This window comes from Copadichromis virginalis, linkage group LG3 (assembly GCF_057382275.1).
Source record: "Copadichromis virginalis isolate Kocher_CV1m ecotype Utaka linkage group LG3, C_Virginalis_male_GT1.1, whole genome shotgun sequence".
In the NCBI taxonomy this organism is placed as follows: Eukaryota; Metazoa; Chordata; class Actinopteri; order Cichliformes; family Cichlidae; genus Copadichromis; species Copadichromis virginalis.
This window is the reverse complement of record NC_140620.1, coordinates 4871-74915: the sequence shown is the minus strand read 5'-3', so window position 1 is coordinate 74915 and position 70045 is coordinate 4871. Positions and strand designations below refer to the sequence as shown.

The 70045-nt window shown below is 44.3% G+C and overlaps 5 protein-coding genes and 1 pseudogene across 9 annotated transcripts; 1 reads left to right on the top strand and 5 right to left on the bottom strand.

Moving 5' to 3' along the window:
• Positions 1-1884: 1884 nt before the first annotated feature.
• LOC146712142 (ladderlectin-like) lies at positions 1885-3485 on the bottom strand. Its single transcript, XM_085452620.1, has 6 exons — positions 3410-3485; positions 3262-3312; positions 2933-3042; positions 2694-2828; positions 2303-2414; positions 1885-2011 (listed from the first exon to the last, which is right to left on the bottom strand). The coding sequence occupies exons 1-6, from the start codon at positions 3483-3485 to the stop codon at positions 1941-1943; spliced, it is 555 nt and encodes a 184-aa protein (XP_085308746.1). The 3' UTR covers positions 1885-1940.
• Positions 3486-18423: 14938 nt separating this feature from the next.
• LOC146712141 (E3 ubiquitin-protein ligase TRIM21-like) lies at positions 18424-21036 on the top strand. The gene has a single exon (XM_085441759.1). It carries the CDS (start codon positions 19087-19089, stop codon positions 20773-20775), a length of 1689 nt encoding a protein of 562 aa, XP_085297885.1. The 5' UTR covers positions 18424-19086; the 3' UTR covers positions 20776-21036.
• A 2626-nt stretch (positions 21037-23662) lies between these two features.
• LOC146712138 (CST complex subunit CTC1-like) lies at positions 23663-56852 on the bottom strand (annotated as a pseudogene). Its single transcript, XR_014916767.1, has 25 exons — positions 56520-56852; positions 56202-56286; positions 55723-55822; positions 55425-55647; positions 53552-53781; positions 53348-53477; positions 52982-53278; positions 52779-52901; positions 52463-52692; positions 52198-52342; positions 51922-52124; positions 51680-51849; positions 51471-51585; positions 50920-51325; positions 50743-50832; positions 50290-50427; positions 44853-44899; positions 26642-26727; positions 26334-26469; positions 25998-26058; positions 25762-25924; positions 25504-25559; positions 25241-25397; positions 24446-24566; positions 23663-24379 (listed from the first exon to the last, which is right to left on the bottom strand). The product of XR_014916767.1 is annotated as a CST complex subunit CTC1-like (transcript).
• LOC146712140 (uncharacterized) lies at positions 26844-32998 on the bottom strand. Of its 2 annotated transcripts, none has more exons than XM_085441737.1 (7): positions 32901-32998; positions 32586-32691; positions 30826-30896; positions 28760-30725; positions 28303-28461; positions 28168-28224; positions 26844-27737 (listed from the first exon to the last, which is right to left on the bottom strand). In XM_085441737.1, the coding sequence occupies exons 4-7, from the start codon at positions 30420-30422 to the stop codon at positions 27490-27492; spliced, it is 2127 nt and encodes a 708-aa protein (XP_085297863.1). In that variant the 5' UTR covers positions 30423-30725; positions 30826-30896; positions 32586-32691; positions 32901-32998; the 3' UTR covers positions 26844-27489. The 2 variants fall into 2 exon arrangements, with proteins under 2 accessions (XP_085297863.1, XP_085297872.1); XM_085441746.1 differs by having other exon boundaries at positions 28168-28221.
• LOC146712139 (histone-lysine N-methyltransferase set-1-like) lies at positions 41406-44846 on the bottom strand. The gene is made up of 5 exons (XM_085441772.1): positions 44228-44846; positions 43414-43534; positions 43168-43330; positions 42856-43048; positions 41406-41534 (listed from the first exon to the last, which is right to left on the bottom strand). The coding sequence occupies exons 1-5, from the start codon at positions 44264-44266 to the stop codon at positions 41406-41408; spliced, it is 645 nt and encodes a 214-aa protein (XP_085297898.1). The 5' UTR covers positions 44267-44846.
• Positions 56853-58657: 1805 nt separating the features above from the next.
• Positions 58658-68328, bottom strand: LOC146712137 (uncharacterized). 3 transcript variants are annotated; one of them, XM_085441724.1, is made up of 10 exons: positions 68159-68328; positions 61346-61399; positions 60934-61230; positions 60670-60844; positions 60526-60582; positions 60285-60430; positions 60078-60158; positions 59793-59977; positions 59418-59636; positions 58658-59328 (listed from the first exon to the last, which is right to left on the bottom strand). In XM_085441724.1, the coding sequence occupies exons 3-10, from the start codon at positions 61218-61220 to the stop codon at positions 58991-58993; spliced, it is 1488 nt and encodes a 495-aa protein (XP_085297850.1). In that variant the 5' UTR covers positions 61221-61230; positions 61346-61399; positions 68159-68328; the 3' UTR covers positions 58658-58990. The 3 variants fall into 3 exon arrangements, with proteins under 3 accessions (XP_085297850.1, XP_085297835.1, XP_085297843.1); XM_085441709.1 differs by having other exon boundaries at positions 59418-59663; positions 68159-68327; XM_085441717.1 differs by lacking the exon at positions 61346-61399 and having other exon boundaries at positions 59418-59663.
• Between the last annotated feature and the right edge of the window lie 1717 nt (positions 68329-70045).

The following is a 70045-nucleotide window of genomic DNA, read 5'->3' as shown; positions in this document are numbered from 1 at the left end:
AATAAATGTATTCTTGTATTGAAAGTTTAAAAAAAAATGATAGTGAAAAAACAATTAATTGAAACTACATTTTTTGTATCGCTTACAATTTGTTTTTCAGTTTCAATCTGCTGGCACTGTCCGGGGGCGCGCTTGAGCTACATCTGGTGAAGTTGTGCCATAAACATCCTGTTTATGGCACATTAGTATATGTGAGGGGGCAAACTCCTCAAGATGGGTGGTGACCATGGTAGCCATTTAGAAGTCGGCCATCTTGGATACAACTTTTTGTTTTTTCAATAGGAAGAGGGTCATGTGACACATCAAACTTATTGGTAATGTCACAAGAACAACAATGGTGTGCTTGGTTTCAACGTAACTTTATTCTTTCATGAGTTATTTACAAGTTTCTCTTTGTTCACAGCCATTGACATGTCGAAGAGGTTAACGTTTCTCGCGGTTAGTATCATGGTTGCTAGGCAACCTGAACAGCACGCCTCTCACTTCCGCACTTCTTGTACTTATAGTACGCACCGTACGTAGTACGCGTAGTGCGCGTAGTGCGCGTACTTCAAGCATGCGACCCTGAATTGGGACACAGCCCTGGAATCGATTAGTCACTTCCGGAGTACTTCCGGTAAGGTCAAAAGGTCAAGGCTAGGGTCATCAATCAAACTCGCATTCTTGAGTGACACAAGCAGGGGTGGATATGGCTCTGTGGAAAAATTAAATAATTATAACTTAAGCTGACCATAGTTGGTTTTAGTACATAAATATTGGGCTGACTGTGTTTCTGCCCATATGGAAAAGAAATAGGAAAAACTTATAAAAGACCTGCATAAGATGTGGCCTGCTTCATATAGTGAATCATATCAGGCTTACGTGATTTACTCATGAAAGTGGCCACTTTCTCATTACTTTCACATAAGTATCCAAAACATACATGTTTCATTTATATGATTTTTCTAGGCATCTTATATCTGTTTTCACTCTTGTGTGCTGTTCATACAAGTTTTTTTTTAGCATTCTGCAGTGCATAGGCAGCGTGAGCTAGTGCATGAGGTTGAGAAATACTTTATTATACGTTTTTAAAAGTTTTAAATTGTGTAACAAAAAAATATACAAATACCAATTTAATAATTGTTTAAGTATTATTAAACAGCACAAGACACAATAGTAGGAATATGCTTGTTTGATATTTAGCAGAACAGTGTCCAAGATGTTTACTGATATACTTTCTTGCATTTGAAAATCACCGTTGGACTGAGTTTAACTGCATTAGAAGAAATGCTGATAGTTATTTTTTAGCCATACTTATAGTGTTTAAGTGTTCTACTATAAATCTCAAGTTCAAGGATGATAAAACATTAGCAAAATTTAAAATAGTAAGCTAACACAAAATTTATATATATTTTTATTTTGTTAGATTTCAAATCTTTTTCAGTGGATAAACCATTAGTATTGCTCACTCAGGAAAAATGAAGTCATCTGTAGTACTTTGTACTCACAATGATTAAGTCGTCCTAATTTAGTCATCAGGCGTTGTTAGTGTCTCTTTGTTTTCTAGTCAATGCGTTTGCATACGTTTTTTAAGCTCAGAGAACTAGTTAGATTTTACAGTGAGGATGTATGTGATATTTAAGAGCACACTAATAAGCATGAAGCATTTAAATGCACAGACCATTTTGATTCAATGCTTAAGATTTTAATGATGAAGAAGATGAGAAACAACAATTCATTCTGGGAAACAACGTTTTGCTAAACGCATTCTTTCAAGTGCACATGCAGTCTGCTCCTGTTAAAAGAGCAACTCCAGTTTATGTCACTTGTCGCTTCATTCCTTATGCAGCATTACAGTAAAAGAAAAGAAGTAAATCAAATCAGAACCAGATTCTTATTGTGATATATTAGAGGATTTGCTCTGTCGTCAGGTAGGCCACGCCTTCACGAGAGCCCAGGAATCAGCAGATGGCCCTGACACAAATAAATGGGTATTGGCTGTCACATCTCCCATCATTCCAACACTTGCTTCCTGTAAGTACACAAAATCAGCATGAACTGAAATCACAATCACATGGAGAAATGATCACTGATCTAAATATGTTGTTCTGTATAACAACAGCACCTGACACATACATGTGTTTAGTATTGCATCAAAACACTATGTAAATAATTAATATGATGGAAAAATGTACTGCTGACATTTTTTCACTCATCACTGTTTGTCACATTAAATGCATAAAGATTATTTGGGGGATTCTGGGTATTGTTTCCTTTTTTCTTTAACATTTATAGTGCTCTTACATTGTACTTTTAGGTTTACCTGAAGAATTCACCATTAAGCAATGCTCGTTTCCCCCAACGTTGTTAGGTTCTCCGTGACACCACTGCGTAAATGTGAAATAGGTTCCATCAATCCAAAACCAGTAATTCTCCTAGAAAACAGAAAAACGTAGGCAAGAATATGTTCACAAATAAGCTACAGTTCCAAGTTCTAAATGTGCATGTAGATACAATAATATGAAGAAGGAATTTTAAAGTCTTGAATAATCAGATCCCATCTTAAAGACCTCCATATCTACTGCAGGTGGGAACTAATCCCTGAGCCTGGTTCTGCCTCAGGTTTCTTCCTGTTAAAAATTGTTTTTCTTCCCCACTGTCACCACGTGCTTGCTAATGGGGGAGGGTCCTCTGAATAATGATAAGTGATATACCTGTTGACCATCTGAGCCACCAACCCATGTTAGTCCACTTTCACGAGAGGCACTAGATATGACGGCTCGAATGAACTGGTACTCGTCGTTGCTGTTTACAGATGCCAGGTTTGCATTCAAGGACTGGCAGATTCGCTACAATGGAAATCAACAGACTGAGTTTATAGAAATGACAACGTAAACAGAAAGAGTTAAGATTGCACAAAGGATAAATGATAAATTCACATCACTGCTTTTACCTGCGCCTGAGCCCAAGTCATTTGACGGTTATCGTAGAGAAAGCATCGATTCCCATACTGAGTCCAGCCGCTTGGACAAGATGCTGCTCTCTTCTCAACATGATGTTCTCCTGAAGACAATCAAAGAATATTGAGCTACTTTACTGTGTCGGAAAAAGTTTTTAAAATAAAAATTCATGAAAAATGTGTTTTTATCTGAGTGTTAAAGATGAACTTTTTTAAGTCCATCACACATGAAAACAAATTTATGAAAGCTGACGTAGGAAAGCTGATGTACTGATGATAAAAATGTGATTAGTTTTGGTTTCAAACCTGAAAAGTCCACTGACCTGCTGAAATTGATGCCTCTGTCCCATTACTGGCCACTTCATCTGGAAGTGCTAGACAACAGCAAATGTTGATTTTCATTATAATTTTCAGTTTAATATATTCATGCATAAGATGTATAGATGATGCTCAGTATACTGGAATACTCACCAGCAGCAGTGCCCAGAGCCACCATTGCGCAGAGAAGTGTAGACACAGTCAGCAGCTTCATGGTGATGTTTAGCATCTCTGTACAAATCAGAAAATTCAAAGTAGGTCGTTTATAAAAGAAAAGATAGACAATAATCTGACACTTCCCAGCAAGCATTTGATATAATACCTTATCTTCCCTGTTATCAGTGTCAGCTTGTAACTTCAGCCTTCAAGTGTGCAGGTGCTGAACCGAACACCAGCACTTATATACTGTTTCTGTACCTTCACTCAAAACCAAGAACAAACAGACTAAAATACACTGTTATTTATTTTAGCTCCATGCTTGCTGGCATTTCGCTTTATAACAATGGTTTTTACCTCCACCCAGATAAAATGTCACTGCTGTTTAATTTGTCATATTGACTGATGGTCAACACAGAGATACATAACCTCATCTTTGTGTCACACTGTTGTTTTGCATGGTGAAGGTAGCTGTCTTTTACTCATCATTATCCACACTAGATGAAATAAAACATGCCAACAGTGTGTTCCTTTGTTCTTCCCAGTAATGACTGGGGGCACCCCTGAAATTGGGGAGCAACCTGAACAGTGATTTGGTGAACAGCCAATTGGAAAATGAGACAGAAAAGGACAGTTTAGAATGACTTCCATGTAAAATAAAAGTCATTAGATGATCTATTAGTACACCAACTATATACATTTCAAGTGTGCAAAGAAAGAAAAGAAAAGGAAATAAAATGGTCTCTCAAACCTTTTTATAGAAGAACACAAAACCCAAGTCCTAACTCAAGCATGGAGCTTTAACAGCAGCCCAGAGGACTCGGCTGAAAACTGCTTGGAAACCAAAAACCTCTGTGAAACGGCGACAGAAGCATCTTTGTGCGTCTGCGGTTCATTAAGTACCTCCAGATTATGGCAAATGTCATCTTGATGATTTTCAAACTCAATATTGCCAAATAAAAAACCAAAAGGATATGGTTCAGTTGGACAACACACACACTTTCAGATTACCAGTCAGTGACATGCAGTAAATGGTGTGGGCTACAGTGTTGAAGACACAGCCACTGTGCATGATGCAGGCTCTCAGGTGAGCTATTAAAATGTTAGCTTCTTATAGTTAGTAAAGCACAAGCTTTTGAAATAAGTGTTTCCTAGCTTTAGTGGTCTTTTGTGCTACTGAGCCACGTGTTTTCATTTAGTAGTCTTAGGCTACGTTCACACTGCAGGCGAAAGCGCATCAAATCCAACTTTTCTGACCCTCTGCGACCATCTATCCCATCATGGTGTGACGCAGTGAAGCTGTCACTAATGCACTAGTGCAGCCTGCCTCACTTTCCCTGTTGCAGTAATGTTGAACCAAATCAGCGCACTTTGCTGAGCTGCACCTGTGCAGATGCAGCTGCAGCTGCAGTGTAATGATGCACTCAGGGAAAGACACTGACTGGCCCACACAGTTTATTAGCTGCACTCCTGCAGCAGCGCCCAGCTCGTCTACATGCGGCTCCAACCTTGTATTTGCTCTCATTTATTTTTCTGGGTTTCTGGCAGCATGTTCATATTTCTAACTTGTGTAATTTTGACAGGATATATTTTTATGGAGAGCAAAATATTTAAAGTTTATTTTTTGAAGTTTATTTAATAATATTCCTGTCTTTTTTTAATTCATATATATGTTTAAAAACATTGTTTTAGTGTTCAATAAATGTTTATCTTGTGTGGCCCGAGACCTAAAGTGTGCCTTGACCTTTGGCCCCCTGTGCGATTGAGTTTGCCACCCCTGACCCAGCACAACTGTTGGAACAATACAAGTAAGAATACAAGGCTTTAACTATGTCCTTATTGCAGCATTAATGAGCACAATAAAGCCAGCCTACTGATAAACATAAAGGCTGGTGAACAGATGATTTGTTTTTTTGTGAGACATAGAAAAGTTCTGGCTTCAGCGAACATGATTCAGGGTGAAAGGAGAAGACGTGGGTCAGGCAGCCAGGAGGAGCGGTGTGCCCAGAACCACACGAGGACCACAGAAGAGTGGCTCGTGTTCTTGGGTAAGCCACCCCTGCTGATACACGTGTCCTTCAACATGCAAAGTGCTGCTCATTGCTACATATAACAATTCTGGTGTGTTTGGTCCATTTCTTGGTCTTGGCTGCCCAGCTTGGCCTTACCTTGGCCTCAGAAACATTTCACGTCAGAGAGTACACGCCTGTCACATGTACGCCTTTTACTAACACTCAACAACAGCCTTCAGTAAGTCTATATATCTGAAGCTCTCACATGTACACAAGGCTAGTAGGTCATCCTGAGTTCATCAATATATGTTCGTTTCATCTGTCTACAGTCTGTCTGTGTGTGTCTGTGCCTGTGGGAGGTTGTCTGTGTGTGTCTGTGGGAGGTTGTCTGTGTGTGTCTGTGTCTGTGGGAGGTTGTCTGTGTGTGTCTGTGGGAGGTTGTCTGTGTGTCGCACAGAGGCTGAAAGGACTTCATCCCAATAATGTGTTTGTTGACTGTTATTTCTAAAAGCTCTTTGTTTCTCTCACCTCATCCCCACCTGTGAAAAGATGACTGAATTTCCCAGAGTTCGTTCTGTTGGAGGTTTATTTCCTTCTGCTGCTGCTCAGAGATCATCAGAATCTATAAAGGCCTAAACTAACAAGCTTTTCCACTGGGACATTATTTTCAACAGACCTGAACAGAGTATAAGAGGACAAGAGAACATGAGTGTTTGTGTTCTACACATAGAAGTGAAGCTCACACTGCAAACAAAGTTGTATAGAAAGATTTTCCATGTGGAAAATTATTGCTATTATTGCCAAATAGCATCTCTTGTCTGGAGAACAGGACTCGCTGAAACATTATCCAGAGCTTTTGCTGACACGACATGTTCCAAGTCAAAGTCAGCTTTGTTGTCAGAAACCATGTGTGCAGATAATACACAGGAACTGGAAACTACAGCCTGAGTGTTGCACTAGAACAACGTAAAAACAACATGAAAGATAAAAAGACTCTGAGTTTGAACGTTTGAAAAGAAATGAACTGTGGATTCATTTTAATTGTGAGAGAGCATAGCAACCAGAGATTCTGAAAGAAAAACACATTACCAGGATTATGAATTGATTTACGTGCCATTGAGTGAAATAATAAATAGCCAATCATTCTGTCTCAACAGAATTTGGCTTTTCATGCTTTCCTCAGCTCCTCCCATCTCTATGTTCAGTCGTACTCACTGCCCATCATCCCAACTCCTGAGGGAAGAAACATAATCCTTGTAATTAGAAGGATGTGATCTCATAGTGTGGCTGTGGTTCAGAAGGGAGCACATCTATCAGTCTGCATGCCAAATATCCTCGGGCACGATGCTGACCCCAGGTTGTTCTCCACAGCCCACTGCAGTGTGAGTGTGGGATAGAAAGCACTTAAAGCTTAAGAGATAAGATAGAACTTTATTAATCCCTCAGGTGGGTCCTCTGGGAAATTCAGTTTCCAAAAAAGCACAGCACCGACAGAAGTTACAGAGTTACAGAATATTATATATATATATATAATACACACACACACACACACATATATATAAATACAGAGACAATATAAATAAAATATACAAAGGGGATAAATAGAATAAATAGGAATAAAAATAAAAATACAAGTGAATTGCACATTTCGAGTATTGAGGTCTATTGCACCGTTGACTATTAGGAAAAGTATTACACAGTGAGGTGAAGAGGCACTACAGCTTAGTTGTTCCCTCCTTTGTCCTCCTGTTTCCCCTCCCTCTCCCCTCCAGAGAGGAGTTAAACAGTCTGATGGCGTGTGGGACAAAGGAGTTTTTAAGTCTGTTAGTTCTTGTCTTGGGGAGAAGCAACCTGTCACTGAACAGACTCTTCTGGTTGTTTATGGCCGTGTGCAGAGGATGCCCAGCATTGTTCATAATGTCCATCAGTTTCTTTAGTGTCCTTTTCTCTGCCACTGTCACCAGAGTGTCCAGCTTCATGCCGACCACAGAGCTAGCCTTCCTGATCAGTTTCTCCAGCCTGGATGAGTCCTTCTTTGCTGTGCTGCTCCCCCAGCACACCACAGCATAGAAAAGTACTCCAGCAACCACCGACTGGTAAAACATCCTCAGGAGCTTGTGCCATTAATGAGGCATGTTGTATAAAGTGGTGTGAGTGCTCAGGCAGAGTATAAACAAGCTGAATAAGAAATACTCAACTTCCACAAAATGACTACTACATAATTCATTCTAAAGTTCAGAAGCTATATCTGAATTCTGCACTTATATTCTAATCTCTCTGCCTTATTTAAACATCCACGTTTTCAAAAATCTGTGATAACCTCAATTGTTTTAATAATACATGTCGATTAGCTCTCCATTGTGTAGCCCTTTAAAATACAGCTTATTTCAAACCGTCAATCCTTCCTCTTGGATGCAGGATTATATTCTGTAGGAAAGCTGAACAGATGTGGAAAAAGACCTTATTAACCTTGTTCAACTGACTAAACGCTGCAAGAACATCTTACTTTACTGGCTTGATTAGCAGTGATAAACACTATACGCACATCTCTGACTGCTTTGTCAAGGAGGGAGTGACAAAGCCGTCCTTCGGTGTAACCCGCCCTCAGAAAAGAATCTCCACAGATATTTGCGTGCTCATACTCAAGCTTGATATATTACTCCCTGTCTCGTGAAGGTCTGATGATCAGTGTGTCAACGTTTTAAAATTCTCTCCCAAGTTGTGTATTAAGGTGAGCCTGACTCTGTCTGGCTGGTACTCCTCAGATAATATCTGATGTTTAGATCATTTATGATGTTTGTGCTTAAATGGTTTTATTTCATATAAAAACCTACAGTTACAAGCAAAATAGAGTAGAAAGCATTCTGTTAGTTCAGGCTTATTAAAAGCAGAAGAAAATCCAAATCTCTGGTGTAATGCACACACTGCTTCAGTCCTTAAGCTGCAGAACAAAGGAGAGAATAAAAATGCAGACAAGTAGCGTCTGAGCCGATCACGTTCATCTGTAGTTCAGACATGTGGATTACAAACGGAGTTACAGGTGAACTGTTAGCTTGTTTCAGTGCTGGGATGATCACAGATTATGATAACGACAGATGGAGATTAGCATCATTCATATAAGAACAGGATCCAGATTTCCTCGCACACAGTGAGAGCGACGGTGATCATGACAATCAAAACAAAAGTAGTTGATCAAAGACACGAAGAGAAGAAGAGCTTCATCTGTCAGTGTCTCACACACAGCAAGGACTTCTGAACATTGATTTATGTGTCATTAGAAGTGACCGAGATGCAGGAGATAAACACAACTACAGCACAGAATGATTCTTTTCAATTTTTAATTCGGTTTTATCGCCACTTCACATAATAATACATGATTTACTCTGTGTGCTGGGATATGAGAACGTTTTCAAAGCCACCGTATCAGTTAAAGAACCACCTCTACATCTGCTACCAACTCCTATTAAACAAACACAGCTCACTGTCATCACATTAACTAACAGCTGAGTACTCTGCTGTGTGACTGAAACGTCTCGTTTTATTTCCAGTCTTCATTTCTGTTGCTTTATCCCACAAGTAGTCAGTAGGTATGCAGATTTTATTCCTCAGACTAACTGTGACAGTTCAGTGTAAACTGTTCTTTCAACATCAGGTTTAAACTTCAAAGAGAGACCATCATGTGTTGGAAATTTGGTAATTGAGTGTTGTGCAGTGAATTGTGCCTACAGTTTTGCAAAGTGTGTGTTACAAAATTGCAAACTGAGTGCAAAGCAGTTTTTGTGCTTTTAGTTTTGCAAACTCAGTGAGTGGTTTTGCTATAAGTCTGAATAGTTTTAGAAATTGTGCTGCAGGAATCACAGTTAGGGTTTAAGCATTCAGAAAAAACTGTAAAAGAGGAGATTCAGATTAGAGATCTCTGCTGCCACCTTCTGATGAAGACGCTTTGTTCTCCACACAGAAGTAAAGCTGTGGCTGTGACTCAGTTCTTCCAGGTGATAAAGTATTTTTCATTTCTGTAGTTGGTACGTCGATATACTAAAGTAAATATTAATAATTCATTTTGGGGTTATGTCATATTTATTATTTGGGAATCTGCTACATTAAACATGGCCAAATATTCAAAGTGTGTGTGTGTGCGCGCATGTGTGTGCGTGCGTGTGTGTGTGTGTGTGTGTGTGTGTGTGTGTGTGTGTGCGCGTGTGTGTGTGTGTGCGTGTGCGTGTGTGTGTGTTTGAAATACAGCTCTGACTAGAGGAGTGGAAGTGCAACCCACCCACCAAATTCAACACTGTGGACCTCCAGCCATCCTTTTAAAGCTCTTGTCCACTCCTTTCTCATTCAGTGTGACTGCTTTTGCGAGGCTGGTCTTAAAGGGTCTCTTGTGTCTGAGGAGAGGATGGTTACTTCCCAAACATTAATGCAACGACAGCACTGCACTTGAGTTTTTTCTGGATGGATCAGAAGATTTGGATTTGCTCACTTTGCCTTCATGTGAGCAAAGCTCCGTTAAATCTATTCTGAAGTTAGTCTCGTGATTTTTAAACATGGACTCATCAGGATTTGTTCAGTGCTGTAAGTGTGTCAGTCTGGTATTTGAATAGTTTTTGTGTGTCCTGTTGTTTGAATACTTATTTCAAAATCTGATATGGTCCAGAGCCTGCTGAGGTGATGTTCACTGTGAGAGGATGTGGAAGCTTTCTTAGTGGGAAAAGCACAACCAGAGGTGCTGAAGCTCTTCAGATCAAACTGACATTATTGTTGTTTCATCATGACTGGCTCCAGCTGAATTGCTGTTGGCTGTTCTTTGTCAGTCTGCGACTGACCTTTGACAACGTTTCTGTATTTTTCAAATGTAGAATTGAGCGTCTGTGGAGGGAGGTTTGGACAGGTGTGACACATTTACTATGATGTACTCACAGCTTGGAGGAAGATGGATTTCTCATCATCTCAGATACTCTTCATCTCTTCTGTGCCCAGCACTCCTTCCTCCCAAGTCTCAACGTGGATTTGTTCTCTGTTGTCTGTCATGATACCCACCCAGGTGTTCTGGAGTCTCCACTGAAGGCTGAAGATGTCGAATCTCAATGCCTTGACATTGATCCCCTTGTGCCTTCATCTAGTTTTAGAAGAGACATTTCCTGGACCGCACTCTCACATGCTCTGTACCTACATCACCATCTCTGAGAGTCGCAGCTTGGCCCGTCACAGGGTGAAGTTATAAGAACGTCTTATTTTACCAAGTCCTCTCTCAGGTTCCTAAATCATTGATGGCATTGAGATAGTTTTTTAAATAATCTCTTCTTCTGTAATATAAGAACCTCTCCTGCTTTTAATGGTACTTTTCATTACTTCCTGGTGCATTCTCGTCCCAAACAGATGCTGACGAGCTGACACAGTCACATGGAAGAGGGAGAGAAATCTGACAAAACTAATGATTTCAGTGAACCTCATGTCTAACAATGACAGATGTATAAAATAAATAAAGATGAAAGTAACACGTCCTCTTTAGTTTTCTGTGTTACTAATACTCCACTGATCAGATGTCTGAAGCTTCTCCTCTGGCAGGACAGGAGTGAGGCCTGGTCCTGTGAGCCGCTGTGAGGATGTACTCGGGGAAAGGTCACCGGCCTCAGACTCTTCACCTTTTTAAAGACAAAGCAGTCATTTAGATAGAAGATTGGATCATGTTTACCTGCACAAAGAGAAATTAAATTAAATGTCATTACTGACCAACACTCACAGTGTTTTCTACAGCTGTGGCCAAACATTTAGAGAACAACAAGTGTTGCTCTTCACACACTTTTAGATCTTTTTGTCAGATGTTTTCTGAAGGATAGAAACTTCTATGTTTCTACAGCATGTGATTGATTATATTTGCTCAGCTCTGAGTTCTAATTGTAGCTGATGAGAAATGACTGAACCATCCTAGTGACAGCTCTGGATCTTAGACTGTAGGATCCACAGGAAGTTTCTAAAGATGATGACCCCGAGCTGTTCTGATGGATCTCCACGGAGCGTCCTGACTCTGTGTCACATGTTAGCTTCATGTGGGTCAAAGGTCAAAGCTGCTGACTGTCAGGAAGCTTCAGAGAAGATCAGACAAAAACGAAACACAGAGCTGAAGATGAAGCAGATCTACATGTGACTGTTGATGGTTTCAGATGTGGATCTCTGTGCTGTCCACACACAGATGCAGGCTAATAAATACAAATAGAACAAGATAAGATACAAATACTATGAATAAATGAGTGGAGACTAAATGTAAGTGTGAGGTAGATGTATGTGCAAAGGAGCTGTGAGCTTGATATGAAAGATGACCTGATGTGCAAACATTACTGTTAAAACAGGTCAGCTGTCCAAGAGTCTGACAGCAGTGGGAAGGAGGAGTTGTTGAGTCTGGATGTTCTGGATTTTGAATGGATGTTTTGGATTTTGGGGTTCAAAATGTTGAAAATGGGGAACAAAACAAGAAAAAAAAGAAAAAAAGAGAGGAGTGTAGAAATGTGTGTAACAGTTGTTTCCGACTAGAGGGTGAGGGTGGTACTGCAGGCCACCAGCATTGTCTCACTTTCTGGATTTTAAGAAAGGGGCGTTCAGAACCAGAGAGGGGAGATGTGTTGTTTTAAGCAGTGAGAACAATGATCAAAATGTCTCAGTGTGTCACTTGCAGGTGAAGAGCAGACCTGGATCAATTTTCCACGTGCAGCAGACGGAAGAAAATTATAGGTTAACACCATTATAGGTTAACATCATTAGAAACACTCAAGCCAAGTTTTGGCTGAATTGTTTTACAGCTTAACTTCCATGTGTTTGTCACCCTGAGAACACAAGCTCCAAAATCTCTCCCTGAAGACAAGAAATGCAGTTCCAGAACAACGAGATGGATCTCAAGAGCTCACAGCAGCATCCTGAGTAGTGAAGAAAAGGTCCAGCAGCAGCAGCAGCAGCAGCTGTGCAAGACAGCGACAGCAAGGATAAAAATGGCATCATCATGACTGGATGGGTGGATGTGCATTTCCAACGAGCTGCAACTTCACTGTGTGTGAATGGACTTTGAAAAGACTGCCTGAGTTGGACATTTGCCACTTTCGGCGCAAAAATGGCAAGATGAGAGTGTTAAAGACACAGGACAAAGCTGAAAGACAACTGACTCTCACTGGACTGCTGCAAGGAGGGAGATGAGATGAGACCACAGTGGAAGGAGCAGGGAGGACATGGAGGAAGGCTGTTTTAGTGTGGGAATGAAATTTGGGTTTAGGAAACTGGGAAGAAAAAACGACTGCCTTGCGTGGAGAATTGAAAAGTGTCTGGACCACTGCAAAGAGGAGAGGTACACAAAATTACACAAACAGAAAAATGCATTAATCCTACTAACACAAACACACATGCAATGAAGCTCATGAAGATCAAACAGTATTTTAAGCATTTCTGTTAACATCATCTTGTCCGGTTCACTTAGTAGGTTGAGAAGTGATACATAGACTAGTGAACTAGTATTATTTTTGGGGAAGGATGATTGAATCATTGCAGGGGTGAACAGAATGCTGCAGGGGGTCAGATGAGTGGAGACTAATAGATTATTGAGTTTCTTGTTTCTGATGTGTGGGGAAGGTCTTATCATGACACACATCTGGGTACATGGGGGAAAACAAAAACTCATTATGTAATAGAATATTGCTGTTGTGTGAGGTGTGACTGGTGGATGAAAGTTTTGGAGATTTACTGATGCATTTTGTTTTGGTACCACTTTGAACCTGCCAGTTTTGATCAATTATTCTAAGAGTATGCTTAGACAAGTCCTAAAACTAGGCCTTCATATTTTTTGATTTTTAACAGTGCACTGAGATTTTTTGTTTGGCAATTTTCTCTTTTTCAAGCAGGCTGCAAGATCGGAATCGAAAGCGCTACACAACATGTTGAACAATCGCAAGTGAGCTTCTCCAAAGTTAAAATGGGCTGTCATTACTGTTTGAACTTTACCCACACACCACTCCTCACTCCTCCCACCCGCTGCACACAGTCACTGAGTACAGACCGGCTGATTCCTGTAAAGGGAGAGGCAGGAAGAGACGGAGCAACACCTGAAAAACAAGAAGCTCAACGTCATTTTGCAGAAGTGACAGTGTGAGAGAGCAGCAGCAGAGCTGCAGTCGAGTCCTGTTTGTCTCTAAAAGAAGATTCACTGGAGTCCATCAGGTTCCTCTCAGCAACAGTGGTGAGTGCAGCTGATCACACTTCCTGCTTCTACACAAATCTTCACTCTGTTCACTTCATCAGGACTCATCACAGTCACACTGGATCCATAGAAATCTGCTCATGTAACCACAGATCCAGTGTAGGAGCATCGAGCTGCTGCTTCAGTCTCACTGTGGCTCTGCTCAGGACTGTGGACTCAGGCTGTGCTCTGGACTTCAGACTGACTCCACACTTCTTGTTTAAGATAAGATGAGATAAGACTTTATTGATCCCACAACGGGTAAATTTTTGCGTCACCTCAGCTCAGGTACAGATATCAGAAGGAAATACAAAAATACAAATAAGTACAATCAATGAAAAAAAGTAAGATAATACACTATATACAATGGTAGCATACACAGTATGTGATTATGGATATAATTGGAAATATGGAAGACATAAACTATATAGCTTGATATAGCTATTGTACCACTACTATTCCTATTTATAGACATGCACACACACACACATGTACACACTAGATATACATATGTATACATATACAGACATATACCTGCACATGTCCGTACACATGAAGGTCCATTATGCATGAAGTGGTGACTGTGGATGTTCACAGTGTCCAGTGACTTATGACATCGTGATTGAGGAGTTATAGAGTCTAACTGCTGTTGGGACGAATGATCTGCCAAAGCGCTCCTTCCTGCAGCGAGGGTGTTTCAGTCTCTGACTAAAGGAGCTGCTCAGCCCACTCACAGACTCGTGCAGTGGGTGATGTGGGTTGTTCATGATGGATGTCAGCTTTACTAACATCCTCCCCTCACCAACCACCTCCACAGACTCCAGGGGACATCCCAGCACGGAGCTAGACCTCCGCACCAGTTTGTCAATCCTGCTCCTGTCCCTGTCCGTGCATCCACTCCCCCAGCAGGCCACTGCATAGAAAAGGGCAGATGCTACCACAGTGTCATAGAATGTCCTTAACAGAGTCCTGCAGACTCCGAAGGACCTCAGTCTCCTCAGCAGGTGGAGTCGACTCTGGCCCTTCTTATACAGGACGTCTGTATTTGTAGTCCAGTCCAGTTTCTTGTTGAGGTGAACACCCAGGTACTTATAACAGTCCACTATCTCAATGTCTTTCCCTTGGATGTTCACCGGTGTTGTAGGGGGTGACTTCCTCCTGAAGTCTATGATCATCTCCTTTGTCTTGCCGGCGTTGATTTGGAGTACGTTGGTCTCACACCAGCCAACAAAGTCACTGATGACCCCCTTGTATTCCTGATCATTCCCGTCTGATACGCATCCAATGATGGCTGTATCATCTGAGAACTTCTGTAGATGGCAATCGTCCGAATTATAACAGAAGTCTGAAGTGTAAAGGCTGAACAGGAAAGGTGAGAGAACCGTGCCCTGTGGTGCCCCCGTGCTGCAGATTACCACCTCAGACACACAGTCATGGAGCCTCACATACTGTGGTCTGTTGGTAAGGTAGTTGATGGTCCATGCAGTCAGCTGTTTGCCTACTCCGGCTCCCTCCAGCTTCCCTCTCAGTAGTGCGGGTTGGATGGTGTTGAAAGCACTGGAGAAGTCAAAAAACATGATCCTCACAGTGCTCCCCGCCTGCTCTAAGTGAGAGAGGGATCGGTGTACCAGGTAGATGACAGCGTCATCCACCCCAATTCCAGAAGGGTAGGCAAACTGCAGGGGGTCCAACACTGAGCCCACCAGTGGCTGAAGGTGGTGCAGGATGAGCCTTTCCATGGTCTTCATCAGATGAGAAGTCAAGGCAACAGGCCTGAAGTGGTTGGGCTCCCTGGGGTGTGCGATTTTTGGCACCTTAACCACACAGGAAGTCTTCCACAGTTCAGGAACCCTCTCCAGGCTCAGGCTCAGGTTGAAGATGTACAGGACCACCTGACAGAGCTGGTCTGCACAGTCCCTGAGCAGTCTGGAGCAGATTCCATCCGGACCTGCTGCCTTCGTCCTCTTGAGCTGATTTCTCACCTGATCAGCTGTGAAGGAGATGTGAGGCTGGGCTGGAGTGGGGGGTGGGGCTCGCTTCGTTGTGGATAGATGTGTGGATAGGGGTGAAGCAGGGTTGTGGTGAGAGGAGAGCTCAGGTGACAATGGCATTGCACCCGGAGGGGGGGGGCGGCAACTGGAGGGGGGTTAATGGAACCTGGGGGGTGGGATAGGTGATCAGTGGGCCATTGTCAAATCTGTTAAAAAACAGATTCAAGTCGTTAGCCCACCCCCGGCCAGCAGACACTGTGGCTCCTCCATTGTCCTGGAAGTGTCCAGAGATTTGTTTCATGTTCCTCCAGACTTCTCTGACGTTTTTCTGTTGGAGTTGGTTTTCCCATCTTCCTACTGAAGTGCTCCTTGCCTTCTCGGATCTTGTATTTAAGATCCTTTTGGACTTTCTTAAGTTCCTCCTTGTCTCCCGACCAGAAAGCACTCTTCTTCTTGTTCAGCAGGGCCTTCAGTTCTGGGGTGACCCACGGTTTATTGTTTGAGAAACACTGTATCTTCTTGGTAGGCACAGTGTTCTCAACACAGAAATTAATGTAGTCCGTGATGCAGTGGGTGAGGGCGTCGATGTCCTCACCGTGAGGCTTGCAGAGTTCCTGCCAGTCTGTGCATTCAAAACAGTCTCTTAAGGCCTCAGTGCATTCCTCAGACCACACCCTTATCACCTTCTTCGTGGGGGGGTTCCTCTTCACCATAGGAGTGTAGGTGGGGTGGAGAAGGACCAGGTTGTGGTCTGAGTGGCCAAGCGGGGGGAGGGGTGATGCACTGTAAGCCTGCTTTGTGTTGGCAAACAATAGATCCAGGGTTTTGCTGTCCCTTGTATGGCAGTCAACGTACTGGGAGAAGTTTGGGAGAGTGACAGATAGTGAGGCATGATTGAAGTCCCCAGAAATAATAATGAGGGACTGCGGATGTGCCATCTGTAGCTGAGAGACAGTGGAGTGAATGTAATCACAGGCTGCTGTAGCGTCGGCCGAGGGTGGGATGTAAACAGTCAGCACAATAGCGTGTGAAAATTCCCTGGCCAGGTGGTATGGCCGGACGCTAACTGCCAACAGTTCAATGTCTTTGGTACAGCTCTGTTCCTTCACAGTGATGTGTCCCGGGTTACACCATCTCTCACTGACATACATTGCTAGTCCCCCACCTCTGCTCTTACCACTCTCCATTGCATTCCGGTGCGCTCTAACCAGTTGAAAGCCATCCAGAGTTATGACAGAGTCCGGTGTGTGGTCCGTGAGCCATGTCTCAGTGAACAGGAGGAGGCTGCTCTGCTTGTACTCCCACTGCAGTCTGGTTAGCGCAATTAGCTCTTCCATCTTGTTGGGTAAAGATCTTACATTACCCATGAGAATGGATGGAATGCTTGGTTTGTACCGTCTCCTTCTTTCCTGGTACTTCACTCCAGCCCTGCGTCCCCTCCTCCAACGTCGTAATTCCTTCGGAATCTTGGGTCGCTCCTCCGGGAGTACTTTCCTGTTGCTCAGTGCTAGCAGCTGCTCCCTATTGTAAACAATGGCTTGGCTTACAGATTCTCCAGAAGTGGTGGTAAAAAGTCCCAAAAAGAGTAGAAGACATACTACTACTCTCTTTTTTTTTTTTTTTTGTCCCGTTTGGATCTATAGCCATCAGAATTGTTGTCTTGAGGCAAAGAAAGATGCCAAGCGGATTTATTTTACCAAGTGGATCATCATGGCCTTGCCATATTGGTCCATTTGATTGACCTTTATTATAATTATGAATTTATTTTATTTTCAGTTGCAAACGGGACAGACATGACTGTGGGATAGGACAGGGGGAAAGAATGAAAGAAAGAGAGGGAGAGAAAGAAAACCAAAGGGGAGAAGAGACGGTGAGAAGGGGGGGAAGAGAAAAAAACAAAACAAACAAACAAAAAAAACAAAACTCCTGGGTCACCTGTATGGAGAAAAAACATACTACTACTCTCACAAAAAGTTGTGGGTCCACGTTGCACAAGAAATAAAACACGACCAAGAGTGTCAGGTAAAAAAAGCTTAAAGCACAAGAAAAAACAGAAAGGAAAGGAAAAAGCTGGGAGCTGAGGAAACAGGCTGCCTACCGTGGCGCCATCTTGGATGTTATTGGGGTGATTTATTCATCACTTACTGTTCCTATTAGATTGATTCTGGATCTGATTGATCATAAGGATTACAGATGTGAAAACACCTATTTATTCTTTATTGATATAAAGCCTTTGATACTGTAAACCAGCAGATTTTGGTCAGTACTTCAAAAAGTCATTCACACATTTTACAAAGATTATCTGACTTAGTGTATCCTGTAAGAGTCACAGATGATCCTCAATCATTCAGAAAACAGTCGATGCTGCACTTTATAACTTTGTGTGGAAACATGAATCTCATTATTTAGACAGATGTGTTTGAATCATCCTGATAATCAGGCTTTAAACATGTCAGAGTTCCACACATCAGCTGTGATATTCAAGCTGACCTGGATCAAACATGTCATCAGACACAAACATAGATGATGCTGTTTAATCCCAAAGCTTATTTAAACAAACTGGAGGACAGAATTCCTCCTTAAATGGGATTTTGATCAAATCCACTGATCTCGTTTTCACACACAGGCTTTATCATGGTGGCTTCTTCTCTACTAACATCAATCTTTGATTTGGACAAACAAATATGTGAAACACAAAAATAAATCAATGTTTTCTGAGGATCCAGAATAACATGAATGATGTATCCCAGCGAGTGACTGGAAAAGTTCATCTTCTTCCACATCCTGAGTTTGTGAGGATGTTCCAGTATCTGTGAGAGAAAACAGGACAGTTTTTACTGACGCACAAATGGACCAAATATACAGACACCTCTGAATAAACATGTTCTCATCAATGCCATTAAAATACTGGATCAACAGTTAATAACACATTTCTGAGGTTTGTGATTCATCGTCCTCCTCACTGTCAGCTCTACTGGAACAGTCACTGTTTAATATTAATGGCTCGTTGATCTGGACGTACAATAAGAAGTATTCAGTCACCAACAAGGTCGAAGTTTACTTCACAGTGATTGATGGAAAATATCCAACAAACTGATTTATTCAAGTATACAAATGATCTGGATGAATCTTGGACCTTCTGTAAAACAGAGAAACAATTTCACATCTTTGTAACGACTGTATTTATCTTCATCCCCAAACGTTGATCCTGTCCATCTGGACGCTGCACTGTACAGCAGACACTACGATGTTAGGTTTGTGTTTGGATGAACCAGTTTGTGTCTGAGTGTGTTGCTGGGTCTCCACCAGTTACTCTGAGAACTGAAGAAGCTTCTCTGATGAAACGTCTTCAAGAAACTCAAAGAAGTCCAGACGCTTTTCTCTCCAAGCTCCTCAGACTACTGACGCTTGTTTCTCTCTTTGTAAAAATGAAATTTAAAGTGAATTTTGAATCAAATGTTTCTCTTCTTTCTCCCTCAGAGTGCAGACATGTCTGCTGCCAGCAATCTGCGATCTGAAGATCAGTTTCTGTGCTCCATCTGTCTGGATGTGTTCACTGATCCAGTCTCTACACCATGTGGACACAACTTCTGCAAAACCTGCATCAGTCAGCACTGGGACATGAATGTCATCTGTAAGTGTCCCATGTGTAAAGAGACTTTCTACACTCGACCTCAGCTGAAGATCAACACCTTCATCTCTGAGATGGTTGCTCAGTTCAGACGTGAAGCTCAGCAGAAAGCCAGCAGCAGCAGCTCAGAGCAACAAGCTGCCAAACCAGGAGAAGTTCCCTGTGACGTCTGCACTGGAACCAGACTGAAGGCCCTGAAGTCCTGCCTGGTGTGTCAGACCTCCTACTGTCAGACTCACCTGGAGCCTCATCTGACAGTGAAACGTCTGAAAAGACATCAGCTGGTTGATGCTGTGGAGAATCTGGAAGGCAGGATGTGCACGAAGCACGATAACCTTCTGCAGCTGTTCTGTAAGACCGACCAGACATGTGTCTGCATGCTCTGCTCTGTTTTAGACCACAAGAACCACGAGTTTGTTCCTCTGAGAGAAGAATATGAAGGAAAGAAGGCAGAGCTGGAGAAGACAGAGGCTGAGATTCAGCAGATGATCCAGAAGAGACGACTGAAGATTCAGGAGATCACAGAGTCGGTGAAGATGAGTAAAGATGCTGCAGACAGACAGAAAGCAGAAGGTGTTCAGGTCCTCACGGCTCTGATGGAGTCTGTTGAGAGACGCCTGAAGGAGCTCATGAAGGAGATCGAAGACAAACAGGAAGCTACAGAGAAACAGGCTGAAGGTCTCATCAAAGATCTGGAACAGGAAATCTCTGAGCTGATGGAGAGAAGCTCTGAGGTGGAGCAGCTCTCACGCTCTGAAGACCACCTCCACCTCCTCCAAAGCTTCTCCTCCCTGAAAGCTCCACCCAGCAAGGACTGGACAGAGGTCAGAGTTCATCCACCATCATATGAGGGGACTGTGGGGAGAGCTGTGGCTCAGCTGGAGGAGACAGTCTGGAAACCCATGAAGAAGAAGCTGTTTGAGGCTGAGCTGCAGAGGGTGCAGCAGCATGAGGTGGATGTGACTCTGGATCCTGATACAGCAAATCCTAACCTCATCCTGTCTGATGATGGAAAACAAGTTTATCATAGTGATGTGAGGAAGAAACTTCCAGACAATCCAGAGAGATTTTCTCCATGTCCTTGTGTTTTAGGAGAGCAGAGTTTCTCTTCAGGCAGATTTTACTTTGAGGTTCAGGTTAAAGGAAAGACTAAATGGGATTTAGGAGTGGCCACAGAGTCAATCAACAGGAAGGGAGGAATCACAGCGAGTCCTCAGAATGGTTTCTGGACTGTGTGGCTGAGAAATGGAAATGAGTACAAAGCTGCTGCTGACCCTTCAGTCCGTCTCTGTCTCCATCCTGGTCCTGAGAAGGTGGGGGTGTTTGTGGATTATGAGGAGGGTCTGGTCTCCTTTTATGATGTAGGTGCTGCAGCTCGGATCTACTCCTTTACTGGCTGCTCCTTCACTCACAAACTCCACCCATACTTCTGTCCCTGTACCAATGATGGAGGTAAAAACTCTGCACCTCTGATCATCTGTCCTGTCAATCAAACTGATCAACGACTGATTTAATTGGATGAATGATTGATTTTTCTTGAAGGGAACAAATGAACATATTGAGTGTAAATCCTCTACAGTCTCCATGTTTCTATAGAATCTGATCATCAGGACTCTGATTCACACTTTGATTCTCATGGAGTTTGATTTGAACAGAAGAAAAGTTGAATCAGGAAATGTTCCCACTGATGGAGACTCGAGCTGAAGAGCAAATATCAGAGAACAAATGTCCAAAAGCTTCATTTCCAATAAAGTTTGTTCAATGCTTTGAGTGAATCCAGACTCATGTGTGGCTGTTATACGGAGCATCAGAGTCCAGCTGAGTTATGTTGGATACAAACTGCTTATTTTGGCTCTGTGAGGAGTTTTGTTCACTGAAAACTGATGAGACGGATAATATTCAAAGAACTCTGTAGAGATTCATGCATCCATGTTCTCCACCTGCAGGTGTGGAGGAGAAAGGTGGAGCACAGACTGCTGCATCCTTCCAGTCACATCATTTTGATGATTATATTTGCATGTTGTGATGATTTGGGTTAAAGACAAACAGAGTTGAACGGCTGCAGTCACAGCATGAAGACGATGCTGAAGCTGAGCTGTCAGTGAACATGTTTCACTGTGATTTGATTTGAAGAATAGAAAGTGTGTGTGGCTGCTGACAGCTGCAGTCTCTGCTAGTCTGCATAACACACACACAACTTTCCCCCTGAGGCAACGATGCAGCAACAACACAAAGAACAGCTGCAGACACACACACGATTGTGCGCTCCCTTTCAGTCTGAACTCTCAAACACACAAACAAACTCTATCAATGTCGTACTGTTAAAGAATTCCTCCTTCTTCAGTAACAATGATTTGAGGTCTCTACCAGTGTCTCTTGTTTTGACCTTTGACCTCTTTATTCCTCATAACCAAAAAAACCCTTTTATCTGATATTTTCACCTTATTGATTGATTATATATATCTATTATATTTTCTCACCTTATTTTGACCTTTGACCTATGTCCTTGTTAGCCTTGATCTTCCTTCATCAAACGTGAAATTTCTTTCACCTTTGAACTTAAAGCTTAAATCAAACCTTTGTTAAAAAGCTTCTTACCAACTTGTAATTCCAACTTTCTGCATTAAACACGTATCTTATCATATAAACACTGGATCACTGAGAGAACTTTAGGCAGAACCAAATGAAGCAGCTGACCTCGTCAAACTCACAGCGACAGTAACTGACAGTGAATTATTTTAATCTTCTTCATTGTATTTGTTAGAAACATTTATTTTCCTTTAATTGGACTTTGGTTAAGTTAAATCCGATGTATTAACCGACCTTTGAGGTGAAGTGCAGCTGCGAAGAACGCTACGGCAGGCAATGAGGTGCGTTTAATGTCGCTCTGTTAATTTGAGCGTCCATAAATTGAATGTCTTATTTTTTCTTACTTTATTATTGCTCATTTATTGGAGAATTTGGCCATTTAATCAAGATAGATTTTATGTTGTTGGTGGTAAAGATCTGGATGGATATTTAACTTTATTCTGTGTTTCTATTTTTCAGTTTTACTTTTCAAGACTTGGTGAATTGCCTTTTTCTACTTTTTGTTTTGTTAAAATTAGCAGCAGTGAGAAGTGTTGTTGTCGGTCTTGAATATATTTGATGTAGCCCATACTGTTAAGGTAAGTGTCATGTTTTTAGTTGTTAGTCTGATGAAGAATCTTTAATTTTTCTCCAAAAGTTGATTGTGTTTATCTGGACATAGTGTTTTTCAGGTCCAGCTGAATGCAGGTTTCCCCAGTCTTATACGTTGTGACAGCCACTATGGTGTGGTGTCCCTTTAAGACACCCAAGTCGAGGGTTGATGGTGTCATCAGTTTGTGCCGCTGCTCTCTCTCTCTGGGATTATGAGGACACGTGCCTGCACGCTTCTGCTTAACGAGGGACGGATTTACGTTTTCTTCTTGTTTTGTTTGCAACGCTTGGGTTGTATGAACGCTGGGCGTTATGTTGTTGAGCCGCAGCTGTTCAGCCGGGCTTTTATATGGTTGTTGAAGAAGGCGTATTAAAGAACCACCGTGGATTACCGATACCAGCGTGGGTGTGTGTTCTTCCGACTAGCCTGCTAGGTGTTTTGCCGCCTCCTCTCAACCACGCAACACAACCCAACGTTCCAACGTGTCAGGAGCATCAGCACAGCTGAAATGCATTTTTTCTAAGCACCGCGTCTCTGTGGCTTTTAAACCCCAAAACACGCTACAACAAAAATGGGTCCACCCCAAGGATGGGGTCCCCCGGTGTAGTTTCCACTGTGACAGACTGTGGGCTTCCTCAGAGTGAGGCTGAGAGCGGCAGGCCCAGCTGGAGTCTGACCTGTGGCCCTTCAGATAAAGCTGAAAACGGCCAATATATGATATTAAATATAAAATATAATTAAAAAACAACATCAGAATGAACAACGAGCTGCTGTTAAGAACTCCGACGTCCATCCAAGGCCCGATTGGTTTCTGTTTCCATGACAACAACAACCGTATGTGGAAAAGACCAAAAACTGAAGCGGTGACAAAGTTTTGTTGCAGATTAACTATTAACTTTATGTTATTCATTGTCAGCTCGTGCCATCATTAAAGCATGTTAGAACACACATGTAGGATTTCACGAATCATCGCTCCTACATTTAATCGTCTCCATAACAACTGTGTGTACGTGTTCGCTTTGAAAACATCACATTCTTTATGTTGGTTGGTTTAGACGAGTGATCTCCAGGATGAATGAGGGCAGAGGCCCGTTTCATGGAGACTGTTTAAGTGTAAACCTGGATTAAAAGCCACATTTGAACACCTTCATCAGAGGCTGTGACCATGTTGAAGGACTGATGCTGACGTGCTCTGACACTCATTAGCATAGAAAACAAAGTGGTGAAAGCACAGAGCCCTGAGGAGCTCCACTGGACGGTCTGTTCACAGAACATTTAATTATTTCACTTTTATTTACATGCAAAACAGCCTCAGAGAGAACAGCTGTTTCAGAGCTGCCAGCTTTATTGGAAAGATGAACTGAAATCCTAAAATAGTCCAATTCATGACAAACTGACACGGTGAAATGTTGCAGGATTCAAATGTGTCGATGGATGAACTCTTTCAGTATAAGATGCAATAATACAAAACACATGAAGGTGAGGAGGAATTCATTTAAAGTAAGTGTGATTTAAAGAGGACTGATTCTTTCCTGGTCAGGCTGAAGCTTTCACCGTCTGACCTCTGTAAACAAACCGAAACACGTTCAGTGTTTAGTTTTACCAATTAGGTTTCATGAATCACCATCTGAGAACGTCTCCGATGTGGGCGCCACTCACAGGGATCACTTCCTGTAGAAGGGTCACATGACCTGTTAAACCCAGAGAGCTTCGTGTGACCTCTGACCCTGATCACCAGCGTCAGGGTCAGTGAAGGTGAGATACCGTGTGACAGGAGGAGGAACTATAAAGTTTTATTTGTACGAACACGTAGAACAGATGAAGTCAGAACGAAGCAGGTGGAGCTCAGTCAGGGTGGAGGTGCAGACAGGTGAGCTGAAGGGGAGGAGCCAGTCTGGTCAGGAACTCTCTGTCTCCTCGAGTGAACCTCCTCACCTCTGAAACACACACACTCTGAAGGTTGCAGTCAGGGTGGTGAGGGTGGTGTGTGAGGGTGGGGTTACCTTCTGGTCTCTGGTTGGTGTGTTTCCTGCAGGTGAGGCTGAGCGGCCGAATCATGACATCACTGCTGCACAGACACAACAGGAAGTGGAGGAGGAAGTCGTCAGCGTCCCCGTCACACACCTGAGACAGACACAGAGGTTATGTCTCTGCAGACTCACGGCTCGGCCCTGTGGAAACGTCCTGCAGGACGCCTGTTTCTCTCTGTGGTGGCCCCCCCACAGCGTCCCCACCGTGCTTCACTGTGTGGACGCTGTTCTTTGGGTTGTAGCTGCATCTTCTTCTCGTTTCACCTCCTCTGACCACAGGACGTTTCAGTCTGCAGGGTCTTTTAACACAGCTCCACCTGTGGGTGGAGGGGCCCTGTGGGTTCTCCTGGTGTGACCCGAGTCCTAAATGCCTCTCGCTGTCCTGCCCCTCCCCTGTGGTCTCCACCCTCCATTACCCTAAGAACTACACCACCTGCTGCTTCATCAGGTCGAGTGGGTGGAGTCAGGGGCACGACCTGAGTCTCACTGAAACACACGGCTGTAAGGCCCCTCCCTCCTGTTCACGTGAGCCCAGCGTGGGTCCGTCACACCTACAGACTTTTAAAGGTGGAAGTGGCCACGCCCCCAAACCAGTTCAGCAGTAAGGTGTGAGCAGACGGAGCTGTTACCAGGATACAAACAGGATGTGCCCTTTCACAGTTAAAGCCTCATCTTAAATTTTAAAGACAAAATAAAGTCTAAAGACGACGATGAGCACGTGACTCACCTGTGACAGGTAAACATATACACCTGACAGGTGCTACTGACCTGGCTCTGCCCACGAGGGAAGACTCTGATGTGACCTCTGACCCTGAGAGCTCTCTGAAGCCCCTCCCACTGAGCATCAGCCAATCCCAGCAGAGCACGAACCAGAGCAGCTGAGAACCAGACGTGAGCCTCACCTGTCCCGTCATCGATCACCAGCCTGATGGAAGAGCAGAGCCACATGGTTTGATCATGTGACTGTCACCTGACTCATCCAGGTGATTAACACGTATCAGCAGGTGAGCTCAACAGGAAGCTGCTCTTACTTTGCTTTGGACTGAAACACTGACGAGGTCGAGTGACACTGAGAGCTGCTGCAGCCCTGAGAGAGAGAGAGCAACAGGTAAACACACACACCTGAAATCGTGAGCAGTTTCCTCCAAAACGACACTTTACTTACTGCACCAACACTAACACGCCACCAACACGCTAACAACACATGAAGCACTCTGAGTACTTTCACTGCACCTGAGAAACTGACACTAAACACATCCTGTACACACTGTGTGTATTTTATGCAGTACCTGTGTGTACACGCTGCCACACAGCGAGCAGCTCCACTGCAGTTGCAGGAACAGGAAACACACCACGTGACCTTTGACCTGTCCCACAGCGCACCTCTGCTTGCTGCTCAGAGCCCACTCACCCAGGTGCATGATGGGAGCAGGAGGAGGAGGCTGGGCCGAGCTGATAGAAACCAAACAAACAAATAAACAACAGCACGACAAACACGTGAACCAGACTTTACCTGTAAACTTACCTGGTGTCTCCCAGGGAGACCACAGTTATGGAGCTGACAGGTGCAGTACACACTTCCTGTCCTGAAACACACACACAGGTAAACCGCACAGGTACGTAACCATGGGCGTGACTTTGTATTGAACATTGGGGGGTCAAGATCTCTGTCTAAATAAATAAATCTGGCTACATTTCCAGATGATCAAACAACTATTTTGCTGGTAACACCTGAAACAGTAAAGAAAACCAGCAGCCTATTGATGCAAGATGATCCAGAACTTTATTGGGGCTGACATTGTTGGAAATGAGTCCAAATAAAGAGTCCAAACATTTATAAGCCTGTCTATGTGTGTCTCACCTGGACAGCCTCCTCTGGAAACCGGACAACAGCAGAGTGTTACCCGGCAACAGGCCAGGTGGGTAGGGGGTGTGGCTTAAGTCCAGGTACACCTGCAGACTCCTCCCAGCTTGGTCACAAAGAGTGAGACGCACACCTGCACACACACATTGAGCTAACAGTCAGAACTGAGACTCAGACCTGAAGCACTGATGCCTGCAGTTTCTCTAGTGTCCAGCAGAGGCAGCAGTGAGTCGCCCCCATAGACCCCCATGTTAAAACTTCACAGCAGAAAAAGCCTGATTCACAAACCACCTGTGTGTTTGTACCTGAGTGTGTGTGTCCAGAGTGGGCGGTCCTGTTGTTCACACTGATCCTTTCAGACACCACACCCTGAAAACACACCAGCTCTGAGCTGAAACACACACACACACACACACACACACACATACGGGTCTATGTGGTATGGCGGGACTATACTACGTCAATCCGCCCGGTGGTGGTTTAAGTGGACTACCCTTTTGAAAGGACTTAGAGCCAAGGGAGCGAGGTTAAAGTGTTCGAAAAAATCTGAAAAAAATTTGGGTCACTTCAGACCTCATACACTCCCTATAGAAGTCTAGATACACTGATACACACCAACCAGACTCTATTGTGTTTTCTGGAGACATTGTCCACTTGACAACAATGTGTTTTATGAGGTCCAAAAAAAACAATATTGGGTCTTTAAAGGGACAATGATGTAATATGTAAATAGCTCATCATTACCATGAATACACATCTGACAGGACACAGGATTACTGGAACATCATTTTATTAGTGTTCTTGGATCTGAACATTAATTTTAACCATAAATAAAAAAAGAAATCTATGGACAAAAATGCCCACGCTTCCCACAGAAATATAAAAATATAGAAAACAGAAAAATTAAAAACATTTAAAATGAATTTTAATAGTTTAAAGGTAAATATTAAGGGGAGAAAATATGCATTTATAATTTTTTATTTTAAATATAACCCGTCAAAAAAAACCCTAAATAAATTAAATGTAAAAATTATGAAATACAAACTACTTCTGTATTTAACAAGAACTTTTTTTTCTTTAAACAGAACATCAGTGTTAACAACAATTGGCAATCTGACCAAGATGTAAAACCACAGCTCTCTAAACAGTTATTTTAGTTCATTTTTTTCTGCCTTTTTGCAGTTAATCCTCTGTTTCTTACAAAATCTCTTATGTTTTGAACTGTTCTTCCTGCCAACACCGGATCTTCTACCAATTTGCAATGACTGCATTCATTTTTGGTGGCTAGTTTCCCTTCGTTTATGTGGTCTTTAAAATGCCTCATCACTGCAGCAACCTCAGCCTTGGACCACATGTTTTTGGGAGCTCTTCGGGAATTGTGGGATTGAGCAGCATTTTTCTCTGGAAGATATATAAAGTAGTAGTAGTTAAAACAAACAAAAAACCAAACAAAAAAAAACAAAAAACATTTGGTGGTTAAAAGAATGGATGCTACCCTGTACTAACTTCTGAAATGTGTTGCTACCATCAATATCAAAACGAGCTAAAATTCTCTTTGAAAATTTATCAAATTTCTAAAATGAGACATTTAGTGTTCCGCTGTGAATAAAAGACTGAATAAAAAGTTGAATAAAAGTCTCTTGATGCATGCTCAATCATCCAGGTAAGTAAATCCCAAAACGTTGATTCTGTTAATCTGGACGTAGCGTTTTCAGTGGGAGAAACATTTTGTCACTCATCCAAGTGACTTTTTGCCACCACTCTGCAGTTTGCCATATGTTGCAAAGTGATGAAACAATAATAAGCTTAGAGAACCAACTGCACCCCTTACCTTCAGAGGGAGCAGCAGTCTCACTTGCTGCAGGCATTGTGAGTGGTCCTTCATCTGCTGATTACACAATTTGATTAAGTTTTAATATTTGTAACAAACATTTTATCCACAGAAACCAAGCTAGTGGTAACTTACCACAATCTACAGTGTCTTGGAGCTGCGCTGTGTTTGTGGAATCAGCTACTGCATATACAGGCTCACTGGTGCCACACGCCAACATTGTGAGTGCTGTGTCATCATCATCTGATTCACTCTCACTGTCCTTTGTTTCAGCATCACTTAATGCAATTTCATCTGAGAAATTGTGGGAAAACCCCCCCAAAAAACCAAACACAAACCCCCCAAAAACCTCACATTAACAACGAGATATGACAAAATACAGAACAAATACTGGAAATTATAGTACATAGTTTTACTATTTAAGGCCACCACTCTGCAGTTTGCCAAATGTTGCAAAGTGATGAAACAATAGACTTCAAGAACCTTAAATCATGGACATTTAACAGAATGGTCTGTGCTTTTAGGTTTTAATTCGGTTGATAAAGCATAATATTCAACTACTGCCCTAATATTTGCTCCTTTCAATACAAACCTTCTATTTTGATCTCATCCAGTGATTTCCCCTGGATCTGGGAAAGTTGTCCTTTTTCCAGTGTTAAAAGCAGTTTGGAAATCTTGGCCAGCTGTGTTGTGGGAACTGGTAATCTGTAGAATTCGCGGTGAACGCGGATATCATGACCCAGGAAATCTGCAACCTGATCAAGTTCGTTGTTTTTCAAATTAAGGACTTGTGAGAGTGTGGCAACATGTTTTCTGAGCTGTGTCGATCTTAGATACTCAGGCTGCTTTGCTCCACACTGGTGTGCATGAACACGCAAGGAGTCCATTCCTCTGTAATGACTCATTGATCGGGGTCTTGCAAAGAGGTAGATATTAGTGGCACAAATACCACAGTCAGGCCTCCTACTAACCAGTAGTGACAGAGCATCCAGCATGCTTGGTGTTAGCAGAACTGGAACATTTCTGTCCCTTTTTCCCATTATTTCTATTCTACAGAAATAGTTACAGAGTCTCTGTTCCATTTCTGAGAGCCCCATGGCAACATCTGTGTGGAGTGCTGTTTTGTCTCTTTCAAGAAAACTTTTGAGGCGCATCTTTGAAACCTCTCCAGAACGTCTTCGGTTGAACACAATGATTTGTGAGAGTGTAACTTGTGCAAGTTGGGCATAATTCTGAGCTGTGGCTTCGTTCTCCAAGCTGCAAAAGGCACTTTCTGCAGATTTTTGAAGGTAGTGATGGAGAATCCGAACATCTTCTGTAAAGGGCAATGTTGATGGCTTGTTAAACTTTGCCTCACTCAATGTGTTCAAGGCACGGTGAGACACCATCTCAGACCATTTGGAGACATACAACTTCTTGAACGCATCAGTGGACTTGATTAGGGCTTCATCCTCTGTCATGAGGGCACGACAATGGATAATGTCAGACATTTTATGCAGTGTATGTCCCAGTTTCAGCGCAAGGCTTGGAGTTTTGTATGACAGTGTCTCTTCATCAAAACCTGAAACTTTCTTTACTGCTTGCACAACTCTCTGGAAATTAGCAGGCTTAATAGCTTCTTCCATGTTATGCACTGAGAATTCTGTGCGCAGACACAACAACAAACGTCCCGCTTCACGAAGCTTCTGTCGTATATAATCATACTTTGTAGGGTCTTGTCCATGTTTATTGTAGAGGGACTGGGCAAACTGAATAACAGTAAAGTCATTTCGCACAGCTGAGGCAATCTCATCTTGTTTCATAACAGCAAGAACCTTCCAGACTCCACTTGACACCTGCGGATAACACTGAGACTCCAGAGTTAAAGCCAGGCCGAGTACTTTGGTTCTTCCAGGTTCTTTATCCGTGTCATCTTTTGGTTTGTTAGGACATCTGCGGACATGTCTCCAAAGATCCTTGCGAACATACATCCCTTGACAATAAAAGCAATGAGCAAACTTTCCCTCTACTGCTTTAATCTTGGGTCTTCTCTTCACTTTCAGTGGTCCCACTCCACCATGCAAAACTGCAGCATTATGCTTAAAATTTCCCTTATTTCTCAATTTCTCTAACAGACTTTTACGCTCGTTTGAGTCTCTAGGCAGGGAAAATGCATGCACAACATCAGGAGCCGTTTTGTGCGTTTTCAGGTGGCGGGAAATTTTAGCTTGTGGTTTGCCACAAAAATAGCAGTAATTTCTTTTACTTAAAGTCATTTTTTCTGATTCAGTTTCGCAAAGCTCACTTTTATCTTGTGGCTTGTCCTTTGTCAAGTTGTGGATTAAATTCGTTGAATCTGATTGTTCATGCGCTTTGGAGATGTCATCTTGGCATAGCAGACCTTTTGATGTGCTTGGCAATAATGAGATGTCTTCATCTGAATCTTCATCATATGACTCTGAATCTGGCACATATTCTTCTTCTGATATGCTGTGGTTGCCATCATCATCGCTTGATATTTGATCCAGAACTGAATGTGGCAATCCATCCTCCCCTGAATATTCAGAAATTTCTTCTTTCTGGAATGTAAGAACAAAAGTTTTTTTAATTGATCAATACTTTAGACAGGTAAAAAATAAACTGAAAAAAAGTCAAGCCAAATATGAATGGGATACACACCTGTGTTGACTGGTGGCAATTCTGATTTGCCAATTTTGCAAGGCAAGATTTGTGCCAGACCCCTAAACAAACTGAAACACATTTTGATAGACTTAATTTAGCTTTGCAGTTCTATTTAAGTGAAGTAGTTTTTTGTCAAAGCATTGCAGTAATGTCAAATGCTGAAAAAACAAAAAAAAACAAAACTGTTCACATTAAGGATATTTTAATGACTACACATACACTGCTAATCCCCCTCCCCCCCCCAAAAAAGGACATCCCAGATGTGAATGAAGGAATTATTCTTATTAAATACTTTGTTCTTTAGGTAGTTGAGTGGCATGAAAGTGTGTAGTTGAATGTGTGTGGCCTCCAGATGCCTGTACGACTTCCCTACAATGCCTGGGCATGCTCGGGATGAGGTGGCGGATGGTCTCCTGAAGGATCTCCTCCAAGACCTGGACTAAAGCATCTGCCAACCCCTGGACAGTTTGTGGTGGATGGAGTGAGACATGATGTCCCAGATGTGCTCAATTGGATTCAGGTCTGGGGAACAGGCGGGCCAGTCCATAGCATCAATGCCTTTGTCATGGAGGAACTGCTGACATACTCCAGCCACATGAGGCCCAGTGTCGTCTCGCATTAGGTGGACCCCAGGGCCAAATGCACCAGCATGTGGTCTCACAAAGGGTCCGAGGACCTCATCTTGTTACCCAATGACAGTCAGGCTCTCTGGCAGGCACAGAAATGCCACCCCTCACCATTACTGACCCACTGCCAATATGATCATGCTGGAGGATGTTGCAGGCAGCAGAACATTCCCCACGGCATCTCCAGACTGTCACGTGCTCAGTTTGAACCTCCTTTCAGCTGTGAGGAGCATAGGGTGCCCGTGCTGAAGTTGCCAAACTTTGTGTTTTCTGGCAAATGCCAAACATCCTGCATGGTGTTGGACTGCAAGCTCAATCCCCACCTGTGGATGCTGGACCCTCAAGTCACCCTCATGAAGTCAGTTTCTGACCATTTGAGCAGACAGATGCACATTTGTGGCCTGTTTGAGGTCATTTTGCAGGGCTCCTCTTGTTCCTCCTTGCACAAAGGTGGAGGTAGCGGTCCTGCTGCTGGGTTGTTGCCCTCCTATGGCCTACTCCACATCCAGGTAGCACCTCCATGCTCTGGACACTACACTAACAGACACAGCAAACCTTCTTGCCACAGCTCACATTGATGTGCTACGCTAGATGAGCTGCACTACCTGAGCCCCTTGTGTGGGTTGTAGACTGTCTCATGCTACCACTAAAATGAAATCACCGCCAGCATTCAAAAGTGACCATAACATCAGCCAGAAAGCATAGGTGCTGAGAAGTGGTCTGTGGTCACCACCTGCAGAACCAGTCCTTTATTATGGTGAATTGACTATAATTTCCACTTGTTGTCTACTCTATTTGCAAAACAGCATGTGAAACTGGTTGTCAGTGTTACTTCCTAAGTGAACAGTTTGATTTCACAGAAGTGTGACTGACTTGGAGTAACATCGCATTGTTTAAGTGTTCCCTTTATTATTTTGAGCAGTTTATGTTATGGAATGGGGAATTGAGGACAATCCCAAGTATACCATTTTTACAAGGTCCTGCACCAATGAGGTAATACTGCATTTCTTTAATTAGACGTGACCACCCATTAATTAAAAAGGGAGCAGTGTTCATTTCAGCACGTCTTAACTTGTTGAACTCTATTAATGCTTTTTACTATACACTGTACCTATTCACTAAATGTCTCACCTTTGCACTTAAAGCCAAGCCACTTGAGGGAGGAAACCGGTCCCACACACTGAATGCACTTGTCCAAAGATGATATTGTTGTGCACACCAGACGATGATTGTGACACTGTTAGCAAAATATTGCAACATTTATTTGTTTTGGACAGTTGGAAAGGTGTGTTTTCAATTCAGTTGCAGATATCAACTAATAAACTTCGTCCATGTAAATCACATCACACCCAGGTGACTGCCAAACACACACACACACAGCATCCATAAAGAATGATGATAGATTAAATTATTAGTTCATTAAGTGGTACACTGGATTATATTTACCCTTTCAGGCTCTGGATGTTTCAGGTCCAGATCATTGTTTGGAAAGCTGTTTGGTTGTGGCTTTAGGCAGCTCACAGTCTTCTGAATCTGGCTGGTCTCAGTCTTCGTGTGTAACAGATAGAGAATGAAGACAAAAGAACAGTAATCTGACAGTTACTAAAAATGCATCACTCAAGAGGATGAATAGACCATTTCACTATTGGCAAATAGCGTAAGGTACACATCGTGCATGAGAAACATTCATTAAAATCTGTCCTAGGTCAATGTTACCTCTTCAAAATCTTGCACTGAAGAAGAATGCATGGCTTCTGAGCCTTGCTGAGGCATTTCTTCATCAAGATCCTGCAACAAAGAAAAGATGGCACAAAGATTAGACCAAGTGCTCTTCTTGCAACTGTACTGGGCAGTCCTGTGCTTCTGTCTTTAATTTGCATGTGTGTGTGTGTGTGTGTGTGTGGGGGGGGGGGGGGGGGGGGCTTTCCACTCAAGAAATGTTTTCTTCTGAAAAAAATACTGGCTACAATAGTTAACAACTGATTCCTTTGCAATCATCCATCCTCTTCCACTTATCCTTATCAGGATTGTGGGGTAGCAGTTTTGGGGCCTATACCAGCTACCATAGGGCAGTACAACCTGGACAGATCACCAGTCTAACATGGAAGGACAAGCATTTGCATTCACACCAAAGGGCAGTTTTGAATCACCAGTTAACCTAACCCCATAAGCTACATCTTTGGACTGTGGGAAGAAGCCAGAGTACACAGCGAGAGAGCCCATGCACTACCAGCAGTAAAAAGTGCCTAAAACAAGTTAAGTTGTATAGTACTATCTATCTTAATGTTCAAGCCTGAGTTTCAAAAAATTTCAACATAGAAACAAAGCACATGCAGTCAGTTCTGCATGCTGTAGGTCAAACTGTCAAGACATACGAGAAGACCCCTCCTAAAACCAGAGTGATGTCACCATGAAGCAAACTTTGACGGAGTCCCCCAATAACAGTGTGGTCCTCCTAAGTCACATTTGGGTGGTTAACACACACACACACACTCAGATGTTATCCAGACTTGCACTTTGAAACAATGAAAAGGACCTACAAGCCACGGTCCATGTAAATCACATCACACCCAGGTGACTGCCAAACACACACACACACAGCATCCATAAAGAATGATGATAGATTAAATTATTAGTTCATTAAGTGGTACACTGGATTATATTTACCCTTTCAGGCTCTGGATGTTTCAGGTCCAGATCATTGTTTGGAAAGCTGTTTGGTTGTGGCTTTAGGCAGCTCACAGTCTTCTGAATCTGGCTGGTCTCAGTCTTCGTGTGTAACAGATAGAGAATGAAGACAAAAGAACAGTAATCTGACAGTTACTAAAAATGCATCACTCAAGAGGATGAATAGACCATTTCACTATCGGCAAATAGCGTAAGGTACACATCGTGCATGAGAAACATTCATTAAAATCTGTCCTAGGTCAATGTTACCTCTTCAAAATCTTGCACTGAAGAAGAATGCATGGCTTCTGAGCCTTGCTGAGGCATTTCTTCATCAAGATCCTGCAACAAAGAAAAGATGGCACAAAGATTAGACCAAGTGCTCTTCTTGCAACTGTACTGGGCAGGCCTGTGCTTCTGTCTTTAATTTGCATGTGTGTGTGTGTGTGTGTGTGGGGGGGGGGGGGGGGGGGGGCTTTCCACTCAAGAAATGTTTTCTTCTGAAAAAAATACTGGCTACAATAGTTAACAACTGATTCCTTTGCAATCATCCATCCTCTTCCACTTATCCTTATCAGGATTGTGGGGTAGCAGTTTTGGGGCCTATACCAGCTACCATAGGGCAGTACAACCTGGACAGATCACCAGTCTAACATGGAAGGACAAGCATTTGCATTCACACCAAAGGGCAGTTTTGAATCACCAGTTAACCTAACCCCATAAGCTACATCTTTGGACTGTGGGAAGAAGCCAGAGTACACAGCGAGAGAGCCCATGCACTACCAGCAGTAAAAAGTGCCTAAAACAAGTTAAGTTGTATAGTACTATCTATCTTAATGTTCAAGCCTGAGTTTCAAACCACATAGAAACAAAGCACATGTAGTCAGTTCTGCATGCTGTAGGTCAAACTGTCAAGAAATACGAGAAGACCCCTCCTAAAACCAGAGTGATGTCACCATGAAGCAAACTTTGACGGAGTCTCCCAATAACAGTGTGGTCCTCCTAAGTCACATTTGGGTGGTTAACACACACACACACACACTCAGATGTTATCCAGACTTGCACTTTGAAACAATGAAAAGGACCTACAAGCCACAGTCCATGTAAATCACATCACACCCAGGTGACTGCCAAACACAAACACACACACAGCATCCATAAAGAATGATGATAGATTAAATTATTAGTTCATTAAGTGGTACACTGGATTATATTTACCCTTTCAGGCTCTGGATGTTTCAGGTCCAGATCATTGTTTGGAAAGCTGTTTGGTTGCGGCTTTAGGCAGCTCACAGTCTTCTGAATCTGGCTGGTCTCAGTCTTCGTGTGTAACAGATAGAGAATGAAGACAAAAGAACAGTAATCTGACAGTTACTAAAAATGCATCACTCAAGAGGATGAATAGACCATTTCACTATCGGCAAATAGCGTAAGGTACACATCGTGCATGAGAAACATTCATTAAAATCTGTCCTAGGTCAATGTTACCTCTTCAAAATCTTGCACTGAAGAAGAATGCATGGCTTCTGAGCCTTGCTGAGGCATTTCTTCATCAAGATCCTGCAACAAAGAAAAGATGGCACAAAGATTAGACCAAGTGCTCTTCTTGCAACTGTACTGGGCAGTCCTGTGCTTCTGTCTTTAATTTGCATGTGTGTGTGTGTGTGTGTGTGGGGGGGGGGGGCTTTCCACTCAAGAAATGTTTTCTTCTGAAAAAAATACTGGCTACAATAATTAACAACTGATTCCTTTGCAATCATCCATCCTCTTCCACTTATCCTTATCAGGATTGTGGGGTAGCAGTTTTGGGGCCTATACCAGCTACCATAGGGCAGTACAACCTGGACAGATCGCCAGTCTAACATGGAAGGACAAGCATTTGCATTCACACCAAAGGGCAGTTTTGAATCACCAGTTAACCTAACCCCATAAGCTACATCTTTGGACTGTGGGAAGAAGCCAGAGTACACAGCCAGAGAGAGCCCATGCATTACAGCAGTAAAAAGTGCCTAAAACAAGTTAAGAAGTTGTATAGTACTATCTATCTTAATGTTCAAGCCTGAGTTTCAAAAAATTTCAACATAGAAACAAAGCACATGCAGTCAGCTCTGCATGCTGTAGGTCAAACTGTCAAGACATACGAGAAGACCCCTCCTAAAACCAGAGTGATGTCACCATGAAGCAAACTTTGACGGAGTCCCCCAATAACAGTGTGGTCCTCCTAAGTCACATTTGGGTGGTTAACACACACACACACACACACACTCAGATGTTATCCAGACTTGCACTTTGAAACAATGAAAAGGACCTACAAGCCACAGTCCATGTAAATCACATCACACCCAGGTGACTGCCAAACACACACACACACAGCATCCATAAAGAATGATGATAGATTAAATTATTAGTTCATTAAGTGGTACACTGGATTATATTTACCCTTTCAGGCTCTGGATGTTTCAGGTCCAGATCATTGTTTGGAAAGCTGTTTGGTTGTGGCTTTAGGCAGCTCACAGTCTTCTGAATCTGGCTGGTCTCAGTCTTCGTGTGTAACAGATAGAGAATGAAGACAAAAGAACAGTAATCTGACAGTTACTAAAAATGCATCACTCAAGAGGATGAATAGACCATTTCACTATCGGCAAATAGCGTAAGGTACACATCGTGCATGAGAAACATTCATTAAAATCTGTCCTAGGTCAATGTTACCTCTTCAAAATCTTGCACTGAAGAAGAATGCATGGCTTCTGAGCCTTGCTGAGGCATTTCTTCATCAAGATCCTGCAACAAAGAAAAGATGGCACAAAGATTAGACCAAGTGCTCTTCTTGCAACTGTACTGGGCAGTCCTGTGCTTCTGTCTTTAATTTGCGTGTGTGTGTGTGTGTGTGTGTGTGTGTGTGGGGGGGGGGGGGGGGCTTTCCACTCAAGAAATGTTTTCTTCTGAAAAAAATACTGGCTACAATAATTAACAACTGATTCCTTTGCAATCATCCATCCTCTTCCACTTATCCTTATCAGGATTGTGGGGTAGCAGTTTTGGGGCCTATACCAGCTACCATAGGGCAGTACAACCTGGACAGATCGCCAGTCTAACATGGAAGGACAAGCATTTGCATTCACACCAAAGGGCAGTTTTGAATCACCAGTTAACCTAACCCCATAAGCTACATCTTTGGACTGTGGGAAGAAGCCAGAGTACACAGCCAGAGAGAGCCCATGCATTACAGCAGTAAAAAGTGCCTAAAACAAGTTAAGAAGTTGTATAGTACTATCTATCTTAATGTTCAAGCCTGAGTTTCAAAAAATTTCAACATAGAAACAAAGCACATGCAGTCAGCTCTGCATGCTGTAGGTCAAACTGTCAAGACATACGAGAAGACCCCTCCTAAAACCAGAGTGATGTCACCATGAAGCAAACTTTGACGGAGTCCCCCAATAACAGTGTGGTCCTCCTAAGTCACATTTGGGTGGTTAACACACACACACACACACACTCAGATGTTATCCAGACTTGCACTTTGAAACAATGAAAAGGACCTACAAGCCACAGTCCATGTAAATCACATCACACCCAGGTGACTGCCAAACACACACACACACAGCATCCATAAAGAATGATGATAGATTAAATTATTAGTTCATTAAGTGGTACACTGGATTATATTTACCCTTTCAGGCTCTGGATGTTTCAGGTCCAGATCATTGTTTGGAAAGCTGTTTGGTTGTGGCTTTAGGCAGCTCACAGTCTTCTGAATCTGGCTGGTCTCAGTCTTCGTGTGTAACAGATAGAGAATGAAGACAAAAGAACAGTAATCTGACAGTTACTAAAAATGCATCACTCAAGAGGATGAATAGACCATTTCACTATCGGCAAATAGCGTAAGGTACACATCGTGCATGAGAAACATTCATTAAAATCTGTCCTAAGTCAATGTTACCTCTTCAAAATCTTGCACTGAAGAAGAATGCATGGCTTCTGAGCCTTGCTGAGGCATTTCTTCATCAAGATCCTGCAACAAAGAAAAGATGGCACAAAGATTAGACCAAGTGCTCTTCTTGCAACTGTACTGGGCAGTCCTGTGCTTCTGTCTTTAATTTGCATGTGTGTGTGTGTGTGTGGGGGGGGGGGGGGGGGGCTTTCCACTCAAGAAATGTTTTCTTCTGAAAAAAATACTGGCTACAATAATTAACAACTGATTCCTTTGCAATCATCCATCCTCTTCCACTTATCCTTATCAGGATTGTGGGGTAGCAGTTTTGGGGCCTATACCAGCTACCATAGGGCAGTACAACCTGGACAGATCGCCAGTCTAACATGGAAGGACAAGCATTTGCATTCACACCAAAGGGCAGTTTTGAATCACCAGTTAACCTAACCCCATAAGCTACATCTTTGGACTGTGGGAAGAAGCCAGAGTACACAGCCAGAGAGAGCCCATGCATTACAGCAGTAAAAAGTGCCTAAAACAAGTTAAGAAGTTGTATAGTACTATCTATCTTAATGTTCAAGCCTGAGTTTCAAAAAATTTCAACATAGAAACAAAGCACATGCAGTCAGCTCTGCATGCTGTAGGTCAAACTGTCAAGACATACGAGAAGACCCCTCCTAAAACCAGAGTGATGTCACCATGAAGCAAACTTTGACGGAGTCCCCCAATAACAGTGTGGTCCTCCTAAGTCACATTTGGGTGGTTAACACACACACACACACACACTCAGATGTTATCCAGACTTGCACTTTGAAACAATGAAAAGGACCTACAAGCCACGGTCCATGTAAATCACATCACACCCAGGTGACTGCCAAACACACACACACACAGCATCCATAAAGAATGATGATAGATTAAATTATTAGTTCATTAAGTGGTACACTGGATTATATTTACCCTTTCAGGCTCTGGATGTTTCAGGTCCAGATCATTGTTTGGAAAGCTGTTTGGTTGCGGCTTTAGGCAGCTCACAGTCTTCTGAATCTGGCTGGTCTCAGTCTTCGTGTGTAACAGATAGAGAATGAAGACAAAAGAACAGTAATCTGACAGTTACTAAAAATGCATCACTCAAGAGGATGAATAGACCATTTCACTATCGGCAAATAGCGTAAGGTACACATCGTGCATGAGAAACATTCATTAAAATCTGTCCTAGGTCAATGTTACCTCTTCAAAATCTTGCACTGAAGAAGAATGCATGGCTTCTGAGCCTTGCTGAGGCATTTCTTCATCAAGATCCTGCAACAAAGAAAAGATGGCACAAAGATTAGACCAAGTGCTCTTCTTGCAACTGTACTGGGCAGGCCTGTGCTTCTGTCTTTAATTTGCATGTGTGTGTGTGTGTGGGGGGGGGGGGGGGGGGGCTTTCCACTCAAGAAATGTTTTCTTCTGAAAAAAATACTGGCTACAATAGTTAACAACTGATTCCTTTGCAATCATCCATCCTCTTCCACTTATCCTTATCAGGATTGTGGGGTAGCAGTTTTGGGGCCTATACCAGCTACCATAGGGCAGTACAACCTGGACAGATCACCAGTCTAACATGGAAGGACAAGCATTTGCATTCACACCAAAGGGCAGTTTTGAATCACCAGTTAACCTAACCCCATAAGCTACATCTTTGGACTGTGGGAAGAAGCCAGAGTACACAGCGAGAGAGCCCATGCACTACCAGCAGTAAAAAGTGCCTAAAACAAGTTAAGTTGTATAGTACTATCTATCTTAATGTTCAAGCCTGAGTTTCAAACCACATAGAAGCAAAGCACATGTAGTCAGTTCTGCATGCTGTAGGTCAAACTGTCAAGAAATACGAGAAGACCCCTCCTAAAACCAGAGTGATGTCACCATGAAGCAAACTTTGACGGAGTCTCCCAATAACAGTGTGGTCCTCCTAAGTCACATTTGGGTGGTTAACACACACACACACACTCAGATGTTATCCAGACTTGCACTTTGAAACAATGAAAAGGACCTACAAGCCACAGTCCATGTAAATCACATCACACCCAGGTGACTGCCAAACACAAACACACACACAGCATCCATAAAGAATGATGATAGATTAAATTATTAGTTCATTAAGTGGTACACTGGATTATATTTACCCTTTCAGGCTCTGGATGTTTCAGGTCCAGATCATTGTTTGGAAAGCTGTTTGGTTGCGGCTTTAGGCAGCTCACAGTCTTCTGAATCTGGCTGGTCTCAGTCTTCGTGTGTAACAGATAGAGAATGAAGACAAAAGAACAGTAATCTGACAGTTACTAAAAATGCATCACTCAAGAGGATGAATAGACCATTTCACTATCGGCAAATAGCGTAAGGTACACATCGTGCATGAGAAACATTCATTAAAATCTGTCCTAGGTCAATGTTACCTCTTCAAAATCTTGCACTGAAGAAGAATGCATGGCTTCTGAGCCTTGCTGAGGCATTTCTTCATCAAGATCCTGCAACAAAGAAAAGATGGCACAAAGATTAGACCAAGTGCTCTTCTTGCAACTGTACTGGGCAGTCCTGTGCTTCTGTCTTTAATTTGCATGTGTGTGTGTGTGTGTGGGGGGGGGGGGGCTTTCCACTCAAGAAATGTTTTCTTCTGAAAAAAATACTGGCTACAATAATTAACAACTGATTCCTTTGCAATCATCCATCCTCTTCCACTTATCCTTATCAGGATTGTGGGGTAGCAGTTTTGGGGCCTATACCAGCTACCATAGGGCAGTACAACCTGGACAGATCGCCAGTCTAACATGGAAGGACAAGCATTTGCATTCACACCAAAGGGCAGTTTTGAATCACCAGTTAACCTAACCCCATAAGCTACATCTTTGGACTGTGGGAAGAAGCCAGAGTACACAGCCAGAGAGAGCCCATGCATTACAGCAGTAAAAAGTGCCTAAAACAAGTTAAGAAGTTGTATAGTACTATCTATCTTAATGTTCAAGCCTGAGTTTCAAAAAATTTCAACATAGAAACAAAGCACATGCAGTCAGCTCTGCATGCTGTAGGTCAAACTGTCAAGACATACGAGAAGACCCCTCCTAAAACCAGAGTGATGTCACCATGAAGCAAACTTTGACGGAGTCCCCCAATAACAGTGTGGTCCTCCTAAGTCACATTTGGGTGGTTAACACACACACACACACTCAGATGTTATCCAGACTTGCACTTTGAAACAATGAAAAGGACCTACAAGCCACGGTCCATGTAAATCACATCACACCCAGGTGACTGCCAAACACACACACACACAGCATCCATAAAGAATGATGATAGATTAAATTATTAGTTCATTAAGTGGTACACTGGATTATATTTACCCTTTCAGGCTCTGGATGTTTCAGGTCCAGATCATTGTTTGGAAAGCTGTTTGGTTGCGGCTTTAGGCAGCTCACAGTCTTCTGAATCTGGCTGGTCTCCGTCTTCGTGTGTAACAGATAGAAAATGAATATACAGTGCATTTTTGAAGAGGCTTTTGAAACATTAAATAAACTGTATGAGAAAGATAAGTTTCAAGCTATTGTCTTTAAAATATTCACTGTCATGTATAGAGAATTTAAGGCCCTATGATTAAGAGACAAATAGTCAGTGTGATTTCTTTATTTTTTAAGCCATTGCTAAAGGAGTAAAACAATCACCTGTAGCAGCAACGAACTGTCACTAGGGCCCATTTATCTTCAAGGGACAAAATTTAAAATGAATCTAACTAAAGAGGCTACACAGCAAAATCTCCAGTGTTAAATTAACACTAGAGAGTGTCTATATGGGTCCACACAACACTGTTGAGTGTTGAATTAACACTTTTGACAGTGTTATATGTTTAAAAGTAACCTAGTCAGTTTTGAAGATTAACAAAGACTAACACTGAGCAGTGCTGATTTTCTAACACTGGAATATTTCTAACATTTTGAGTTATTTTCCAGTGTTAGAAAATCAGCACTGCTCAGTGTTAGCCATTGTTAATCTTCAAAACTGACTAGGTTACTTTTAAACATATAACACTGTCAAAAGTGTTAATTTAACACTCAACAGTGTTGTATTTAACACTCAGAGGTGTGGACCCTTATAGACACTCTCCAGTGTTAATTTAACACTGGAGATTTTGCTGTGTAGAATCACATTAAACATCAATCACTGTTAAAATTTAGAAACCGAAAGCCATTTTTTATTTCTGCATACCTGCTGATATTTTTTTAGTGCTTTTAGAGGGCTTTGATGTGGCAGCCATCACAATTGCCTGTTTTCCATTAGTACCTACCCCTGTTTTTCCAGTAGGTTATAGTACCATGTAGTTTTTCAGTAACTACTGCACCAAGGTTCCAAGTGATCCAAAGTGATCAGAAAATTTGACATAGACTGAATGCCACCAGGTGGCTGGTCAATGGTGTCACTCGATAAGTTATGAGTGCGCCTCCTTCGTGAAAATCCAAGCCATCATTTTTGAAACTCTGAAATGTTTGAAATAGCGACCAAAATTAACAGCGTGATCCCTGAATTGAACACTAAAGTATAGACTGAGCAGCAGGCATTTTGTCACCTTGACGTCCATGCTTGCTGTGGCATTTATATCACTGGATGCTCGGCTGCATTGCTATAGTTACCCCAGGCACAGTAGGTGATACTCAATTTCAGTGAAAAACTAGATGCCCTAAGTCACGTTAAGCCAATTTGAGTAGGTACAAATGTAAAAATGGCTTAGGGTATGCAATTTATCAGTTCCAAAAAGTACAATTGTAGAAATACCTTGCATCTCCAGAGCCAATCCGAGTCACCATAATTATAGTCTATTTCTTCGCCTGGACTTATGTCTCTGCTTGCAAATAAGCATAGATGGGGCTTTCCATTGATATTTAATATTTTCATCTTAGCACTTGGACTGATGTGGTTGTCGTTGACAAGTCTGCCTAATGACCCATCTTCTTGAGATGCATCCACACTGTGGGGTTAGGCAAAAAAGTATTAGCTTAACTAGTTAGTTAGGAAGCTTTTTTTTTTCATAAATCAAAAGCAATGTGTCATTTAATCTTAATCAAACTACACTGATATAATACGCACCACCAGAGTTTTCCATCAAACTTGAATTCAAACATGAACACCTTCAGGCTGTCATGATAAACTCTGTGTCTCCGCTCACATTCTTCTTTTGTTATGAGTTTACCTCTGTATTCCAAAAGAAAGTCTCCTTTTTGGAATGGAACAGTCGTGAAAATGCCCCGACCTGAATTGCAGAGGCATACCAAGTGAGTGACAAAAGACAAAGTGACAAACTCCAAATCTAATCCAAACTAAAGACCAACTTACCTTTGAAGGCATTTATGTAGTGGATATCAAGTCCCAGTTTGTCCCTTCCAGCAGAAACATGACAGACTGCATCCTCCCGTGGAGGAATGCGTCTCCTTCGCATGTTCTCCTGTACGATTGGCTGTATTACCAAAGCATATAAAGTATTACGATTATCGTCATCATTGTCATCATCATCAGTAGTAGCAGAACTAGCAGTAGTGTAGTTTACAGCATAAACACAGCTGACTTATTCATAGTGCTAATTTATGCCTTCTTTTAAAATGTTAAAGGCCTAGTACTCAAAATGGCGACATGTGACATTTCTGTAATGGCGACTGCAGAGAGTGATACAAGTACTGAGAAAGCTTAGGCATCAAAACTGTAAGAAGTTTTTTCTTCAGGCATATAAATAAATACACGACTAAATACACTTATACCCTTGCTTTTATTTTAGGGCTGTCAGCAGAATGACAGACATTGGACAAACTGCCCGAAATTAGCTAACAGCGACATCAGGGATTTTGACTCAGACTGCGCTGGTTTAATTGTTAATCGCGTTAGTCGCGATGTCGGCATTAACACGTTTAAGCCACAATAATGCTTTAACACCGAGTAAATCCTAACACGGGTTAGCCCGCTTTATCGCGTTGACGCGGTTAGTCGTCAGCCCTATTTTATTTACTCAATGACAAACGCTGGGGCCGTTTTACTTCTTCAAAGACTCACTAACAGTCCATAAAGCATAAATTAAACCAGTTTAATATAGGCCTGTGCACCTATAATTTCATATAGTATTAAAGTCATGGTGCATTTTACATTAAAAAAGGCTTACCTTTGTGTTTTTAATCCGTCTTCGTATTGCCGTCGACATACACTTGTTAAAGGGCACGCGCGCGAAAGTTGTGGCGCCGTTTCCTGTAGGTACCGCCTATATATATAGCCTACCAATCACAATGACTTCCGGCCGTGTGTATTGAAAATGTGTATTAAATTGCAGTACCTACACACATCCACTCTAACTCGAAACGTCGCTGTGCAATACACTGGAATACACAAAAATCAGGTGAGGGGTATAGGTGGACTTTTAAGAAAATCAGAAAATCTTTTAATTATAGTTTAATAAATGAATTTACACTACAGTTTAAGCAAATACAGGTCAAAAGATAAATAATGACCTCATAAGAAGTAGAAAAAATTATTATTTAGACACTTAAAAATGCATTTACAAGTCATGTTTTAGGGGGACACATGAATACACAGCAAAAAGTCGAAATGTCCCCGGAGCCCAGGTACAGCGCAGGTCAAATGTCAATCCATACCACATAGACGCACTCACACACACACACACACACACACACACACACACACACACACACCAGTAAGAGTTTAAAGCAGGCTGCAGCTGCAGTTCCTCGGATGGCCACAGGGGGCGACTCAGTGAGGGACGAGCAGTTTACCTGCAGTCTAAGACCTCTGAGACGGACAAGACTGTGGGTGGGACGGCCTGAAAACACAGAGAAGAGACATTAAAAATATGACGTCATTCTGGGGTAAAACCACAAAGGATTGTGGGAACGAGTGGCAAGAGGTACTAGCGCACGCAGGCTTTCACACGTAAACAGTTACAACAATAAAAACAAACACAAAAATGGCAAGAAGCTGTTGTATTATTAACTGTGTTGTATTATTAAGTCTTCTGTTGTAGTTACTACGTAATTTATCATAACATGATTGTTGATGTAGGTTACAAATAAGTCTTATATTGATTTGAATTGAATTCGTTGCTATGCTGCTTTGTTCACTGTGGCTTTGCGGGCTAATGTTTGTTGTGTTTTGTAGGAAAACCAGAAACAAAATGCAGGAATGTGATCCAGACTGGGCGCCTCTATCAGCCTGGGTCACACCGAGTTTAAAGCTGCTACCACAGCCAGATCTGATTGGTTAAGAGAGAGAGCGATATCGAAACAGCCACGAAACGTCCGCATATATGTGCCCAAGGGTTGTACTGAAGCAAGCAAGTGATGAATAACTGTTTTCCAGTTTGTTGTTAGCAATGTTTTTTTTCTTCTTCTTTTTTTTGCATTGTTGATTTGTTTTTCAGGAAGCAGCTAATAAAGCTGATGGATTTTTACAATGTTGCCTCTTTCTTGTAAGATTCTATAATAGAATGAAACAATGATGCCAGTTAGAAATAAAGACAATAAATTGAATGAATTACGAAACACTCATTGTTTTTCTATTAGATCTGAAAATGTTGTGTTGTGGCGGACCACCAGGTGGCTCCACTCACATCCAAGTTGAACGGAAGTGTTGGGGTGGAGATTTTGGCGCTCAATATATGTGAAGTTCTGAGAGTCAAATAAAAAAGTTGTTGGAGTGAGACACAGAGACCTCTCCTGTCGTTATCACATACCTCCACATTGGTGACCCCTGTAGCGAACATGCTAAGGCTCGACGACGAAGCCAGCTCCGGCCTGGAAGCATCGGCTGCCGCCGGACTTTCACCTCCGCCGATGGCTGCGTTTGCTGTGGCGCTTAAATTGCCGGATTTTTGGCTTCACGATCCTCCTTCATGGTTCGTGCACGTAGAAGCTCAGTTTGCTCTTCGTGGAGTTTCAGCCGACGATACTAAATACCACCATGTGGTGGCCTCACTTGACCCGCTGTCAACCCGCCGCGTGATGACTCTCCTCCGGGACCCCCCAGCCCAAGGCAAGTACGCCGCCCTCAAGGCGCTGCTGCTGCGGCGTTACTCCCTCTCTGATGCTGAGCGGGCCGAGAAACTCCTTTCCCTCGCGGGCCTGGGCGACGGCACCGCTCTCGAGCTCATGGAGAGCATGCTGTCCTTGCTGGGCGCGGATGACAGAGGATTTCTCTTCACCCACCTCTTTCTCCGACAGCTGCCGGCTCCAGTGCGCGCTGGCCTTGCCAACTCCCCGCTATTGGCCACGAAGGATTACCGCTCCCTTGCGGAAGAGGCGGATCGCATCCTCCTGGCTACCAGGACTTTCGGCGTCCAGGCGATTGTTCAGGACTCACCAGCGTTTTCCCCTGCCCCCTCACCGATGCTCCAGGGGCCCTCCGACTCGTCCACAGTGGCCGGAATCGCTGCACGGCGGCACCGCGGAAAAGGGCTTTGTTTTTATCACCAGCGTTTTGGAGCGAAGGCACGGCGCTGTCTCCCGCCTTGCAGTTTCCAGACCCAGGGAAACGGGCATGTCAGCGCTCTGTAGCAGCCGCGACCGCTGGCAACAAGGAAAGGCTGCTTTTCTTAGAGGACTCACGCTCGGGGAGGCGTTTCCTGGTGGACTCCGGCTCACAGAAGAGCCTTCTTCCCCCGGCTGGCTCGGACAGGCTAGCTGAGGGCTGCGGGCCATTGCTAACAGCGGCTAATGGCTCTCCCATCAAAACCTTCGGTGAAATGTTGGTGACTGTTTGCTTTCACGACCGTGACTTTCAGTGGAACTTTGTTGTTGCTGCTAGCTCTGTGCCTATAATAGGCGCTGATTTTCTTTGTGCTCACGGACTGCTGGTTGATGTTGCTAACAGACGTTTAATTGATGCTGTGTCATTTTCCTCATTACCCTGTTTGACTCGGGGTGCTCAGCCCGTGGTGCATGCTAACTCAGTAGATTCGGGTGATGTTTTTCAGTGTTTGCTTTCTGAGTTTCCCTCACTCTCTGTCCCCACTTTCTCGAGCACTGTGACGAAGCATGGGGTGGAGCATTACATAACTACAGTAGGGCCCCCGGTGTTCGCGCGCGCGCGCCGCCTCGACCCTGCCAAACTGGCTGTCGCTCGGGAAGAATTTGCCACCATGGAGCGTCTGGGCATCGTGCAACGTTCGAACAGTGCCTGGGCTTCTCCGTTACACATGGTGCCTAAATCTGATGGTCGGTGGCGACCTTGTGGGGATTTCCGCCGTCTTAATAATGTCACAGAGAACGATCGTTATCCCATTCCCCACATCCAAGATTTTTCCGCCCATCTTGCGGGGACCTCGGTTTTTTCGAAGATCGATTTGGTACGGGGATATCACCAGGTTCCCGTGCGCGCGGAGGATGTCCCCAAAACCGCCGTAATTACACCTTTCGGCCTTTTCGAGTTTCTGCGCATGCCGTTTGGCCTGAAAGGTGCCGCCCAAACCTTCCAGCGGTTGATGGACTCGGTCTTGCGCGGGCTGCCCTTTGTTTTTGTATATCTTGATGATATACTGGTGGCCAGCAGCTCGAAGGAGCAGCACATGTTCCATCTGCGGCAGGTTTTTCAGCGTTTGGCGGAGCATGGACTGATTATTAATCCGTCTAAATACCAGTTTGGGTTGCCCGTTCTTGATTTTCTTGGGCACCGTATTTCCGCCGAGGGCGCGGTTCCGTTGCCTGACAAAGTCCGAGCTGTTTCGGATTTTCCGCGTCCCACGAATGTTAAGGCACTGCAGGAATTTTTGGGGATGGTGAATTTTTACAACCGTTTTCTCCCCAGAGCGGCACATCTGCTGAAGCCCCTTTATGGGGCGTTAAAAGGTAAAAAAGCTAATGACTCCGTTGACTGGTTTCCGGAAAGCATCCAAGCGTTTTCTGATGCTAAGTCAGCGTTAGCTAATGCTGCCCTTCTGGCCCACCCATCCCCCTCAGCGCCGATTGCGTTGACCACCGATGCGTCCGACATAGCGGTGGGTGCGGTGCTGGAACAACGAATCTCGGGTGTCTGGCAACCGCTCGCCTTTTTCAGCCGTACGCTACGTGACAGCGAACGCAATTACAGCGTTTTTGACAGGGAGCTACTGGCGCTCCACCTGGCGACTCGTCATTTCCGTTTTTTTCTCGAGGGTCGTCACTTTACCGCATACGTGGACCACAAACCCTTGACGTTTGCCATGTCCAAGGTTTCTGATCCATGGAGTGCACGCCAGCAGCGCCAGTTGGCAGCCATTTCTGAGTTTACCACAGACATTCGGCACGTGGCTGGTAAATCCAATCATGTGGCTGACTGTTTGTCCCGTGCGCTGATTTCTCCCGTCTTTCTCGGCATAGACTACTCCGCCATGGCTGCCGATCAGAGCGGTGACCCGGACATCCTCGCGCTTAAATCCACCCAGACGGGCCTCATACTAGAGGACAGACCCGTGCAGGACGGTGGTCCCCTCCTCGTCTGTGACGTTTCCACCGGCCGCCCTCGCCCAGTGGTTCCCGCTTCCTGGCGTCATCAAGTTTTTGACTCGGTACATGCTCTCTCTCATCCAGGGGTCCGGGCCTCTGTTAAACTGGTCAGCTCTAAATTTGTTTGGCCAGGCCTTCGCAAATCTGTTAAGGAATGGGCGTCGGCGTGCATTCCCTGCCAGCGAGCGAAGGTTCATAAACACACCAAGGCGCCCCTGGAGCCGTTCTTCATACCCGGCAAACGTTTCGATCATGTGCATGTCGATCTGGTGGGTCCTCTGCCGCAGTCACAAGGTTTTACGCACCTTTTGACTGTTGTTGACCGGACCACCAGGTGGCCGGAGGCGGTTCCCCTGGCGTCCACTACCGCAGCAGTGGTGGCCAAGGCATTTTTGTCAAGCTGGGTCTCGCGTTTCGGCCCACCCGCGGACATTACGTCAGACAGAGGCCCCCAGTTCATATCCGAGCTTTGGTCGGCCATGGCTGATGGACTGGGGGCTAAAGTCCACCGCACAACCGCATACAACCCGCAAGCTAATGGGATGTGTGAACGGTTTCACCGGTCGCTTAAGGCTGCTTTTCGCGCCTCCTTAAAGGATGGCAATTGGGTTGACCGCCTCCCGTGGGTTTTGCTTGGGCTGCGCTCTGCGGTTAAGGAGGATCTCGGCGCTTCCCCAGCTGAGCTAGTGTTTGGTCAGCCCCTCCGCGTGCCTGGAGAATTCTTGCCCGAAAATCCTCCTCCCTGCTTCGATCCATCGGTGCTATCTCTCAACCCACTTTTGCACTCGCTTCGGGTTCCTGGTCCGGTGCACCATTGCGTGCCTGAAACCTTTGTTCCAAAGACTCTAGAGACTGCTAAGTTTGTTTTTGTCAGGCACGATGCCCACAGGACACCGCTGCGGCCGCTGTATGACGGCCCATTCAGGGTTATTGAACCGGGCCAGAAACATTTTGTTTTGGATTTTGGGGGTCGAAGGGAGACTGTGTGTGTTGACAGACTTAAACCTGCACATGTTCTTCCGGACAGTAATGTGGTGCCGGCCCAGGCCCCTCGCCGTGGCCGCCCTCCTTCGATGGGGTTGACAGACTCTGGTTTTCCCCCCAGGACTACCCCCGGACCACCGGCGTTTGAGCCTCCTCCTGCCTTTCCTGCTCGCCTTCACCAGCCTCGTTCACAGGATGGACCTTCCTCTGCATGTTCTCTCCCTCCCAGGTTCAGTCGTTCGGGTCGTTTGCTTAGACCCAGGGTCCTGGACTGAATAGGGACCTAACTGTGTGTTCAAGGGGGGGTATGTGTGGCGGACCACCAGGTGGCTCCACTCACACCCAAGTTGAACGGAAGTGTTGGGGTGGAGATTTTGGCGCTCAATATATGTGAAGTTCTGAGAGTCAAATAAAAAAGTTGTTGGAGTGAGACACAGAGACCTCTCCTGTCGTTATCACATACCTCCACAGTGTAACACTACAACCTGAAACGACAAACAGATTGTGTTGGCCTGTACAGGAGATAAAATATTTAACAACAGCTAAATAAACGGTAAATGGCCTGTATTTGTATTCTTTACTTAGTCCCGAAGGACCCCAAAGTGCTGGAAATGCTAGCGCTTAATGCAGTGTTTTGATTTTGTTGCCACTTGTACCCACAATGCAATGCGTGAAAGTGACATGGTCTGTCAATCTCTATAAAAAAAGTTTAAGGGTCCTGGAGGAAGACGGGGAGCAAACCGAGTGTTACCTGTCTGCAGGTGGGCAGCAGCAGTGGGCGTGTCAGAGTGTGGAATCTCCAACCACGTCTGACTTGTAGGGTTGACTCAGCGTGGAGATCCACCCCACTGCGCTCAGAAACTCCACAGCCAATCAGAACACTGGGATCCTGATTGACAGACACATGGGCCAATCAGCTGCAAGGATTCAGGTCAGATCAACTCCCCACAAACAGGAATGGTGGGAGTCATCTGCATAGCAGTAAAAAGGTAAGCTGTGTTTTGATGATGCTGCCTAAGGGAAGCATGTATAATGTAAACAGAACTGGTCCAAGCACTGAACCCTGTGGAACTCCATAATTAACCTCAGTGTGTGAACAACTACAGTTAAAGCTGAAAAACGTGTTCATGTGTACTAATATCAGAGAGCAGAGACCGACCTCTGGCCACGCCCCTTAGTGACATCATCAAAGCTGGGTTGCTACCTGAGTGTTAGCGGCGATGAGTCTGTAGAAACATCCAGGCTGGAGGACAGGAAACCACCGCGTACACACACCTGAGAACACCAGCACCACCTGCACGCACACACACACACACACACACACACATGTAACTGTGTATCCAGTTGAGCTCAGGTAAACACACACAGGTGCGTCTCTCACCTTTCTCTCCTGCTTTTGTTCACTTTCTTTCTCTGTCATTGGCTCATTCTTCGGGTCCCGCCTCCAGCTGACCACTGGACCAATCACAGCAGCTTTCACTGAGAAGCACAGTCTCAGCCCTGCCTCCTGATCCTCTGCCTCCGCCCCTGTATTCCTCCAGGACACACCCTCCTTCTGCTCCACCCTGATCACCATGGAGACACAGGGCCAGGGGTTGCCGGAGTTGGCTTCTTCTTCTCCTCTTCTCCTCCTCTTACTCCCAGCAATCTCTTCTTCTTCTTCTACTGTCTGCTTCCTGGCAGTGACATCCCCTCCTGGCTCCTTCCCCTTGTGTCTCAGGTGTGTCTCCATGGCAACAGATGGACTCAGGATGTGCAGGTGGTCCAGAGAGAACTGCAGGTAAACCCTGTGAATTGAACCCAGCTTTATTTAACTCATAATGTTTACAACCAGGAAGGAAGCTCACACCCTGAACCAATCAGACGCCCTCTTACATCACAGAGAGTGGACCAATGAGCAGTCAGCATGCTGCAGGTTGTGTGTGTGTGTACCTGCAGTGTTTGTGTGTGATGAACCTGTCCTGGTCCAGGTGTTGGTAGGAGGGGAAATCTGATTGGAGGAATCTCTCTGTCACCATGGTGAACTGCACCACACCCACCAGACAACCTGCAGCACACACACACACACACACACACACACACACACATTAAAGAATAAAGCTGTGTGTCCCTGTGTGTGTGTCTGTGTGCGTGCATTGTACCGATCCAGGCGCTGTTAAAGACCGCCCTCTGCGCTCCCTCCTCCTCCTCGCTGCTCTCCGTCAGCACGCAGGCTGCAGCTCCCGCGGCGTCTCTGAGCTGCATCGAGTGTTTGAACTCAGACGTCTGTGACGGCAGCTCCAGCACGCCGACCAGCAGCAGGGGGCGCTGCCTGACACACAAACCGGCAAAAACCATTGGTACGTAATCACACGACTTCATGTGGGAGCTGCTGTCACCTTACCTCACAGCGTCTCCACCCCGAGGCTCGGAGGACAGAGTCCTGCAAGACCAGGACAGGAACCCGTTGATCTGGGCGGAGGTCAGGTTGGAGCCATCAGGGGGCAGCAGAGAGCTCAGAGGGGCCGAAGACCAGCAGCCAGTCTGCAGGGACTCCAGGAGCTCCGACACACCGAGGTACTGCCGGACCGCCGAGGACACGCGGTACTGCAGGGACACAGAGCACACTGAGCATGCTCCACTCTCACCTGTAAGGAAGACAGGTGAGAGTGGGACCTACCTGCGTCACAGGACAGGTGTGAGGCTCGTCCAGCATCTCAGCGTAGATGTCTCTGCGTCCTCGTCCTCCAGCTCTGCTCAGAGTCTCCATCAGCCTCCAGGACAGCAAGCACACACACTGCTGCCTCCACACACCTTGGACCAGACTGAGGACCAAGACCAGAACCAGGACCAGGAAACAAGCCAGAGCCAGCGGAGGACAGGAGGACAAAGGTTAGGCTCTGCTGTCTCTGACTGTGGACAGGTGGTGGTGGGTGGAGCCTCACCTGTGTGCCAGCTGCGAGCTTAGGTGACAGGTCCACAGGTAATTGGACACATCTGTGTTTCTCTGCAGCAGTAACCGTGGTAACGCCCCATCTCCCGGGCAGCGGTTGTCGGGTGGCGAGCCTCCCGCCCTGCTGAAGGTCGTCACCCTCAGGCTGGAGCGCAGGCAGGTGCAAAGCATGCTGGGAGGGAAGTCCGGGCAGGGCCGGTACAGGAAGTGGGCGTGATGCAACTGCAGGAGGAGGAACCATCAAACTTTATTAGTCGTGGCTGCCACGAACACAAACGGGCATGATGATGTCACATCATGTGACTCACCTCCACTCTGTCTCCCGCCCTCAGCTTCCTCTTCGCCGCCGGCTGATAGGCCACGCACAGACCCACCTTCCCATCCAGCACGTAGAGCCCCGCCCCCTCACTCACAACCTCAGTCACCGTGCCCTATCACAGCAGAGGAGGCTTAGTAATCAGCACACAGGTACAAACCTGTGGTAGCCAATCAGAGCTCACAGCACTCTCACCTGGTAGCTGATGACTTTGGATTGCTTTATCCTCACAGCTGATTGGTCCAGCTCCACCTCCTCATGCTCCGCCTCCTCACAGTCGTCCTCAGCAGGCTGTGACAGCAGGGACTCAGAGTGTGTGTGTTCCTGTGTGTGTTCCTGTGTGTGCGTGTAGTCGGCGTGCAGCTCGGAGCGCTTCGTCACACACAGGATGTTGTTTCCTCTCCAGCCTCGTAGCGCACACACACGTAGAGCTGTCACACACACGCTCTGCCCGACACACACACGCTGGATCCAGCTGAGCCGGCTGCTGTCCTGCACACACACACACACACTGAGCTTCATCGTCCCTCCTCACCATCATCATCCTCAGAGAGCTGGTACCTGTACGAGCACGGGCAGCGAGCGCGACTCATCCGTCAGCGTGAAGCAAAAGAAGGTCGTTCCTGCCACGGCCAGCAGAGGGCAGACTGAGCCCACCTCTCCGAACACGCTCAGCCGCTGACCTTTGACCCTGGAGCACACACACACATCTGTCACACACACTGCTCAGAAACTCCGCTGCAGTTCAAAGATCATGTGACCCACCTGTGCCTCAGCAGCCTGCCGGCCTCTCCGACTCCCACCGCTCCGCTTAGCTCCACCCTTCCAGGAGCAGCAGCCAATCCCTGCTCAGCACCAGGACACAACAGGACAGGGGAGCCAATCAGCTCCAAGAAGCCTGCGGCCTCTTCCTGGCCCGATGCATTGTGGGGGATGTAGTTCCAGTGAGGGAGGAAAACGGGACGATGGAGCCACAGGGGCGAGAGAGACAGGCACTGGATGAGAGAGAGAGAGAGACGCGGGTGAGAGAGTGGCGGAGTGTGTCCTGGGTGGATGCTGGAAGCCTGTACTGATGATGACAGCTTCATCAGCTCTGATCTGCAGTGATGCCGTTTGTTTTATAGCTGCAGTAGATCAGATTAGATTAGATTAGATTAGATTAGATTAGATTAGATCAGATCAGATCAGATCAGATTAGGTCAGATCTAATCTAATCTGATCTGATTAGATGAAACTTTATTGATCCCTCGGCTGCGTTCCTCCAGGAAATTCGGTTTCCAACAGCCCAGCACCGACAGAAGTTACAGAAGGTGAGCAGAAATATACACATATACAAATACAGAGTATAGAAAAGGGAAGAATAGAATAAATAGCAATAAGAAAACAAGGGAATTGCACATTTCAAGTACTGTGAGTAGGGCTGCTCAATTAATCGAATTTTAATCACGATTACGATCTGGGCTTTCAACGATCATTAAAAATTACTGAGCCGATTATTAGCCCCTCCCTCGTGCTTTACTCTCGCGCTGCTCCATGTGGTAAATCGAGCGCACCTCTCTGCATTTCGAACACATGTCACAACAAAAAGAGGTACCAAACGACTCACGGACCGGTACCGGTCCGAGGCCCGGGGGGTTGGGGACCGCTGATTAAGAGGACCGAGGGAAGCTCGGAAAGCTCAGCAGAAGTTATTTGGAGAGGAGAGTGACTGCCGTTGGTTGAAAAGAGGTAAAAAACTTCAGTGGTGTGGAAACATTATGGGTTCAGTCAGACGTGGATCAAGTGGACACAGTGTGTAAACTTTGCTACGGTGTAGCTGCACCACAGAGCAACACTGCAAAGTTCACTAAACACAGATGTTTACATTTTTCATTCATTTTTATATTGCAAACATTTGCACTGTTATCAGTATTTGCACTATTTTATATTATTTTTTGACAAACTTTAAAGTCATTATTCAACACATTGTTATTGTTAAATAAATATCGTCAAATAATCGAGATCTCAATGTCAGTGAAAATAATCGTGATGATCATTTTTGCCATAATCGAGCAGCCCTACCTGTGAGTCATTAATCCGTGCGGTGACGCCAGGACCACACTGAGCCTGCTGCAGCTGTCTGACTGTAATCTGTCAGGTTACTGCAGGTGATGCTATCTGTATACTTTATGTGAGGAGGAGGCTCCACATCTTTATAAAGCTCTGCTGTCATCACGTCTGTGCCAGCACAGTTACTCACTTGCTGACAGACTCTGTCTTTACATCCTTACTTATCGATCAGCTAAGTGAATCCATATAAACACAGCTCACATTTAACAAGTCCTGATGTTTCTGATTTACAGAAATGAAAGTCAGCTGTTGAGCTTGTTTGCTTGTTTCATGCTGATGTAAACATCAGCAGAGAAGCGTGTGATGACCAGACTCTATCAGCACTTGTGTCCCTGCACAGAGAATGAGCTGAATTAAAGAGGAATTCGATTTCATTCACGTTGCACATGAACACCTGCAGTTTGTTGTGACCTCGTTACCATCAGTTCTGACCAGATCCGGTTTAGTGACGCTGCTGTGAAGAAGCTCCTGAGAACTAACCAGCTGATGGACCATGGGTTAAGGTTAGGCTCCTCCCCCTCTGACTCACCTCGCACATGACGCTGCCGCTGGCGTCCGTCAGCCTGTACTCTCCGTCAGGGCCTTCTCTCAGACAGCCAATCAGCAGCAGGTTGACCCTCGGCAGCGCCCTCTGACCCGGCACGGCGAGCTCCGCCTCCCTGGCCCAGGCTCTCTGCTGATTGGTGCTCCAGGACAGGTTGCTGACGCAGGCCAGGTGCTGCTGGGAGACGAGCTGGGAGACGGACAGCAGCCTGCGGACAGACGGGAGGACAGCGGTAAGGCCAGGTCACGTGACCTGCTACAGCGATGATGTCAGCGGGCGTTACCTGTAGCTGACAGGTAAGCTGTGGGCCACACACATCTGCTGCTGGATCGCCTGCACCGCACACATGCTCAGATCGAAGAGGCTGAGGTCACCGTGGTTACCTGGGAAAACAACATTTAAAGGGTAAACACAAACATAAACAACTGAAGCCCCGCCCACTGAGAACACCTGAAGTGGACACCAGAGCTGGTGTGTCAACAGGTGGGACCACCTGAGGAAGCAGCTGCTCTTCATCCTCAGACTCTTAGTCCTCCCTGTTCCTCACTGACAGTCGGTCACCTTCATGGCTCTGACCTTTGAACCACACTCACATCTACACACTGGACTGCTCTGATGACACCTGTGAGGGCAGGTGAGCCCTGCTTTCACTGTTTAAATAATGGTTTAAATAGTATTTGGTTTCATAAGTGGACATCGTCATTAAGGATTTAAAGTACAGCTGATTTATCAGCCAGCTGTTTCAAACAAACAGGAACTCACCTGTCTGCGAGGGGGCGGAGCTACACACCACAGGACTCAGGTGTTCAGAGATGGAGGTGAAGATGTTCTTTAACCACAGGGACTCCTAAAGAAACAAAGCAGCAGGTCGGAGGTCACAATAATAAATGTAGAACAGGCTCACATCCTTATATTCTCTTTTCTGTGTGGATTTCTGCTATAGAATTAGCTCGAAACAGCGATTGGCTGCTGCTCTGCCTTACGTCATGACGCAGACAGTCTACGTACGCAGGGCTGTGCGTGTACGTAGACTGTTATTTATCGCTCAGTTCGGGCAAACAGGGTCAGACTGGGACTCACCGCCTCGGTGCTGGGCTTGACCCGGTCCAGGAGCTCCTGCAGGGGGTCCATGTCTTCGCTCCGGGTGCCGGTTTCTCCCCCTGCTGACAAACTCCCGCTCACGGCTTTCAAACAGCTTCCGGTCCTCCTCCTGTTGATGTCCTCCCTCTGACCGTCGCCCCCGTGTTCCCGCCTCTTACCGTTCATAAAGCCGCCATGATGCCCTACCGTCCTACTTTGTTTACTTTTGTTCTGTATTTTAAACAAATCATCAAACTTATTAAACTGACTAGTCTCTGCTCACGCAGGATCTCTACCGCGCATGTGCGGAACAACTTTTCCCTACCCTGCATTTCACAATAAAAGCCCTTCACGTTCACATACACTCTGTGGTCTTCTACCTCCTTTCCTAAGCACTTTTCCTTGATAGAAACGTTGTGACGTGGAGGAAATGTGTTTAGGAGATGTGATAAGAACTCAGGAAAGGAAACAGCTGTGTTTGAACTACAAGTCGATCACGTGACTCCAGCCCAGCGTGTTCTCAGCCTGATTAGTGCAGGTGAAGAACATGCTTTTATTATGAAGGGGTCAGACTTCCTGCTGAGGCTCAGGGTCATGTGACTGACAGCACCTTATGCAGCTCACCTGACGCCACAAGGTGTTTCCTTTTCAGGAGGATGACACTGTGCGAACCTCGGGAATCTCAAACAAAAACACATTTCTGTCAAGTGGAAACTTTAAAATAAAATAAAATTATATATATATATATATATATATATATATATATATATATATATATATAATTTTATTTTTTTATTTTTTGAGCTTGCAGAGCATAGATGCAGATCAAACTGAAGGTTTGTCACTGTTTTTTGTTCACTTTTTATCCAGGCTGCAGGTGTCTCAGTGGAAAAATAGAGCGTGGCTGAGCGCACCTGTGCAGACCAGTGATACAGTTTAAGATCAGAGAATTGTAACCCCCTCTTTCATATGGCAGGTACAACAAGCCAAGTCTTCATCTAGGACCTTTGTTATTCCAAATTAACCAATTAAAGATATCGTTTAACTTCTGAAAGGATTCTTTTGGAGGAGGCAGAGGACGTGACTCAATATAAAAACTCTGCATAACCTTTCATCCTTGTTCAGGAATAGGACGGAGGAGGATTTTGAATCATTTATAGCCAGAAAATCGTCTAAATAGCTCCATTTGTAGCATTAATTTTGCAACTTGGCTAACAGACAGCCAGTCTCGGGCCTAGGGCCAATCTCTGCTCTCGATCTCCTAACTGGAAACCAAATAGTACAGCTCTCATTGTAAGTGTCATCACCAGAGGTTCCATAGTCAGAATGAATAGCATTGGAGATAACGGGCACCCCTGATGAGTGGAACACTCCAATGTGACGGGTTTAGAAACTATTGTTTGTTACTAAAGTTGAACCCATCTGAGAAAATGATTTCCAAATCCATATCTTGGGAGAAGGTTAAATAAATCTGACCAGTCTATTCTGTCCGAGGCCTGACGAGCGTCCAGTGATAATAAAGCTGCATCGTTAGCATCACATCTCTCATGAATTATATTAGAACCCTTCTTATATTGTGAAACCCTTGATGCTTTGGTACAAAGCGAATCAAATGTGGGATCCAAGGCTTTGATCTTCAGGCTAAACATTTAAAGTATTTTAGTGTCAACCCCCGTCAGACTCTAAATGATGAGTGTTCTGCAGGTTTCTCAGTACTCACTGCCTGTCTCACAGTGGGTGGAGAGCCTCCGTGTGATATGCTTCTACATACATGTTAAAAAGTGAAAAAAAAAGTAAAAAGTAAAAAAAATCCAACATGTCCAAATGAAGACTGTCAGATTTGATTTCAGCTCTTTTAAAGTGTCTTTATAAGTTAATTTAACTCTTATTGGAGAGTTGGAACGTTAACTCTGACTTAGTGTTGAATACCAAATCTGTCTGGAGTTGATCATTCAACACTTATTCATGCTAACTAGGTGTTAAGAGTTTATATACTAACCCCCACAGAGGATTTTAGTTTAACTACATAAGAGTTATCTTCTAATTCATTCTGTGAATTTTACTGTTCTGAATTTCTAGAAATTCCTTTGGAAATAAACATTATTGCAAAGAGGACTGCATCAGCTGAGGCAACATGGTGTCCTGTGAGCTCAATTTGTTTTTAATCAGAAAAGGTCAGACACAACAAAAGCCAAGCAAAGCATCAAACAAAGGAAAAATAAAGACAAGTCAAATGTCCAGCCAAAGGATTTATGGGAGACTCCATCAGGGATGGACCGAGTCAACCGGCATTTCACCTCTGAGAAAGATATATAACAGAATAGCTTTAGTTTGAGTTTGAACTTATACAAAACGCAGCAATATATTAAAAAACACAGTTTTATTGATTATAAAATACACTCTATTGGAGTCATGTCGGTGTGGGCAGAAATCCAAATGTAGGATATGGGACATAAAACACGGTGCCATCTCTAGACTCCATAGTCCCACAGGAGCTCCTCTCCAACCGCGATGTCCCTCAGGGCGATGAACAGCACACTCTCCCGAGGACCAGCAGGGAAGTTCATGGTGAACCTTTGTGGCTTCACGTTTGGATTCCTTTGGCAATGGTTCATGTGCCTTCTATAGGAGTCCTTGTGCAGGTGGCAGGCACAGGGGGACGCAGTGGCATCAACCCTGTGGCACTCGTCCCTGTAGAAGAAGAGAGACCCTGACTGCCGCCTCTGATTCCCTGCAGCTTTGGTGATGCACGTCCCATGGTAGTCGCAGACGACGTCTCCTTTGTTGAAGGGCATCAGGGCGATGACACCTGTGAGCAACAGGAAGTCATCATAAGCTCTTTAGAAATGTTGACTTGCTGTCAAACGAGGGTGTGGTCCAAACGATAGGTGCATTTACCTTTGCCCTTTTCCTCCCCGAAGTCCTTCAAAGCCAGGCCCTTCCATTTCTGCTCTGAAATCGAGGACATGAGGGACGGGCTGTCCTGGATCCTGGGCTGTGGAGCAACCCAGGCCCGTAGGACGGCATCAACAGTGGGCTTGTTGGTGCTCCAGGTCTCCTTATCTAATGCCGTCTGTACTCTTGCACGCTGAGGGGCGTTGCCTCTTCTGGCACACCCTGTCCCAGAGCGAGGCGTGAGGAATACTGCAAATCAACCATCTGAGTCAATCATATATATTTGAACCTTTGTGATGTGAAGAATTGCTGAGCTATGTGTATATATTAGAGCTGTAAATAATGGAGGCAGAGCGTCCATTAGCATGACGGGCTTACCGAGGATGTGCTGAACTCTCTGCTTAAGCTGAAGCTCCCTCCACCTTTTGTAGTGGGCTCGGTAGTGTGGAAAACCAGCCTGTACACACCGGCGTTTTGAAGGTGGCTCTCCATTTAGGGTTACTGGGAAGGTCTGCTGGAAGGCATCCCATTCTCTGAGTGGTAGGCGCTTTGTGGAAATGGACCTACACAGAATGAGAGAGAAACCCACCAATAGTTTGTATGTGGAAACTTGTAACGCAGGTTTTCTTGTGCTAGTGGGTAACATAAAAACAAAAAGCATACCTGGCCTGTCCCGAGGTTTCTACTCCTGCTGAGTGTGATGCTGACCCAGCCGCAGGATCCTCAGTGTCGCTGCGCAGGTATCTAACCAAATTAGAAAGGTGAAGCAGTTCTATATCCACCAACAAACGCAGCAACACATGTGTTTGAGTGCTATGACCACACTGGCAAAGTTTTGCCAGTATGGATCCAGTGGTGTGCAGCACTCACCTGGCCCTCAGGCGCCATACATCTCCTCCTGGGTTGGTCAGAGGGACCCCACCTTCTCCCAGGAAGAACCTGCCCCCGTCGTCACTGCCAGCTCTTTGGTTTTGTAAGCACACTGGGCGGATGTTCTTAAAGTAGCACTCCAACAGCTGCAGAGACAAGAGCCATCAATGACAACTATAAATCACCTCCCAAAGTCCACACAGAGCAGGAAGAGAGTCGCTGCTGAGAACAAAGGACTTACTTCTTCTTCCTGGATGGTCATCCTCAAGCTTGCCCTTCGCTCCATCCAGTCCTGCACCTGTGGGTGTGGGACAAAGTGTTGGAGCTCAGGGTGACTTCCATCAACTATCACTTATAATTTACTGTTTTTGTTGGCGGCTCTTACAGAAAGTTCCTGAACAGCACCTGCTGTCAGTCCGTGCTGTAACATCAGGATGGCCTCGCAGTACTGCCTGAACGTTGTCATGGCAACGCTGGGGATGCAATCACCGCCTGCAAGCTTTTGGTGGAAATACTCGATGTCCCTTTTGGCCACGGCGAGGATTTCCTTCTTATCAAAGCTGTTGCAAAGGTGACAGTAAGAAAGTGTTGAAAGTGCGTATGTGTCCTGCAGTATGTGTGAGCCAGAGTGGCAACAAGCTCATCAGACCTCTGTGTTGGGAAGGTTTGGGGAGTGTCTGTGATGATAAAGCCACGACTCTGAAGACGACTGCAGAGTTTGGTGCAAGATGTTGCGTCCTTGCAAAACTCCTGCAGCTCCGAGAAGCTCCAGAGTCGACCTTCCCTGGAAAACAGCTTCTGGGAGGCTTTAGCTCTGGAAGCTTCTTGCTCCCTCTCCTGTGCTGTGCCGTCTTTCAGGCACACTCCGCTCAGGTGATTCCAAATGAACAGCTGGGGCTTGTTGCACAGCAGGCAGTACACAATGTTTTTCTCCATGTTGTTTGGACTGCAAATACAAAGAGAGAGACAAACTCTGCACATCACTTTATAGCACCAGTAGCGTGTCTCGGTATGATGCAAAGCTAGCTATGTCGCTACACTGGACACCGAGCAGTACCTACTTTAAAACTGAACCTTTGTTGATCCTCTGCTGTTTCTCCAAAGCACACAATGTTCTGCACAAAGACATTTAACTTTAGCACATGTATAAAACATGCACGCACACCAGCAGTTCGTTCAGCTAAAAGAAACGCTTCATAGAAACCATTTCTACAACCAGCAAACGCAAAGAAAACAAGCCATGACTAAAACAGCAGTTACGTAAATGAGCAAAAGTTGCTAAACAAACAAAACTGAACCAGAAAGTCTCCAGACATCATGTAACCACTGTTTGACAAACGGTCCTACCGTAGGATGATGTTACAGTGATGTCTGACAAACCATCCCACTTAACCGAAGCTGCAAATTCGATAGTTTTGTGCCAAAAGCAGATGGCGTTTTCACTTTAAAATGAACAAACATTCACAAAGGCTTAAAACAATATAGTATCCAAGTCAATAACATGCTAATACTTCCAAGTATGAACACGGAGTAGCGTTAAATCACCCGGTGTTCCAGATTAACTGGTGACGGTGGAAACGATGGTGGATTTTTAAAAATATTTTGTTGTTAACAGCAACAAGACTGGCGGAGTGTGTCTGAGGGAACCTCACAAATGTCACAGCAACACACTGCAGTGGAACCCCGACTTACGAAATTAATCTGTTCCCGACGGTTTTTCGTAAATCGAAGCAGCCATCGCGCCTTTTGAGTGAGAAGATGCTGGCTGGAGACGGAGTTCTTGGTGGCGGAGGTGGTGGAGGCTGAAGAAAGCATACGTATGCATGCATACATACATACAGCACCACCACGGGGGAAACTGGCATAACATTAAGGTGTAAAGTTGTTGATTTTTTAATTCAAAGATTAATCAGGCTTTAAACATCAGGAGGTAGTGCAACAGACACTGAAGTGCACATTAAAGACCAGAGAGAACATTATTTTTATTAACAAAAAGTTTTAATCCACCAACAGCCCTGACATCTAAAACACTACAAGTAAAAAAGAAAGGCAACAAAAAACAATTCAGACATTTTTACACAATTAGTAACACTTCAGCTTTCTTTGTAATGTCTGCTTGTATTTTAAGAAGTATCGCATTTGTGTAAAAACATTACCAATAACTCAAAATTAGAGGAATAAGTGTATATATGTGTCAGCTGTATGCATGCATACATATGCTGCATGTAGGCACACTTTCACCTGAAGGTTGACTTGTTGCTGGCCTCTTTGTGAAAAATCTATCCAACGACGTCTGTCTACTTTTCAAAATGGATCTGAAGTGGGAGAGGCAGACGCACCAAAATGCTCTATAGCATGAGCGGTAAAGTTCTTTTCAGGGTGATTGTCCTTGATATCAGCCGATGGTATGACGGCCTCCTCCTCGCTGAATTGTTGCTGTACTGATGAGTGCAGCATCGCCTCCAACTCTTGCAGCTCTGCCGTTGACAGCTCCTCTCGATGTTCATGCACAAGGTCGTTTATATCCTCCTCGTCAACCTGCAGTCCCAGGGCGGTGCCGAGATTTACGATCTCCTCAACCTTGACTTCAGGTTGAGGTTCCCCCTCAAAGCCTTCAAAATCTCGAGGGGCAACAGCATCAGACCACAGCTTCCTCCAAGCAGAATTTAGCGTTCGACGACTCACCTCCCGTCATGCCAAAGAAATCAACTTGAGGCATGCAGCGATGTCGAAATTATATTTCCAAAACTCCCTGAGGCTGAGCTGCGTACTCTCTGTTATGTCCGAACACCGTTTGAACATGTGTTTCGTGTACGGTCTCTTTAAATTAGAGGTCACTTGCTGGTCCATGGGCTGGAGGAGAGGGGTCGTGTTGGGAGGGAGGAAGAGAACCTTGATGAACGAGAACTCCTCCAGGATATCGTCCTCGAGGCCAGAGGGGTGGGCGGGGGCATTATCGATGATCAGCAGGCACTTCATGGGGAGCTCGTTCTCCTCGAGGAACTTCTTGACAGCAGGGCCAAAAACCAAGTTGACCCATTCGACAAAGAACTGTCAGGTCACCCAGGCCTTGGGGTTGGACCTAGGGCTGAACGATATACCGCATTTGCGATAATATCGCGACATGATCAAGTGCAATTTTCTAACCGCAAAGGCTGCGATTATACTCTGGACATGTCCAAATTCATGGGCTGCATCCTCCTGAGGCCGCATTTGTAGACCGATTACGTCACAGCAACGCGCCGAAGGCTGTCCAAATTACTACCATATCCCAGAATTCATAGCGCGGCCCAGCCAAACTCCAGTTTCCAGCAATGGCGGCCGCTACTAAGTTTTAAAATTACTCACACTAATCTTTCTGGGTCACAAAATAAACTTTTAACATATTTTCAGGCGAGAAAGTAGCTGTGTAAACATCAAATATCTGCTCGGTTTATCAAGATATCCCATATTTGCAAAAGTGCTTCGACGTTTTCAGAGGCGTCTGCTACCCACCAGCTCGACAGCTAGCCGGGAGCTCGAGGGTTACTGATGCGGCCGAGAACGGCACAACTCCCGGCACATCATTTTCAGATCACCGCGGAGTTTCGCTGCTCGGGTTAAACGTAATATATAAGTCACTTAGACAACCTAAAAATGTTATTGTTGGGCTTTTTTCAGTGTTTTGTTTGTTCGTGAGTAAATCGGTTTGGCTGAGATTAAAGTTATTAGATTAGATAAAATAAAACTTTATTAATCCCCCGGGTGGGTTCCTCCTTGGTTTTCACACAGCTGACTAAACGTCAAACAGAAAACTTATTAAACAGAAGTATGAGACAGTCGAGAATTTACGCCAGTGTCTGGTTATATTTTAGATAGCAAGAATCAGACGGCCGAGTTTATTAAACTCCACCGAGACAGCGGTGACGCTAATCAGAACTAGACCGTCCAATTTCACGCCTTTAAATTTTAAAGGCGTGTTTGTGTGTGTTTATACAATTGCTATTATGTTTGCACTTTATGTGTAATGTTACTGACTGCAGAGATCAGTAAGATGTGTGTATTTTTTATTTATTAGTTTTATTTATTTAATATTATTTTTTAATTGAATGACTGTCTAGTAGTTCACAGATGTCGAAAAACTGAGTGTGGTAAAGCCACTGATTTTTTTTATGTATATTTCTGCAATCTGCACATTGTACTGACTTTCATTTTAATGTTTACACCAGGGTTCCTTGCCAGCACTTTATGCTCAGATGTTTGTAAGCTAAAAATAAACTATTGTGTATGTTCAAATATACTGTTGTGATTGAAGAAGTTAAATAAAAATGTCAGTCATCAATTCATGCATCACCTCATGTCATCATAACAGAGGTCTGTCTTCCAGGAAAGAACAGTTTAAAATTAATGTAATATAGTATTGGCCATACTATATGATGTATTGCTTGTCTTTGTTTAATAATACAGAAGACAAAGACCTTAAAAAATAATCGCATATCGCATCGCAATCGCAATATTGGGGCAAAAAATCGCAATTAGATTATTTTCCATAATCGTTCAGCCCTAGTTGGACCTCCACATAACCTCGAGCCTCTCCTTTAAAATTTTGTGTTTCTTGAAGGCACGCGGATTTTCTGAGTGGTACACTAGGAGTGGCTTGACCTTACAGTCCCACTGGCATTAGCACACAGGGCGAGGGTGAGACGGTCCTTCATGGGCTTGTGGCCTGGCATCTTTATTTCCTCCGCGGTGATGTACGTACGCCGCGGCATCTTTTTCCAGAAGAGGCCAGTCTCGTCACAGTTGAATACCTGCTGGGGGATGTAGCCTTCTTGATTTATAAGTTCCTCAAATTTTTTAACAAATTCTTCGGCAGCCGTGTGATTGGAACTTGCTGCCTCGCCGTGACGCACAACGGAGTGGTTGCCAGTCCTCTTCTTGAACCGATAAAACCACCCATGCGATGCCCTGAACTCTGGGGAGGTTAGCGGTGCCTCCTGCGAGGACGTCGATGCCGTTGGCTGCTCATTGGAAGCTGGCTTACTTACTAAATCATTATAAATTGAGGACGCCTTCTCGCAAATGACAGTCTCTGTGGGGGTATTGCCCTCCCTTGTCTTTAATCCAAACAAGGAGAAGCCTTTCCATCTCGTCGTGTATGGGGGTCCTCCTTTTGGACATGATGGTGGTGCCCTTTGAAGGTTTACCTGCTTTGATGACTTCTTTTTGTTTTAGAATTGTTCCTATGGTCGAAGGATTTCGCGTGCAATAGCACAAAGTTTCCCACCTCGCTCATATTTATCAATAATTTCTCTCTTTGTTTTCATCGACAGTACTTTACGCTAGGGCTGGGTTTTTATAATCGATTCATCGATTAAAATCGATTCTGGCTTGGATAACGTAAAATCGATTCATTAAAACCCTGAATCGATTTTTTAATATAAATTTATTTTGCCCGAAATGCCAGAATCTCAGGTGACATCTCACAAAATTTCAAGAACCACCAAACAGTAAATGAGAGCAGGTACAGGGACTCTGCACATAGACTTAAACACACAGCGCGACCCGCGGATCAGAATCAGTTAGATGTCGCCATTCTCACGGTCGGGGCTGAAAGCCGACAGCTCGCTGATTCTGATCTGTCGGCGGGTCGGCGCTTTGTGTTCACGCCCTTTATGCGCTGATTCTAAAGCTGTTAGTTTGATGTCTCTCCAACAATATTGACCGAACCAGCAGCAAAAGAAGATCCAAACGTTTCACATAAACATCGCCATGAATTCACTTTTACTGTTTTGCTTCCATCGCGATGCGCAGCTAGCTCTCTCTCTCTCTATACTTCAGGAACAGTTTCCCTTTCTTCATTATTCGCTTGCTTGTTACGCACAAGTCTACTGTTGCTTACAGGCTGTCGGCTAGAGCTGGGCGATATATCGAGTTTTTAAAAAATATCGATATATTTTTATACGAGATATAAGATGTGACCATATCCTTTATATCGATATAGTCTATGTTACGTTATAATTATACTTGCGGAGCCGCAAGTTTGCCTTTCTTTCGTCCACTTTCGTCTTTACGCAACGTTACTCGGCCTCGCCTCTCCTTCACTGAACACAACTCCCCCTCCTCCCCCATCGCTTCACCTGCAGGAAGCGACAAGATGGACACGGCAAATCTCCGTTAACGAGTTACTGCGCATCGCCCCGTGCGTGGGGCTGGACGGCGTCAACGTGTTAGCTAGCTAACCACGCTAACGAGCTAACCACGCTAACGCCATGCAGCCCAGAGGTGCTGCACGGACTAAAATCCTTTCATTTTCTCAAAAGTTGACAGCGCGCCTTATGTATGAATTCTGGTTGTGCTTGATGGCCGCGAACCGATTTTATGTGGAACACGGCGCTCAGCAATCTGTCAAAAAATGTTTTAGTACGACTTTGGTAAGCTACGGAGCTGCACCGCTTGATGGACTGTCAGAGCATTACGGCTGAGCCTCGCGGAGTGATACGTACTGTGCTTCAACGTAATATTACCCTACTGTGTATAAGGACCATAAATGGCACCTGTTAAGAGACGTGGTTGCGAAGCGGATTTCAAACTCCAGGCTGTCAGTCACGCAGTACAAGTTGGGAACAGAGCAGCTGTGAAATCTGTCTTTGTTATAGTGCTCGTCTTTTAGTTTACATTTTGACTGCACATTTGTGAGCTTTTTGTTATGCACAAAAACAACATTGTTTTCTTTTATTTATGGAGCATTATTATTTAATAAATGCTCATAATTTATTTTTGAATAAATTTTATGTACATCTGCTCTATGTTAATAAAAGTGCCTGTGTGACATCTGGGACACAGCTTTGACTAAGAACTCTCTTTTTGTTCTTACTTTATGGCTTTAAAAAAAGATATATCGAGATATATATCTTATATCGCCATCCAGCTAAAAAATATCGAGATATGAATTTTGGGTCATATCGGCCGCTGTTTTTTTCCCTTTTACATTCTTCCGAAATGAAAACCTCATTTCTGCCGTTCAATACTGAACAAATTTAAACTTTTTAAAATTATTCAAAATGCAAAACGCTGTGTCTGTAATAAAACCGCTGTAACGTCAGAGGTAATGTTCATATGTTGATTAATGGTTTTCTTTCGTTTTTGACGTACTGCAGAATATTTTTATAAAATCCCAGGCCAGGAAAATCTCCTTCATGTTTTTCTGTGTTTTATCCTCAGCTACTTTGACACAAAGGCATCTGCTGTGACGCTCACACCTTTGATAAAGTCTTGCGTGTGTCAGCTTCCTTTTTATTGATACAAAAATATGTAAATGTACTGATCTGAATTATATTTCTGACTGTCAAAATTTCCCAGATTTAAATCAAATCGAATTAAATCGAATCGAATTAAATCAAATCGAATTAAATCAAATCGAATTAAATCGAATCGTGGATCGAATCGATTCGGGACCTTGTGAATCGGAATTGAATCGATTCTAGAAATCAGTGACGATACCCAGCCCTACTTTACGCTTCATTTTGCTAGCTGCGTGGTTCAAGTGGAACAGCGAAGCGCAAGTACGGAAGCCAAGGGGTTGTCACATGATTCGGAAGGCATTGTGGGCATTGAAGGCTCAGCCAATCAGAGCCAGCGGATTTCGTTACGCGGGCATTTTGCCGTAACACGGGCAGAAGTATTGCCGTTCAGTGCCTTCGTAACTTGAACTTTTCGTAAGTCGGGGCTCCACTGTATTCTGCATTAGCCAAGTCAGCTAGCATTAGCATCCATCAACCTGCAGCCTAAAGCCACAGTGTACACACAATGACCCGCATCCTGATGTGCGAATGACCGAACAACAGCCTGTACTGTGAGGTGCGCCGTGCACGGTCATTGTAATGTTTACTAACCTGAGGCAGTGAAGCTGCTGTCAGCCTGGGTAACAAGTAGACGAAAACACAATAATCTTCTTTAAACCGTGAACACAAACGACACACATGCTGTGCTGGGGTTAGCTTCACAACAGGAAGTTCTTTCTGTGAAATTCTTCTTCTGCGCCCCAAAACACTGCTCGGTACCACCATCGCGCTCTGCGCCCTCTAGTGTCCGGATGTAGAATTGCATTTAATGCCTGAAACTCACAATCCAACAGGTTTTTGCAACGTGTTTTTAAATCACTGTAACTTTTGAACCGTTCGCTCAATTGAACCTAATCCAATTGTTTCTGAAAGCAGAGACTCTGCGCTTTCTCTGCATTTAACTTTAGCGTGAATATGCATGCACAGTTTGTTCACCTGATAGAAAAAATCACATATAAAATTACCCGAGCTTAGCTTTAAAATAAGTGAGGGATGTGCTTTTCTATCTCCAGTGCACCCAGGAGGCATTTCTGCTGCACACAAAGGTAACTGAATGTCATTTCTTCTTTTCAGGGTGGAAATGTGTCCAGACTCTAACATGGACCCACGGGCCCCACCCTTGGGATTTATGAGGAACAGGGAAAATGATCGGGAGAGAAGCAACAGACTGACTGAAAGAACTGGAACGAGCTCGTATAGAATCAGCTAAACAATATTGTGGATGAACAAATAGAAGCTTAAACACCTCAGACAAAACTATTATAAAACGGCCCCAAAGCTAAAGAATAACAGCACGGAAACTGTGCAAACAGTTAGAAACATTAAAAATCCACCTGCTTATTGCTGCAAACCCAAAGATACAGAAGAATCCTTTTGGTCCTCCTTCATCACTTCCCTGCTCCTCCTCTGCCTCACCTCGTGCTCTCATCCTGGGTTTGCATTGAAAGTATCCCCACCTAATCCCTTATCTATGTAATGCTGAGCTTGCTAAACCTTTTTTATACTTTTTGTTTTATTGGTGACTCCAGAACTTGTGCAGCTGTTAGTGATCACAGCAAGTTTCCCAACCCCAGTTTTAGTTTCCACTCACCCTTTATTTACAGACAGACATCAGTAACATTGTCAGCTCTGTCTTGCCTGTTGATGGTCTTGTTTTCACATTTTGGGGTTAATCCTTTTAGATCAACTATAAAAACAATCCATGTGTCAGAGCCTCGTTTGTGCTGATTAGAGTCAAGTTTCTTTATTTGTCACATGCACAGTTATACAAATACAACACGCAGTGAAATCTATCCTGACACGCTCCTGCACTGTGAAGGGGACAGAAGAACATGATGTTATATACATTAAGTATAGCAAATATACTTTGATGTATATATTATATACACTGTAGGTGTTGGAGCTGTTATCGATGAAACACTGTCCTTCTCCCTGCCGTCTCTCTTCATGAGATCCTCCACCGATGGGCCAAAGTCGGCTGTCATTCCCAGAATGGTCCAGGTCTCTATCTTACAATAAAACACAGACCGATCTCTGCTTCCTCCTCTGCCTCCTTCATCCCCTCTGAGGATCCAGAAAAGGCTTCAAAGACTCTACTCCCTGTCAAAATTAGGGCTTAAAAAGTTTTCTCCCCCAATAAAGATTAAAAGCTGGGAGGGCTGGGTTTGTTTGCTCTCACTGGTCTGATCGAGCATCCCTGACGTTTGTTGAAAACACGCAGTTCTTTGAATCTTTGGGCTGAAGGAAGGACAATACTCGGTGTATCAATGCTCAATCAACAATCATTTATTTCCATACAATTCAACAATAAGAGCATTACAACGTCCGGACGGGAGAGATGCTACCAGAGGGTCAGGCACATGTCTCAAAATGGTGACGGGTTGCTCAGCTTTTTATAGTCTCTAGTGGCCCCCAGCTAGTCGTAAAAGCCAAAACATC

Coding starts and splice junctions, on each gene's coding strand:
- LOC146712142 (XM_085452620.1), bottom strand. CDS start 3,485: ATGCTAAACATCACCATGAAGCTGCTGACTGTGTCTACACTTCTCTGC. Junction 2,829..2,932: donor TGACTTGGGCTCAGGCGCAG/GTAAAAGCAGTG, acceptor TTTCCATTGTAG/CGAATCTGCCAGTCCTTGAA. Junction 2,012..2,302: donor CTTAATGGTGAATTCTTCAG/GTAAACCTAAAA, acceptor GTGTACTTACAG/GAAGCAAGTGTTGGAATGAT.
- LOC146712141 (XM_085441759.1), top strand. CDS start 19,087: ATGTTTCTCTTCTTTCTCCCTCAGAGTGCAGACATGTCTGCTGCCAGC.
- LOC146712140 (XM_085441737.1), bottom strand. CDS start 30,422: ATGACTTTAAGTAAAAGAAATTACTGCTATTTTTGTGGCAAACCACAA. Junction 28,225..28,302: donor CCAAGACACTGTAGATTGTG/GTAAGTTACCAC, acceptor TTGTGTAATCAG/CAGATGAAGGACCACTCACA. Junction 27,738..28,167: donor GACTGCTGCTCCCTCTGAAG/GTAAGGGGTGCA, acceptor TATATCTTCCAG/AGAAAAATGCTGCTCAATCC.
- LOC146712139 (XM_085441772.1), bottom strand. CDS start 44,266: ATGTCGACGGCAATACGAAGACGGATTAAAAACACAAAG. Junction 43,331..43,413: donor CTACATAAATGCCTTCAAAG/GTAAGTTGGTCT, acceptor TCTGCAATTCAG/GTCGGGGCATTTTCACGACT. Junction 41,535..42,855: donor ATTGGCTCTGGAGATGCAAG/GTATTTCTACAA, acceptor TTACACACGAAG/ACGGAGACCAGCCAGATTCA.
- LOC146712137 (XM_085441717.1), bottom strand. CDS start 61,220: ATGGAGAAAAACATTGTGTACTGCCTGCTGTGCAACAAGCCCCAGCTG. Junction 60,845..60,933: donor CAAACCTTCCCAACACAGAG/GTCTGATGAGCT, acceptor CCTTTGCAACAG/CTTTGATAAGAAGGAAATCC. Junction 60,159..60,284: donor GTATGGCGCCTGAGGGCCAG/GTGAGTGCTGCA, acceptor TAATTTGGTTAG/ATACCTGCGCAGCGACACTG.